At 35.3% G+C, this 60,948-nt stretch overlaps 4 protein-coding genes and 1 long non-coding RNA gene across 6 annotated transcripts; 2 read left to right on the top strand and 3 right to left on the bottom strand.

Moving 5' to 3' along the window:
- The first annotated feature begins 4,785 nt into the window (after positions 1-4,785).
- Positions 4,786-10,957, top strand: LOC108224624 (uncharacterized). Its single transcript, XM_017399297.2, has 6 exons — positions 4,786-5,122; positions 9,033-9,232; positions 9,694-9,834; positions 9,936-10,016; positions 10,436-10,560; positions 10,652-10,957. Exons 1-6 carry the CDS (start codon positions 4,900-4,902, stop codon positions 10,698-10,700), a joined length of 819 nt encoding a protein of 272 aa, XP_017254786.1. The 5' UTR covers positions 4,786-4,899; the 3' UTR covers positions 10,701-10,957.
- An 84-nt stretch (positions 10,958-11,041) lies between these two features.
- LOC108224623 (type III polyketide synthase B) lies at positions 11,042-12,560 on the bottom strand. Its single transcript, XM_017399296.2, has 2 exons — positions 12,237-12,560; positions 11,042-12,168 (listed from the first exon to the last, which is right to left on the bottom strand). Exons 1-2 carry the CDS (start codon positions 12,412-12,414, stop codon positions 11,174-11,176), a joined length of 1,173 nt encoding a protein of 390 aa, XP_017254785.1. The 5' UTR covers positions 12,415-12,560; the 3' UTR covers positions 11,042-11,173.
- A 412-nt stretch (positions 12,561-12,972) lies between these two features.
- LOC108225832 (COBRA-like protein 2) lies at positions 12,973-15,717 on the bottom strand. Its single transcript, XM_064080372.1, has 6 exons — positions 15,272-15,717; positions 15,102-15,181; positions 14,207-14,660; positions 13,914-14,073; positions 13,519-13,781; positions 12,973-13,436 (listed from the first exon to the last, which is right to left on the bottom strand). Exons 1-6 carry the CDS (start codon positions 15,345-15,347, stop codon positions 13,126-13,128), a joined length of 1,344 nt encoding a protein of 447 aa, XP_063936442.1. The 5' UTR covers positions 15,348-15,717; the 3' UTR covers positions 12,973-13,125.
- Positions 15,718-24,363: 8,646 nt separating this feature from the next.
- On the top strand, positions 24,364-25,106 carry LOC108226563 (protein SMALL AUXIN UP-REGULATED RNA 12). The gene has a single exon (XM_017401536.2). The coding sequence runs from the start codon at positions 24,466-24,468 to the stop codon at positions 24,784-24,786; it is 321 nt and encodes a 106-aa protein (XP_017257025.1). The 5' UTR covers positions 24,364-24,465; the 3' UTR covers positions 24,787-25,106.
- A 6,188-nt stretch (positions 25,107-31,294) lies between these two features.
- LOC108225242 (uncharacterized) lies at positions 31,295-33,858 on the bottom strand. Of its 2 annotated transcripts, XR_010284173.1 has the most exons (5): positions 33,781-33,858; positions 33,566-33,637; positions 32,800-32,990; positions 32,178-32,307; positions 31,295-31,704 (listed from the first exon to the last, which is right to left on the bottom strand). It is a non-coding gene; the product is annotated as an uncharacterized LOC108225242 (long non-coding RNA). The 2 variants fall into 2 exon arrangements; XR_010284172.1 differs by lacking the exon at positions 32,178-32,307.
- Between the last annotated feature and the right edge of the window lie 27,090 nt (positions 33,859-60,948).

The raw sequence follows: 60,948 nt of genomic DNA, 5'->3' as shown, positions 1-60,948 counted from the left end.
CAACCGGAGGAGTTTTAAGAGGACTTTCATCGAAATTAAGATCAAACAAATTTTCGTATGAATCTCTTTCATCCTCAACAATAGTATTGTGTAATATTATGCATGCATGCATGCATAATATCTTTTAAAACATCTCTTTTCCAAAAACGTGCCGGTCCTCGTACAATAGCACATCGAGATTGGAGTACTCCAAAGCTCGTTCAGCATCTTTACGTATCGGTTCTTGACATCGAGAAAATAATTTTCTTTTCTCTCCTTGAGACAAAGGAATTATTTTAACAAATGTACCCCACTCCGCATATATACCATCGGCAAGATAATACCCTTTTTTATATGTAGTACCATTTATCATAAACTCGACAGTAAGAGCTTGTCCTTGTAATATATCATTAAATAATGGGGATTGATTTCACACGTTTAGATCATTATTGGATCCCGAGGCACCAAAAAATGCATGCTAAATCCAGAGATCTTGTGATGCCACTGCTTCGAGCATAATTGTTGGTGTACCATGATCACCCCCGTGTAAATTAACCTTTCGATGCCACCAGACAGTTTTACCATTCCCAATGCATACGATAGATGCTTCCAATCATGCCGGGAAAGCCTCGCACCTCACCCATCTTAAGTAACCAATAGATATCATTTTCATTTGGCCGTCATAGATATTCTTTTTCGAAAATATTATTCACTCCCTGAACAAAGTTGATTAGACATTCAATTGCAGTACTTTCGCCAATTCGAACATATTCATCAACGTAGTCTGCAGGTGTTCCGTATGCCAACATTCATATCGCAGCTGTGCACTTATGTAAAGGAGAGAGAGTCCCCTTTTGCTGGATGCATCACATCTGAGCTTGAAATAATCTGAATAATTTTCTAAAGAATGAACATTGCGTAGGAATGTGTCTATGCATTCTAAATCTCCTTCTAAATTGAGTATTCATGTACACCGGCTCGTCAGCAAAGTAATCATCAAATAAACGTTGATGCCCTTCTTCTCTGCTCCTGTCAATGCTTGCTCTCTTTCTTCTCGGTCTTGTAGATTTGCTCTATGCTATAAAAGTGTCGTAATAGTGCTCATCTTGTTCATCTATACCTTCATCTATACTCATATTCTCGTAAAGATTTGATGAATCCATAGTAAACTGTATATGAGATGTTTGAGACATTTTTAGTTCTACTGGGTCTTATATATTGAAAAGCATCCAACCAATTTTCTCATGCACTAAGTTCCCTCCATCAGTAATTAGCTTTAAATTTATTACGATGTATTCAATGTTTCTAACAATGACTCATCTGAATTTTCACCCGTCTCTTTTTATTGCATGAAAATGAGCATGTGAGAATCTTGAACTAAATTTATATCTATATACTTGCCCAACTACTTTTCTATCAGAACTTGATTTCAATTTTTCCAAAAATTATAAACTGTCACCTTTTATTTCATGCAAATGGGTTGGTGGAACTTAAAGTCTGAACATTTATTTTATAGGTGATAGCATTTCTTTATGGCACATTCAATCTCCCCAACTACAGTTACAAGAGTTAAAGTAGCATTCTTTATGACTAATTTAGTAGAGCAAGATTTTTGTTTGGCAAGAGTGATATCCTAATATCTTAACAAAGAGATACAGAGATACTAAATACCAACAATTAACTATAGTTTCGATATATTAACCTTAATATAATTACATAATTTGTCATGATCTTCTTTCTGCACGAAACTCATATGAGATGTATCCATTTAGTAATTCTTTGCTCTTCCACTCCTTTTTCTTTTATAGCCACCAATATTTTAAGGCAGAAATTTTTCGTTCATTGATCTCCATGAATGTAGCATGCTGGTCATTTCTTTCTTTACCCTTTTTCTTTGCCATCTTTTGGCCAGTCGGTCTTTCTTCACCGCCCTCAGAATCACTAACTTCTATAGTAGATGATGGATATCGTCCGGATACTCTAACTTTTTTCGACCCTGTGTTTGAAGCATTGTGTTCCATTTTGGTTCATCTTTCAACAACCTCCAACAATCTAAAAGTTGAGTTCTTATTTTCAGATTTATATAGCTCTTATGCATTCTCAAGAACTTGATTTTCGGACCAACCATTGTGACGTGCCGCTTGTACTCGTTTATAACATCCGTTAATTAAACGCGCCACCTTCTGATGTATTTTATTCAATGATTCTTGCATTTTTTTGCAGTTCGTGTTTGTCCGCCTTTGTAGTTACAGTTGAAGTACTCAACGATTCGATCCCAGAATTGTGAAGAAGTTTGATCATTTCCTACAATCGAATCTTTTTATGTATTAAGCCATCCGCTAATTAGAAGGACTATGGCTTCACTACTCCATTTCACTTTTTATTTTTCACCTGTTTCCTTTCTTTGAGATGTAGGTGAAATTTGATTTTGTTGATTTGGAGAAGTCTGAGCAAGGTATGATGGCGAGCACAGAGTGAATGGAGCCTGTTGAGATGTATCCAGGGCCGTTCCATACCTTTCGAGGGCCCATGGGCGAAATGAAAAAAAACGGGCCCTATATTTTTTAAAAATTAGGAATATATTGAGAATATATATTAAACTAGTGTGGGTATATATATTAGCTAACTTGTGTTTTATGCGTATGTGATTAGTGAGTTAGTGTGTGTGTTGGATGTAAAGCCAAAAGATTAAGCAGATACTTAATGATATTCACCTGTGAGTACATGTGCATCAGTCACGACATCAATTCACACTATCATTAGTTTAGACAATGCGTACACGGAGGTTAAAATAATAGAAAAGTTTAATAGAAAGTTTAAGTTATCAATGTATACTAGTAACAAATATATGGTTTATATAATTTTTGGGCCCCTGGATTTCTTGGGTCCTGGGCGGTCGACCTGGATGCCCTCCCTCTGGGCCGGGCCTGGATGTATCAAAGGAGTTAAAAGGTGGGTAAGAAAAATGGTGCATGGGGTAGTTCGGAAAATTTTGAAAGTTGGACTTTACAGAAAGATATTGAGCATTTGGTATTTGAGAGTTGGTGTACAAAACATTTGATAGATTTGGTGAGTTAGGATACTAAACGGAGATGAGTTTATATGAATCTACGGAAGAGAAACCTTAATATTTATAGCATGAAAAATGCCTCATTTTCCATTTTTTTTGTATTTATGATGATAAAAATATACATGTCATGAGGAGTAGACATATTACATTAATTATTTATTATAATTTATATCATATATAATGAAAATCATATGCACATGCATGATATTAATATTAGTAAATACATAATAAGATATGAAATTGTAAAATGGGTGTGGTGAAATATAGCTTTTGGATGATAATTTCTAGCTAGCCAAATGAGGAAGTTGCCAAGATTTGGCAACATTGAGAGGCCACTTCTTGGCAACCATAAAGCTCCACTAGGTTGGCAACCAAGAGCGTCATGCCACATAAGTATTGGCAACCTCTTGACAACCCCTATTGGAGTTGTTCTAAGCACATTTGTAGCCTAACGTTCATAACTATAAGTTACATCAACTGATATTGGAGCAACACATAAAAATACGAACAAATTTTTATTGCAAAAAGTGAGCTCTTGCGATATCTACCACCGTCCCATAATCGATGAGAGTGTTATGGATCACCCAAAAAATCATATGAATCCTTTCTAGAGAACTTCCGACAACCGTACGAAAACACACACAAAAACTCAAAACATAACATATCAACATCCCAAAAATGTTGACATGACCGACAACCTTGATAACCAGGTACCCTCAACAAGATCTACAGATCTTAGTATTATTGAAAAAACCGAATATTAAAGAGAGGATGAGAGAGTGAAGATGGCTCAACCAGTGAAGATTTAGGAAATGGAGAAGTGGCGGCTGGAATTCTAATTACGGGAGTCAACTCTGGAAAACAGAAGAGATAATTTTGTTTTCGTTTTAAAATCTTTTCCTCTTCAGATATGGTTACTTATAAATTTTATAAATTAAAAGTCAAAGATGTGTGCTTCATAGAATTTAACTTTTTTGAAAATCATACAATACGTAAATTAAGTTTACACACACGCATATATCATCAACAACTAAATAGTATAAAAATATATAATTAAAATAATATTCTATTGATTAAGAATTATTTGATATTAAAAAATAATCAAGAGCACGCATAGCGCATACAATTTTCCAGTTATTCTAACATACAAATAAAAAATATTATTATATTATCTTAATTGAAACTATAATTTATTATTGATCATTATAATTTAATAGAATCATATTAATTATTAAAATTTAATTACATTATTACATTATACTTATAGAATATTGAGTCGTGCTTAGATAATCGCCAACCATAGAAAATCTTTAACTGAAAAGTGAGTTGGTATACTAAATATAATAAATATAACCAACCTCTGGAAAAATAACACTCTCCCATCTGTTATCAATAATTTTAGTCAACCTCCTATGAATAACTATATTTGTCGAACCTCTATAGGCCTGTAAGAAATCTGTTGGAAGATTATATATCATTTATTACCATATTAAACTGATATGTTCCATTTTAACAATTTAAAATATTAAAAATATAATATTTTTAAATTATAATTAACCAATATAATTAATATCACTGAAGCACAATATCTCAACAAATTTTACCTAATGTCTTGTAGGTCTAATTTAGCAAACGATTATAACCAACGCATGAAGATGCTTTAGAAGCTATCAATCCTTACATTTAAAGTGCACAAATATATGTAGCAGCAAATTAAATATTTTCACGTCCACTCTGTGTTTTTCTGTGTGTTCATTTATTAATTTGATTTGATTTGATTGAACAGATATCAATTACTACATATTATAAAAAACAAAAAAGAAAATACACACAATACACACAGAGAGAACATGAGGCCACCGAAGAGGCCGATCCACGTGATATCTACATGGGTCCGGCGACAACCGCCGAAGGTGAAAGCTTTTCTGGCCGTCGTGGCCGGAATGTCTGCATTGGTTGTACTGAGAGCCATCGTTCACGATCATGATAATCTTTTTGTTGCAGCCGAAGCTGTTCATTCTATTGGTATCTCTCTTCTTATTTATAAAATCATGAAGGAGAAAACTTGTGCAGGTGATTCTTAATTTTATTTAATTGTTTAATATATATATACATATTCCCTTTTCTTGAATTTTAATATTTTGTGGGTAATCATTTGTTTAGGTGTTGATTATTGATGGGCAAGTAAAAAGATTGGATTTTTAAGCTACTAGTTTGATAAAATTTTGTTTGATTTGTGATTTTGTTTTAATTAATGCAGTGATTGATGTTTTTGTTAGTTTTGTTAATTGGGTGTTGTTAAGTAGGGTTCATTGATTGTGTTTAGGCTGTGACAATTAATAGTGATTCTAAGCTAAGTGTGTTACTCAAATTTGGTCCTCCCCCATTTTGATTAGTTTGTTCCTTCTTAAGGCTTAATAAAATTAGGGTATCATTTATTGGGTCAGTGGTAAATGAAAAGTGTATTAATTCTTTTTGATCCTTACATTCACTATCAATATTGTTAGGATCGTTTTCTCACTTTTTTATAATTTGAACGTACAACATTGGGAAAGAGTCGAAAGAGCTTACACTTGGATTATATCAGAAATGACAATCTCTATACCCTGCAGTTATCGATTATGATTCGCATCACATCCGTACCATCCACACTGGTCAATTCCTATAATGCACTGAGTTGACCAGATAATGGTGGCCTACAAATTCTTTTTAAAAAATGCCGATAAAGGGCAGATATGGATATGGTTTCCCCAGCTTACGCTATTTATATATTAATTATACATATTTATGCTAAACATTCTATAGAGATCCCTTTTATATACTCCCTCCGTCCCTTTTTATCTGTCCATTTTGGAAAAAAAAAACACATACCAAGAAATAATTGATTGTATAAACTTTTTCATTAAATACCTCTAATTAATATCTTGAAAATGGTGGAATACTCCTACTTTATGTCTTGAAAACACGAATTCAACTAAGTTTTAAATAAGTCAAAGTCTTGAAAATTGAAATTATGGAGATATATTTGAAAAACTATCATTAAATTAGTTTTGAAAGTATAAATGGACAGATAAATAGGGACGGAGGGAGTAGAATTTTGTAGTATATGATCACAAATCATTAGTTTTATTATATATTCTGTTATTGAGTATATATAATTGTCATTCTAATATCGAATAATTTAATATCGGGTCGCGCTCAAGAGAGAACCGGTTCTTAAAATGGAACCTTAGAACCATTAAGGTTTTCCTACAGAACTCTAAATTTAAATAGATTTTCAGGATCTAAATCTAAAAACATGTTTTTTGCATCGTTGTCTTTGTTCAAAAATAATTTCAACATATAATATATAAGCACGACATTTTTTGCTTGTGCAGTTCTGCTGCAGATTCCTAATGAATACTAGAAATAAGGCTAAAGGTTCTAAGGGTTCTTAGGCTAAGGTTTCTAAGTGGAACATGACCCATAAATATAATAATTAATTTAACACTTGTAATTTGAACAAAAAAGTTGATTTCGAAAGTGGTTTCAGAGTAGAGTAACTTCTGGATAATTAATGTTATGTTGTAGAATAATGCTGGAATATTGCATAATTTCGGTGATTCTTGGAATAAAAAAGTTGTATAATTTCATTTTAATTTACTAATTAGATTCATAAATATATTTTATAAAAAATTGATAAATATATGTTTTATGTATATTTTTATAATGAAATGCCATTGAACTCTATATAAGAGGGTATTCTATGAAGTTTTTTATATATATACGGGACAGAGGGGGTCTAGACGGGGATTAAGTGAGGCCTAGTAGCGTCGGGGTGCGGCCTAGGGGGACCGTGGTGAGGCCACAACTTGGCTCTTAGGGCTATTTAGAGCCTGTCCAACGCCTGTCTGGAGCCTTGGTCAGGCTCTATTAGGCCCGGGGTGAATTGAGTGAGGTGAGGTTGGCTACTAGGTAGGTGATCACATATAGGGGGTGAGCTTAGGGGTGGTTTTTCTGGTTTGTATTTGTCTATTTGAGCAATTGCCTATCTATCTATATCTATATATATATATATATTCTTAATAATATAATTGAAATTTATAATATATTTAATTTCATATTTAAATTCATATAATAAATTACAAATATATAGAAGTCAAAAATATATTAAATGTAAGAAAATACTTTTTATGCGAATATTTTCTATACTAACAAAGATATATTTTATATAGATTAAGTAATAATAAATAAATAAATTTTTTTTAATGAGTAGTAATAATATACGCTCCCGTTCATTCCCACATGAATCAGTTATGGGTACAATATATTCATATACGCTGAAGTGGGGCTGATGATGGATATTATAGAATGCCCATTGACATCCCCAGGCTTGTTAAGCATGAAAAACCAAGTTCTTGTTCTGGCTTCATGTTTTTAAAAACATAAACACAATTTTTAGAACAAATGAGGTGTTTGGTCTTGTTTCATGTTTTTTATTTTTTGTTTTCTGTTTTTAAAAACTGTTCTTTTGTTATATTATGTAAAAATCGTTTTTAAAAGCTGGACCAAACACAACTATTATATTCTGAAAATTGTTTTTTCTTCTGTAAAAACATAAAATAGAATTTTACTTATGAAGCGAAATAACAACTAAATAACTAGAAAACAAAATTTTGTTTTCCTAAATAAAAAATAGAAACAGTACTAAACACCACATAAGATTTTCCATTTACTCGCTTCTTTGGCATATGCTTAAAATTCAAAACCTGATTTTTAGCTGTTGTTTGACATTGTTTCGGTTTTATTTTTTCAGATGCAACTTTTTCTTGTTTTCTGGTTATATATATTTTTTGAAAACTGTTTCTAGAAATCGGGCAAACACCACAGCTAGTTTCTGAAACCGTTTTTCTGTTATTAGAAAACAGAAAACATTTTTTTTGTATTTTGTACTACTTACAATAGATATTCATGTGAGATACATTCAGACTTTTTCGGTAAATACACACTTTATTTGTTCTTATTGACTAATTGTGTCTAATAACTAAAATTTATATTTTGTGTGTGAGAGAGATTTCTTTTAGTAAAATGACGTGTGATGGGAGTAATAATTTTAAAAATTTTAAAAGGATGTTCAATATTGTGCTTCACGAGCATATGTAGTGCCTGAAAATAAGATCTGTGGCATCATCCTGCTACATCACATTATTACATTAAACAGAAGGAAAAATGGGGAAAAAACAATACAACATAGGCTTGTAAATTAACCAGAGAAAAATTACTATTTTAACTCAACCGTAGAAGAGAGAATTTCTTTGGAACGCAACCCATAGAAATGGAACAATCTCAACTTCAATAACCAATAGAAGTGTAATAATAGATCAAATCTCCTTATATAAGTAGAATTCTGCAACATCAAGTATCTGGTGAAATTCTTTATTATGTAGTACACAGCTATCACACTATATATATGAATTCTAATTTTTTCGACAGGCTAATAGTCTACTTAATAGATATATAACTTTATAGTAAATGACAATTAAATTTATTCCTAAACCTTAACTATAGATAAACTGAATTCTGAATCCTTGCTCATAATCACTCCCTGCTGTATCAAATTGTATGATAGCAGAAACAGAAAACAGTAATAGAATGCACTTTATTTTAATTAGTTTAACACAAGAAACTTGGCTTTACCAGTTTTCACTGAATTGTGCTAGAACTTATGTGTTCAGATAATAGATTGTATTGGCAATAATTTCCAAAATAGACCTGTATCTATATTTTATTCTGTCATAATATGTGAATTAGATATGTTAGTTAAACTGTTCAAGTTTTCTAGTGCGCAAGACTAAAAATGACATATTTACAATCACAATCATATTGTTTTTCCACTGTATCCTGGAAATCTGGATCGTTTTGTTATTCTCTGATTTTATGGGTTTCCATCTCTCTTCGTGAGGCTTACATTTAACAACCTCTAATCTCCTTTTCCTTATTGTAGGGCTGTCACTCAAATCGCAGGAACTAACAGCATTGTTTTTGGCTGTTAGACTGTATTGCAGTTTCGTCATGGAATATGATATACACACCTTGCTTGATTTAGCTACATTAGGTGCTACCATGTGGGTCATTTATATGATGCGTCATAAACTGCGATCAAGTTATATGGAGGAAAAAGATAACTTTGAAATACATTACGTGGTAAGGTTTTCATAAATTTTACACTGTTGCCAATGACTCTCTACCCCCTCCTCTTCTCTCCTCTCCTCCCTCCCCCTCTCCCTTCCATCCCTTACTCCTCACTCATGCCCTCTTATTTTATAATAAATGGTAATGATAGCCAGTGTTGTTTTGCCTGGGCCCTGGAGTATGATCAGGTATATTTGGCATACTTATTAGCAAATATTGTGGGGAAGAAATGGGAATCTACAAACAGAAAACTTTCTACTGTGCAGTATTATTATGTTTTTAACCATATTTGTACTGGTAGTCATGTAGTGGTGTGTGGGACCTTGTTTTCTTTGTCTAACTAGCTTGGCTTTTAGCACTAAATTTCTTGTTTAACTTTTTAAAACCTGCTGCTTTAGTTCTCCACATTTCCTCCTTTTGCGCGTATAAACTTTTTAAGTGTAATTATGGTTGGAACTTGAATCGTGTTGTAGGTGGCTCCTTGTGCGGTATTAGCTCTGTTGATTCATCCATCTACATCGCATCATGTTATCAATAGAATCTTTTGGGGGTTCTGTGTGTATCTAGAATCTGTTTCTGTTTTACCCCAGTTGCGGGTCATGCAAAATACAAAGGTTGTCTCAGTGTACTAGAATTACAATCTACTCCCTTTTATGACATCAACTGCTAGTGTGTCCCTTTAGTTCTTTTGACCCTTTATCCTCTGTATTTGCAGATTGTAGAACCTTTCACAGCTCATTATGTGTTTGCTTTGGGTGTTGCGAGGTTCTTGAGCTGTGCTCACTGGGTTCTCCAGGTTTGCTTTTTTCTAAACTTAAACAATTAAATAGGTGACTCTGCTGTGAACTATTTTGGTAGTGTATGTTAATATAACTACAAGCACCTCAACAATATAAGTATTGAAAGTTTGATTGAGAGAAGCATCATCTGTTGCACGAATAGCCAAATATGACTTGGGCATTACTTGTGAGTTTTACTTATTCTAGAGTATGAAATTTTTCTTTAGATGTCTTGGTATATGTTGAGGATGTAGAGTTGTAAGTTCTGAGTATATGTTGGAGGTCCAAGATAATGCATGACAAATCATATATTGTACCCCAGACTAATTCAATAGATATCACGCGGCTCATGAGAAATGTATAAACCCATTTACAAATCCATCGGTGGATAAGTCCGATGACTAAATATCAAATTATCAATGCTATTTCCACTCAGGTTTTGGACACTCGTGGCCATCTGCTTACTGCCCTAGGATATGGACTCTGGCCTTCCATGGTTCTTATTTCAGAAGTTGTTCAAACATTCATATTAGCAGACTTTTGTTATTACTATGTATTAAGGTAATATGACGAGTTTTTCTAAGAAGATATCTACATGATAGTTGATACAGTAAATTTTTTTCTATAAATTGTGTTTCGTTTGTTAATGCAGCGTCTTTGGGGGACAACTTGTGTTGCGCCTTCCATCTGGAGTCGTCTAACGCAGGATGTGATTCGTCAGAAAGTTAGCTCAGAATGGTGGTTTACTCTTTACGAGCAATATTTATATTTTAGCACTCCACAGAGTCCATGTTACCTGAGGGTGGTTACACCGTATGTTGACTGAAAAATCAATTACATGGAGGGTATGTAAAGATGGTGTGGGATGTTAATGGAAATCTAATGTATCTGATGTTTATCTGAATTCGTATAACTTGACCTTGTTGTGCCAATCTAGATGAGCTAATTTTACAATTTATATGGGATGTCGTTTGATGCGAACTGCACTTGGCACATACTTGTAAATCTTCTAGTAAAGAATGAAGAGGCAACATTAAACATATTGGTTATAACTAAGTGATCCTGTATTTAGGTAATTGTGAAATGGCCACTCAATACAACTGGCTCAAATTCCTTGCTTATGGGGTAGTGTTAAGCTAGTTGATTTGAGGAATATATGTGAATGAAATCACAATCAGACGCTGAGGTTCCTTGTCAGGATGCCCTCAAATGTGACCCCCGGCCCAAAAGCTAGAATCAGCCCCCACTCTGTATCAGCTTCACCTTCTTTCTTTACTTTCAAGTTCTCTTCCATCATGTACTCCATCACATACACAATGGTGTTGCTGCTGGCGTTCCCATAGTCTTCGAGTGCACGCCTGCTGGCGTTCAGTTTGTCTGGCGACAAGTCGAGCTTCTTCTCCAGCCGATTCAAAATGGCAGGTCCCCCGGGATGGACTGCCCAAAACATATTGTTATAGTCTCTTTCACCATTTCCTGCAACTTTCATCAACTTGTTGCAGAAATCCCCAATATTATCCTCGATTATCTGGGGAAGCTCTCTCGCGAGCGTAAAACTTATCCCCTCTTCTGTGAGACGTCCATCTATTATCTTTTCAGTGTCCGGTAAGAAATGCTGGATTGCAGTATGCAACTCAAAGAGAGGCCTTTCAACCCAGGGGATGGCGTCCGCGCCAATCATCATAGCTCCAGCTCCGTCTCCGAATAGTGCAACTCCAACTAGATCATAAGGCCGATTTACATTTGGTGGTTTAAATCCTATAATGGTTGTTTCAGAAGTAGCCAGCAAAACTCTGCTCCCTGGATTGTTCTCTGCTATGTCCTTGGCTACTCGTAAACCAGCAACGCCTCCCGAGCAGCCTGCAAAGTAGAGCATAACCCGATTAGTTTCAGGCTTTAGCCCGATCCCTTTTGCTAGGTAAATGTCTCCCCCTGGCAGCCGAGCTTCGCTTGAGGAAACATAAACCAAGTGGGTTATGTCTGATACAGGTCTGCCCCATTTCTTGATGCAATCTTGAGAAGCTTCAATGGCCATTTGAGTGACAGCTTTGTTGCAAATATCCAAGCGTTGGGTAATGGTAGGAACGCCTTCGAGAGCTAGCTCAGGATAGTTTTCTAGGATCTCATCTGACATGACCACATATCTTGTCTTCACAGTGGTCGTTTTACCTATAAACTACACTGTCAGTAATACTTAATGCTGCAAACCAGTGAAGAAAATGACAAATTGAACTTACAGAGTCGAGTAAGCTTCCGCTTGAGCTCTGGATCATCGCAGTTAGTGTTCCTGAAGTAGCCATCGACAAGAAACTCTTGCATAACAAGCTGGTGTGGAAATGCTTTGCCAAGAGCCAAAATGGTAGCTTTTCCAGGGTTGGCCCTCTTTGATTCTTGCATTATCTCTGCACTCACCATCTTTTTTTCCTCGTAAACTTCAAATATCGCTTGATCCGGTGTCCTCGCCCAGTGCTGACACTTGATGACTTGCAATGGGATTTATATAGTTTAGCCACTTGTGGGGTTCAGTTGAGAAGTAAGATGTTCATGCATAAGTTTTGGGCTTGTTGGTGAATATTTGGTACAGGGTTTGTTCATGATATATGTGCTGCATTATTTAGTTTCTAACAATGACTGGATACTTCATATACAACAGATATTACATGAGCTTGATGAGTTGTTATTCAGCTGCTCACCAGGCAGCAGCAGTGTAATGACATTTTAATAAAAAATCAGCTTCTACTTTTCTTGACCCGTTTGCACGTAAATAAGTAGAAACACTTCTAAAAAGTTCTGAAAAGAGAAATAGGAAGTAGAGAAAGGTTGCTCTTTTTCTGCAAATTCTACTTCCTTTCAATATTCTTTTTCTAGTAATACTCTATTTTTTTAAATTACCAAACATTCCAAGTAAAATTATCTAAACACTTAAATAACTTGTAAGTTACATTATCCAAACACTTCAACAGAACTCGCAAATAAAAAAAAGAAGATACATTTTATACACTGGTGAACGATTGGAACCGAAATTTGATTTAATAAATGACCACTTAACAATGACTATCAAGTGCCTGGGAATTGGATGTACAACAAAATCAATCTACTACATGAATGGCTTAAACCAGCTGATAATTAAGAGGAAACATGTTTTAAATTCAAAGTTAAATGAAGCACAAGCAAAAACAGAAGCATGAAGTGTGCACCAGTAGCTTCTTGTTTGGAGCTACCACTTGGAAGCCCGGGGAACGTGTCTGGAAGAGCCATTTCACAGTTCTCACCATTGATATATACTTTTCTTGGTAATGCCCATCCATTATCAAGTGTAAATATTTTTAAGTCCTTCTCCAGAATTATGTCTGTTGTCACGGAACCAACTTGTGTATCATCAGCAGTAAGTACATCGCTGTTGTAGTTTTCTAGCCCCCAGAACAATGCAACATCGTCTGCAATTACATTACCAACATTACGAGGAAGAAATAACAATGCTCTGTCAAGAACTTGGTTCTCAAAATGACACGCAAGTACCTGGAACTCCAGCAGATGAAAGAAGTGTACTATTAAAGCTATAAGTCAATGCAGGTTTACTGAAGCCAGGATGCTGAATCAACACATTCCAGTTTGATAAACTTTTGTTGTAGTCATAGTTAGAGATGGTCAGTTTCACCCTCCAGTAATCCCTGTAGTTGTTCTTAACATGCCAGTGAACTCGAACTGGGCACATATGATTAGTGCATCGCACTATGTGTGGACTGGATAAGGAACTTGGTTGCCATAAGCTTTTGTCGTCTCTAAATAACACCAAAAAGCACAAAAGTATCAATTAGGAGAAATAGAGGAGCAATGTAAAATTGTAAATGCATTTGGCATCATGCTCACGTTTTAGAAGGTACATGTAACAAAGAATAGTAAATATAACAAACCTTATGCATTTTGTTGTGTTCTGTCCAGGTTCTCTGCATGCACATGTACAGTTTGGGCATGAACTAATCGTAGCACTGTAAAACGTTGACAGTGAAGCACAACATACTGGCTTTTGGTTAGCTATGTAACTGGAGTATGTACATGTTGATTTCCATGTTCCTGGGACGTAAGATATAACAGAAAATGAGCCACACGGATCATTCTAGAAAGCCAATATAGATGAGAGTATTGCTTGAGTGATCGGATCTTTAATTAGCTCCTATCAGATCAAATTTGAGGCCAGAGTACTTACTGAAAACCTGTTCTTCTCTCCTTCCTCCAATCACAGAGGATTTTGTGGGGTCTGTGTCTTCAATAGCGCCACAAGTGTATCCCGGTCCTGGTGCTAATAATGTGAGATTCAAAGGTTTGCTCTCAGAACTATTTCTACCCAAGTTTCCAACTTTGATCTCAAACGATGAATATGACTCACGAGGGTTGATAGCTGAGGCAGCTAAAACACCACCATGACAACAGCCATCTGACATGTTCTGTGGCAAAGCCCCGGGCATAAGATCAGCAATGTGTGGGGTTTTCATGCAACAATGCGGTTGTTGATATTTGAAGGCTGTGCAGTTCCCTTGTTTGGTAGCAAAAGCACCAGACATTGACCAGATAACCTCATTGTTTGCCCATGTCCACCCTATCCTCCACCCAGGCTTGCCTACAAGGCGATATTGATAGAAGTTTTGGATTGTCACCCTTGCCTACACGATACAATCAGATTGAAGAATTTTAGTGACACATGCAAACGTTAACTGCTTTAAAAGTACTAGGTTAGATCAGTTAGTCATTTAGATAGATTGTAATTCACTAGCAATAACTATCATCATATAGGTCCTTTAAACTATCATGGTTGCAAAAGTTTTTCAAAATTTCTCTATGATTTAAACTTGTAAATCATTCCTCTAGGGTGATAATTGGCTTTTACACAAACATCTACAATAAGGCACAATTCAGGTTTTGAAGCCGAATATCACTGGTACTCGCGAGTCGCAGATAGGCGTCTGTCAATAGCACAGGATACCAGAACAGCCATCACATCAGAATACATCAAATTTGGATTTTTGGCAGGAAATGAGATTGAGTTTTTTTTTTTAATAAAAAATCTCAGAAGCTTAATAGAAGTAGGCGAAAAGGGTACTAACCACATAGCCATCATCTGTATATTGTGTTATGTCAAAGGTAATCGCAATATTTCCGTTTGGATCCAAGGGATCATAGCCATCTGCAAAGAGCCAACAATATGTGATTGCTGAAAGGATGTCCTGTATCACGAAAGTTGAAAATAAAGAAACAAGAATGAAGAGCAAGATGCCTGCAAAAGTGGACTTCCCGACTAACAACATCAACATCAGAGAATATCGCCATACTTGAGAAATGTTAAACTCCATATCTCATTGGACTTTGTCATACAGGGTTGGTTAAACCATTTATGGTTATACAAGACAAGATCAGGATTATTTTTTTGTTGCAGAATAAGATGGGGATCTTTGTCAAGTATATTAGAGACGAAAGCAACCATCTAAAATTATCTTGTTAAACCTACGAATAGCTAAGGGGATGGAACATTCGTTGATCTTTAACTTTGGAAACATCAGTGGGAAATGTGGAGACAAATATATGCAATGAAAGTCAGCGGCAAGACCAACGGTTATATCATTCTATGTCCTAAGCAACAGACCAGGAGCATCTTCATGGCCTGTTATATCTTCATCACACTTTCATTCTTTTCATGTGGAAAATGATCTTAAAGGAAGATCCTATGCATAACTCAATAACGACATGCCAGCATCTATCTTATCTTATTATAACATACTTTATTCAAACAAATTACATAACAGTGAACTTAATTATGTCTGGAACTAGAGTTGTAATTCGAGTCGGGCGGCTCGAGAGCTCACCCGGCTCGACTTGTTAAACGAGCTGAATTTGGACAAAGGTTCCGGCCGTTTAATTAAACGAGCCGGCTCGACTCGCCTTGTGAAATAAACGTGACGAGTTCGGGTAGAGATAGGCTCGATTAAGTATTAAAATTATACTCGTTAAAACCGGCTCGTCTAGCTAAACCAGACAGCTCGACTTGACTCGTGAAATTAAACGAGTTGAGTTCGAGTAGATCGATTAGTTAAACGAGTCATCTCGGCTCGGCTTGACTCGATTAATCTTTACTGTCTGGCTCGAAACTCGGCTTGCTCGACTCGAATTACAGTCCTATTTGGAACTACAACTGTGTGTGCGCGTGTGTGTGAAATTATTAGTTGTACTCGTGCTCTTTCCACCAAGCTTTAACCTTCGGCATCATATTATTGGCAGACTAATAACAAGCGATATCTTCTTATTCCTTCTTGCAAAAGGTTCCAAATTATTTGCAACGCTCACTCACTAATCACTACCTGTCACTAGAATAATTAAGATTCAGGTTGTAAACTCCGCGGCAGAAGGCTGAACGAGCACTATATATATATAATCACTTCATAGCTAATTACTAGGTGCCCGGCTTACAATATTAAATCATCATATGCATACCCGGCGATATTCTTACAAGCACGGGGTAGAAGGGGATGTTTGGTAACCAACTTAATATAAAAATAAGATTGTATATTTTTCAGAAATATATTTTTATAAATTTTTTAGATATAAATGTTAAAAAAATGTTTCATATTTATTGTTTGATAAAAAAGACTTATTTTAGAAAAAAGACTATCAAATTCTTCTGTTAACACCACTGTTCATGCTGCATGGTGCATTTCTCTATACATTCTGATAGTTTCTGTCTTGAAAAATAGATAATTAAGATCATGTTCAAGGGCAACTAGCGTAGATTTCAGATGAGTAAAAAATACTCCGTCCGTCAATTTGATTTTTTACGCGTAATTTAAGGTCGTTGAAAAACATACTTCCACTTATTACTTTCAAAATTTTGTTTCTATGAATAAAAGTATAAACTATAAACTTTAGTTTAAAGAAAGAAAATTTTATAAAAAAATATTTGAAGATACATTTTTTAAGCACATAAAATTACGTACAAAAAGTTAAAGTGACGACAAAAAAGTGACGGAGGGATTAGTTGTTAAGAGCAACTCCAGAGCCTCTTCTCGCAGCTGGGTGTTTCTTAGAAAGGAATAAAGGATAGTCTTTCAGAGATGCTCTTGTCTTAAATATTTTTCTAAGACCGGTATATCTATGTACTTACTGTCTTGGATAATGCTAAAAATTGCAACTTTTTATTAAATTGATTGGTGAAGAACAGCTTACTCATTTCCTACAGTATCCAGACAACACCTTACGTAGATGAACCAGATATGGAGACCAAAATGCACCCCTCATCACTCTACTTAGTCGCTCTGATCCTTTATATAAAGCACTTTGACTTTTTGCACATTGTTTTAGGAGCTTTGACCACATATTTAAACTTAATATTTTTAAAATTTTCTTTTTCTGATTAAAAATATAACATAAATATTATTATTCAGAAAAAGAAAAATTTAAAAATATTAAGTTTAAATTGGTAGTCAAAGATCCTAAAACAATGTGCAAAAAGTCAAGGTGCCTTATATAAAGGACCAGAGAGTAGCTATCAAGGCCGATTTTAAAGGCATTTATTTAAAATTGGATCCATTGATGAATGACTCAGACCTAGGCCTGCTTGGAAACTTCCCTCACCCTCACTCTGGTTGGTTATTGAAACAAAACGGTAAATCTTATCGACAGTGTAATTATCTACCATTGCCGTCATTATTATTGTTTCATTTGGACCCAAAAGAAGGGAATCATTCCTCAGAAAGTCCATCGTAGATCATTGTAAAATGTTTTTACACAGATATAAAACAGTTTCACAGCGAGGGAGCGAGCGAAATGATCTCCTCTGTATGACTGGCATGTTCAAGATCCACGGGATCAAAAGTTAGCCTCTTTTTTTTGGGGAGGAGCTTCCACGAATAAATTGCAGTGTTATACGGGGTAGTCTGGGTAAGTTTAAAAAAAATGATTCTTGTTTAAAATAAAAAAGTGCACTAGAAATGAGGAGTAAGTCAAGACTTTTAAATGATTAATATGTCTGGAAAAAAGTAGAATTCATGATCGTTTAAGCGCTTCTGACTTTTTACACAAAGAATCAAGAAAAGCAGAAGCCGACTTTTTAGAAAAAGAAGCGGGAAGCAGGGCAGCCAAACATGCACTATAATTGTAGAAGAAACAAGGTGCTCCTAGTGCTAGAGGAGGTCTACAGTTTTATTCTCACCCTTCAACCCTACTTATAATCGAATACATTGAAATTTATGTCAACCACCAAAAAATGTAACATCAACAGGTCATCATATTATATCACCTCTTGTTTTATCCAGTGAGCAAAATGGATGGTAACAGGACATGGTTTATGCTACTCTGTAGATGTTATTCCTGTAGAGATGAGGGACAAGGATAAAACAGGATAGGTTTTATTATGTTGGTAAGGTGAATAAGTTTGTAAATACTTGGCTCCAAATGATGGACAGGGCAATGACAGGAAAAAGAAGAGACAGGAAGTAAAAGTATTACCCAAGGATGGTAAACTTGGAACCAATGCTTCTGTTCCCCACTTATTTACTTGTTTCTTTATATACCAGGACATTAACTTTCGGTAGGGTATTGTAAATTGAAAGCAAAATGAAGCCTTGAGCTTGATTCTATTACCTTCATCCATGTTGCAGTCTACATTTATGTTAAGTGCTTCTGTTTAGTACATTTTAATCTCCTTTCTTCCATGTTTGTTTGTAAAAGCTGTGAGCTCATATTGCCAAAGACGCGAGACAGTTAAAATCTGCACCTGATTTGTAAACGTTAGTTAGAGGTAGCATGTTCAATAGTGGGTGTCAGTCCAAATATTAAATAGTGGGTAAGGAGTTATAGGTAGCATATTTAGATAGAAATTTTTTATTGATAGAGATTTTTGTGTGTATATTGTGGAGATATCATTATTAACGGGATGTTAATCAATAAAAATCTACCATCTCACTGGAAAATGGTTGTTAGTGTGAAAATCCTTACATTCTCCGTTTCAATTTACATGTCCACTTTAAGAATAAAATTTGTTTCAATTTAGTTGTTCACTTCAACTTTCAATGTAAAATTATATTTTCAAATTCAGTTCTACTTCACATATTTGTTATTTATATTTCCCAGATCAACATCAATCCACATATTACTGTCATATAATGCAATTATTTATAAATAATTTTTTTTAAACTGTGTGATTTTTTAAGAATTGACATCTAATTTGAAGTGGAGGTAATATGCGATTAGTACTGGAATTTTGCGAGTTCTCATTGTTAACTGTGAATGACCATTCTTTTCCTAGCTGCAGGTTTAAGAAATTGCAAATTATGTCCCCCACCCCACTCCACTAGTTTTTTATGTAGATTGACTGGAGTAACTAAAACGTTTAATGCTGCAATCCCCCCAGGCATGTGCTTATTGCTTCAAGTTTAGATTTTCCGTGGTCTGAGACTAAAATATATAGTGGTTTTAAACAAGAGTCTAAAGACTGTTGAAATATTGGTAAAAGTTTTAAAGGTGCTGCTAAATTGACCGAAGTTGAGTATTCACAAACACACTGAAATCTGACCATAAAACAGATTCTCATTTATGTATGGATTTGCTTGCATGTAGGAGTATTCAGCAATCAGTAGCAGGAGACCAGGAACCAGGAAATTCTTACAACATTCAACTCTCTCCAGACAGTGTCCTGTCAATGAGACTAAGGTATCCTTACTAATTGCAATTAGCCATTAAATTTTACTAATCTTGCTAATTGCTATAGCCATCAGCACGTTTCAAGTAGATTACTTGCCTTCTGATAGCATTTGGAGATTGTGGATTTCTGTGAGACTAATGTGTTAAAGCCTTGGGAAATTTATGAAACCAAACTATACAGATAATTAATACATGTATTCAATTTTCTCCTTGTCAATTTGGTTTAGACTAATTCAGAAACCAAGCTAGAGTGGCAAAAATTAATTCAGTTCTATCTGGGCAGTCAATAAGTATCTGCAGCTGACGTACTCTGGAAAATAGAAAAGCAGAAGCCAGAAGCAACTTCTGTTTACTTGAAACAAACCGGGACTATGTATATATTTCCTTATCAATTTGGTTTAGGCTTACTATTATGCTCGATCTTTTATTACCACTAGGTGAGGGTATGATGAGTGGATGCATTGGCATGAAAAAATCAGAAACAGAAAAAAAATCTCAAGAGAAAAAATCAAGAATGGATAGCACACAAGCACTTGACAATCTTGTAATATGGATACCACAATATATGTATGGTTCATGTAAAGCTTGTGGGGGTGTTTGTACTCGAAAGGACTTGTTTGGGGGGCTAGACTAGTAAAACAAAAAGAGAAGACATGAATGCAGGACAGCTCCGTATCATGCAATTAATAACTTTTGAGCATTTGCCGATCACTCCTCTGAGCCTTAGAACATGCATATATTACTTTCTCTTCCAAATAGCTAGCTAGGTTGGCATAAGTGGTGCTCCTTGGAAGTGGGTTCATTTTCAGAATTTTGATTATATACATCAAAATGTATGAATTGATAGGAAGAGTAAATTAGCTAGGGTGGTTGTTTCATTATTCATTAGAGCAAGTCCAATGGTGATGCTAAAATGTGTATAGCTATTGCTATAATTTGAAACCAAAAAGTGGTTTTTGGTGTTAAGATAGAATTAATAGTCCAATGGTTAGATTTAAAATAGAACCAATTAGATGTATATTTAACTAACATTCAACTTTGGTGCTATATTATAGCAATAGCATCCCATTGGAGTTGCATTTTTTCCTTCGGTGCTATATTATAGCAATAGCAACATCTATACTTGGTTCTATATTTAGCACCAAGTATAGCATTTTGCTATTTTGCATCAAAATATAGCATCCCATTGGAGTTGTATTTTTTACTTGGGTGCTATATTATGGCAATAGCACCCACTTTAGCTCCTCCATTGGACTTACTCTTAGGAGGACCACCTTGAAAGCTGCATTATTTTGACAGGACTTCCATCAAACACTTTAATTCAGTGGCAGATTATGTTGTGTAGGAAGTATCCCACTAATCTACTTGCAAACCCTTCTTTGTTTCTAAAAACTGCTGGAACGAAGTTGAGTTGAGAGGGTAAAACGTGTCAATCTTATGACTAAGCTCGGATTTGATATTCTCTAAACTAAGCACGTGTGAGGTAAATCGATACGTGTAGGAGTAACAATGAACTTTGGAATATCAACTTTGGCTAACATGACAACAAGAAATCTGAGAGTTTGAACCCGTGAATAATTATTTTATGCAATATCAGAAACTTAATACTCCCTCCGTTTCAAATTAGATGTCCACTTTCAAAATATCACATAGTTTAAGAAAAGTAGATGTTCACAAATTAAATGTACTAGCCTTTAACCCGTGCTTGGCACGGGTGGATATATAGTCGTAATTTATTATTTATATTTTAAATTTTAACGTCATTTTATTAATATTTTAGTATTAATGGATTGAGTTTTAATTAAATTATATTATTCAACTGACTATATTTTCATATCAGGATATTAGTACATTTAATCCAAATTTAGTACACGTAGATTTAAAAATAAAAAATCAGAAAATTCAAATCTTTTCCAAACATAACCGATCATGTAATATTTTTGAAAGATTCAGTAATCTAATCAATCGAATTTCAACATAATTTTGTAATCTTGGTTTTTTTGACAACAATAACTTTTAAAATTAGAGTTAGAAACGGTTTTGGAATGCTTCGTGTTTATCTTGAAATAGAATACGCTAAAGTTAAAAAGAGTTATATGAAGGTTTAAAAAAAAAATTCAAAATTGTATATTTATAATTTTATTTATAACATCATTATAATTTTTTTAATGAAATATTATATGATAATGTATTTTTATTAGTGTTTTTAGTATTTGAAACTGTTTAACAATATAATACTAATGGACTCCATATTCGTGTTTATATTAAAATAGAACACGTTAAAGTTAAAAAGAGTTATATGAAGGTTCTTGTTAAAAGAAAATATTCAAAATTGTATATTTATAATTTTATATATAACATCATTATAATTTTTTTAATGAAATATTATATGATAATGGATTGTTATGAGTGTTTTTAGTATTTGAAACTGTTTAACAATATAATACTAATAGACTTCACATTTGTAGAGTTATAGTACAAAAAGACAGTACCAAACCAAAAAATATAACTAAAACCTCGGACTACAAATTATACCCATGTTGGCTTATTATAGTATAGTATAGATTAAATGATCATAATATGTGGTATGTGGTTGATCTAGGAAATATAAATAAGGAGTATGTGGAGTAGAATTGACTTTGAAAATATAATTTTGCATTGAAAGTTGAAGTGGACAACTAATTTGAAACAAAACTTTTTTTTCAAAGTGGACATGTAAATTGAAACGGAGGGAGCAGGAATAAGATACAAAGTAATTACCTATCTATCTGCGTGCAATCAGGTGTCCCTCTGTTTGAGTACCATGATGATTAGTTTTATCGATATAAATTTGCCAAAGGAGAGAAAAATTCTTATAGATTCTCCCGAAAATAGGAACATGTAAAGAAAATATTTAAAATACTTGTAAGATGTTTCTCCAATTCATTTTGCCATGTAGTGTGAGACTGTGAGTGAGAGTTGAATGTCACAAGAAATTCAGTTGAAATTCAATATTATAGGCAAAATTTATTTATATAATGAAACTAAATAAAACCATAAACTTTGTTGTATATATTATTATGCATCAAATTTATACAAGACTCAGTGATCTTCTAACATCGCATGGGTGTAGTCATCCAAGTACACAAGTCCTAGATGTGAATATATATGTATGTGTGCATGTAGATTGTAGCACAGATTGCAGAGGGAAATACAAAATGGAGAATGGACACATTAATTTTAATATATTTCTAAACTCTAAATATGTAGAGTAAACTCTTTAATTCTAATGGTAGTGGCAAACAGTTGCAAATAAATATGTAAACTTTTGACTGGTGTACTGAGCTTGTGTCAGCCACGCACTATACATGTTTTCATAGATGTTTTTTTTGGAAACGGTCTTTCCAGTGTGTGCCCAGGAGCACACAATAAGTACCAACTCTCATATGAAAATAACTTTTTTTGATTGGTGGAATTGGTGTGAATGCAGGGGGTCATCAACATTTATTATCAATCCACCAATCAAAAACTGCATTTTCATGAGAGTTAATGATTATTGTGTGCCCATGAACACACCATAGAAAATTCGCTTCGGAAAGGAATTACACATATAATTTTCTGAAATAGACAGAATGTTGGAAATCTAAATACTTCTGCAGCCAACAGTGATGTTGAAATTTGAAACCTGAAGCTTTTGAAACTGCCAACTGCTAAGCAATACTACCTCACTTAATGGCTTTGAGTAGCAGGAGAAATGTTTTCATTATGGTAACTGCAATCAAACGGATTTTCTAGCAAGCATAAATCCTAACGATCAGTTTTTATAATATATTATCTTATTATATATTTCTAGCAATCATCGGTTGTTCCCAGCATATAAAATCTCGTATTACATCCCACCACCACCTAGGTCCCAATTTTCTCCTTAAGCAAATTACACAGCTCTCCTTATTTCATTATCTGCTAATAATAACTAGTATAAACTTGTACGTACAGCTAGTTTAAGACAAAGACACTGCATTAGCTACAGATATACATGGGGAGGGGTGGGGCTTCAAAATGCCATTGTGAGGACACACATTATGATATTTTTATAAAATATAATTTAATAACATTTTTTAAATTTATTTTATTTTTGAATGAAAATTTAGATGTCAAATTTTATTCAGTAAAAATAATTTTAAAAAAATTATGAAATTATATCTTATAAAAATCTCAAAAATACATATAGAAAAAATAACATAAACAACAGGAGGACGGGGGAGTATTAAGGGGCCGTTTGGGTGAGATTAAAATAAGTGCTTATTGTTTAAAATAAATAAGTAGAGTAGAAGTTAGAAGCAAGATAAGACTTATAAGTGATTAAAGTGTTTGGGAAATAAGCAGAAGTCCTGAAACAAAAGCTAGCATTCATAACTTTTTATAAGTGCTTCTTGATTTTTTACACAAACGGTACGAATAAGTGCTTCTAACTTATAAACCGAGAAGTCCAGCTTAAAATGGGTTGCCAAACACCCACTAAGTTTTTGGGCCCAGGGTGTCGCTCTAGATATACATTATACACACAGTACGTAGAGATGAGTAGTTGAAACTAAAAACACCCATGGTCTGGTCCTTTGCCCCTTGCCCCCTTCCCCAGCCCCACATGTGGACCCCTCTCTCAATCTCCCTTATCTCTCTCTAGCCAAGTCTCGATAAAACCCCTTGACAACCCTCTATTCTCTCCACAACTCTCTCTCAAATATTCCCAAACTAATTCCCTCAAAACTAACTTTCTTCAAAAACCAAAAGAAAAAGGAGATGGGTGTTGGAAAATCAAACAAAATGCCCCAGACCGCAGTCCTCAAACAAATCCTCAAGAGATGTTCGAGCCTCGGCAAGAAACACGGCTGCGACAATCTCTCCGGCCTCCCGGTCGACGTGCCCAAAGGCCACTTTGCAGTCTACGTCGGAGAGAACCGGAGCCGATACATTGTGCCCATTTCGTTTCTCACACACCCCCAGTTTCAGTGCCTCCTCCAACAAGCTGAAGATGAGTTCGGATTTGTGCATGACATGGGACTCACCATTCCATGTGAACAAGTCGTTTTCGAGTCCTTGACCTCAATGCTCCGATGCTGATCTTTTTTGCTTATTATTTTTATCGCTTGATAATTCATGGATGGTTCGATTTGTTGAACGAGGAAGATGGTCAAGAAGAAGCAGCTGCTGCTTCTCTTTTTTTAACATCTTTCCTCGTTTTGGTTTGGTCTTGAAGCTGTCGTTAGTGTTTTTTTTTTTTTTGGAATTCAGTGATGACTCTAACCCAACACTCATAGACTTTTTGAGGGTTAGATTAATTTGTATATCTTCCTCGTCATATATAGAGGTGTTAATTAGCTATGCCCTGTGAGTGGAACTTAATGTTAATGAAAGATGGCTCAGTGCCATAATTTGTTCAAGGACTATCAGTTTTATGTGTTTGCATGTGTGTTTACAGTGCACATGTTTCTGTATGTTTGTATTTAGATCTGACATGCCTTACTATTTCTTACTTTACCGTACTCCCTCCAACCCAATACAAAATTATAGGTATACTCCCTCCGTCCCAGTAGATTGTATACATTTGATTTGGACACGGAGACCAAGAAAAAGTGTAAAAAGTAAGTAAAGTGAGATGAAAAGTGAGTAAAGTGGTGGGACCCATTTATATTTAATGATAGATTTGAGATAGTGGAAGAAAGTAGTGGGTGTAATAGTGTTTATATTATTATAGAATGAAGATAGTGGAAGAAAGAAGTGGGTGTAATAGTGTTTTATATTATTAAAAGTTAGACCCGGCAAATTTTCACACGACACGAATACACGACACGAAAACGACACGAAAATTTAGTGTTTGTGTTTGCATTTTGAGTACACGACACGAAAAGGTACACGACACGAAATACACGACTGAGAAGTCTTGTCGGTTTTGTGTTTACCCTTCGGGTACACGACACGACACGAGGTACACGAAATAAATAAATAAATAAATAAATAAATATATATATATATATATATATATATATATATATATATATATATATATATATATATATATACCCTTCGAATTAAGAGTTGGTCGCGGACAAATTCAAAGTTTCCCAATTATCCTTTATTTTATGTAACTTTTATTATGTTTAAGCCTGAATTTGGACAATATTTGTAAAATATTAATATTTCGTGTACTAATTCGTTACCAGTTTCGTGTATTTTTTCGTGTATATTTCGTGTTTTCGTGTTTTCATGTACTATTTCGTATCGTGTCGTTTTCGTGTACATGAAAAAATTCGTGTACTACAGTTCGTGTCGTTTTTACCTGTTTCTAAATCGTGTCGTGTTCGTGTTTACAATCGTGTACACGAATTGAATTCGTGTCGTGTTCGTGTATACCCACCAGATACACGAAACACGAAAGTACACGACACGTTTATACACGACACGAACGATTTGCCAGGTCTATTAAAAGTTACTATATTTGGAATGTATAGATATGATGGGACGTCCCAAAAAGGAAACTGTATAAAATTGATTGGGACGGAGGGAGTACGTGATTTAGTTGTACGTATTATTGAAATGTTTGTAAACCATTGAGACGGAGAGAGTAACACAGTATAATGTTTACAAATCGGGCTTCAAGGAAAACATGGTCCCCATAACGAGCTCATGGGAGAACATGGCTTTCGTATTTGGGTTTGTCTAGTGTGTGCCCATGGGCACATGCTAAGCGCGGAATTTGATATGTTTGGGAGGTTTTGATTGGTGTGGTTGTTGTATTTGCAGAAGGGTCCATCATTATTAAGATATGAGAGCCAATCAAAATTTCTCAAACTTGTAAAATTCCGCGCTTAGTATATGCCCATGGGCACACACTAGAAAAACCGTTCATATTTTGGAAAATCCTTGGTTTAAAGAGATACTCCCTCCGTCCCCCTCAATTGTTTACATTGGAGGGAGCACGGAGACCAAGACAATGTATGAAAAATGAGAAAAGTCAGATGAAAAGTGGGTAAAGTGGTGGGACCCATCAATATTTAATAATAGATTTGAGATAGTGGAAGAAAGTAGTGGGTGTAATAGTAGTTTTTATTATTAAATATGAGATAGTGGGGAAAGATAACGGGTGTAATGATGGAAAAAACTTACTATTTATGGTAACGTAAAGAAATGAGAGGGACATCCCAAAATAGTAACCGTAAAGAAATGAGAGGGACAAAGGGAGTAACAAATAGTACAAATAAAAATTATGAAAATTGTGTAAAAAACCTAAATTCCAATGATATATTAGTGTTTGACGCTGATTTTAGCCAATATTCTAGTAGTGGCTTTGTCGCAAAAAAATATTTATATAACAAAAATTCGTTGTTATAATAAATTAATATATTTTATCGTAATGAACTGATATAAAAATAATATATTATTTTTAAAATATAATTAAGCGATGACAAAGATTTTAGCCTGAACTTAGAGATATTTTTATCAGTTATATCAATAAATTATTATCCATACGGATACATGTAATTCGGCTGGCCCAGTATCGAGTATCGACATAATGCTCACCGCCTCACATGCATCTTAATCGCGATTTCGAATATTGTGAATTTAAATGAGAGACGTATAAAATTTAAAAGAAGAAAATCACGCTTAAAAAACCAGAACGGAAGGAGTAGTATTCTTCATCCTTATAATACTCTAGTTTATTTATTTATTTATCAATCTTGTTTAAGTAAAATGAAAAGAATTGTTTGTTTTCAAGAAATGAAATAGAACTGCTGAATCAAAAGATTTCAACATAGCTATAAAATAATGCGGCAGGGTGATATAGGACACATCATGCATGGATTGGGGGCTAGTTAGTGACTTACGGGACCCAGCCATAATATGAGATGAATATGATGATGAAAGAAAGCATTGATAGATATTCTGTTCATAAATTATCAACTTTACTCTGATTTCACATGGAAGTCAGCTTCAGCTAGGGGGTGGCAATCGTTTCGTTTCGTATACTTTCGTTTCGTGTATTTTCGTGTTTCGTGTACTCGAAGGTGAAATCCGTATCCGCCCGTTATTAATTTCGTGTATCTAATTTGAAACCCGTATCCGTTTCGAATCGTTTCGTATATATTTCGTGTACTTTTCGTGTATATTATATATAAAAATTTTAATATATTTTTTAATCAAAAAATGGATTTAATATATATTTTCCTTTATAAATTTATTAAATGTGAATGATATATATTATACTTGTATACAATTCTTTATAAATTTGTTAATGTATCTACAATATATATCCACACATACATATAAATATATACTTTATACTCAATTATATATTTAATATATCATTACATATATATAATAAATATAATCTACAAATATTTCGTGTACTTTCGTGTATTTCGTGTACCCCAAATGAAAACCCATATCCGACACGAAATCTATCTTGTAATTTCGTGTTCGTGTACCTTCGTGTTTCGTGTATCAAAAATCAAAACCCGTATCCATTTTTTTCGTGTCGTTTCGTTTCGTGTTAGCGTGTTACGTGTCAAATTGTCAGGCCTAGCTTCAGCCTTGTATTTCCTCCTTTCCCTGTGTGAGGCTACTTATAACCATTACTGCTGACGTGTATAGGCATGTTGATCATAGCTCCTATCCAATCCGATCAGAAACGTTTTTAGTGGTATAGATTTGTAGAAAAGAAAAATCGATCCAAAATATGATTCGATAAAAAAAATGAAAATAATTGAAACGGATATGGATACAAGGTGATTCGGTCTGACAGATAATATATATATATAGAGAGTTTTGCTCAAATGAGATCTCATATTAATTTGAGATATGAGATCTAATCTAGTCCACTCATTTAAATACATTATATTCATCTCTCAACATTCATTTAATATTTTAATATTTCACCATCTTCTAATTCAACTACTAATCACCTTCAACCATCGCTGCCACCAGCACTAGCGACCACCACCACCTCTGACGACCACCAGAAAATCACCACCGACAAACACAAAATCACCACCGTTAAACGAGAGATCAACACCAAAAAGTGAGAAATCAACACCTATAAACGAAATCACCACCGTTAAAACAAACACTCCGCCAGAAAAATGAGTAATCAACACAAAAAAAATAAGAAATCAACACCAGAAAACGAAAATCACCATCATAAAAACAAAAATCACCACATAAACAACCAGATATGCAATCACACCGCCACTCATCACACCACCACGAGCGGCATCTCCGGCGAACACACCACCACTCTCATCCACGCCTTTAACATCCTCCTCCCTTACCGCCCCAGCCTTGTACAAAAAGTCCTCCAGGTCAATGCTGGCTTCGCATTGCTCCCACTCACCGGCTGGATTTGTGTGTACTATAACGGCGACGGCAACATTGAGGAACAGTGGTGGTTCAACTGGTGGAGGCGGCAGCGAGCCACTGTGGACCAGGTACGAGGAGGAAGTTGAGGGGCTGGGGGCGGGGGCGGGGGCGGGGGGGGGAGAGAGAGAGCAGATATGATGTGTTGCGGTAGTGGTGGACGGGGGACTACTGGTGCGTGGTGGTGGGTGTGTGGGTGGTGATAGGGGTGTTGTGGGTGGTGGATGAAAGAGATGAAGGATAAAATAGAAATATAAAATATGTGGTTGAGATTTAATTTAGGGATATGAATGTGTGGCTAGGATTAGATCACATATCTCACATTAGCTGGGGCTCTCATTTGAGCTGCACACACACACACACACACACACACACACACACACACACACATATATATATATATATATGTAGAGAGAGAGAGAGTCTTACTCTAATACAAACCTCCTTATTCTACAAACTAAGAACCCACCTCAAATATCACTAAATTCTAAAGCACATATCACTAATATTTACACCTCGAAATACAGGGAGCTGAAAGAAATATTATTATACAAAATTAATGCTTAAACAGAGGTAATTTGCACAGAATATTACTCCTTTCGTCTCAATATATAAGTCCCTTTCGATTTTTGACCGGTCAAAATTGACTATATTTTGACTGAAATTTATAAATATTATATAACTGAAAAAAGAATTAAAAAAAATAATCATCAAAAGATAAATCAAGTCTATTTTAATATGTAACTTTTTATTTTCTATAACAACTCTTGGAAAAACAAAAAGGACTTATAAATTGATAAAAAGAGTACTCCCTCCGTTTTGATACAACCAACACATACATGTAATACTGCATACCCACAACGTCACGCACATACATATAACCACTGACCGCTGGTGGAAGATCTATAACCTTCTGCTATATATATGTCCTCAGATCTGCAAAAGTCACGGTGGTGATTTTTTTATTGCACAACAGGTGATTTTTTGTTGATTTGTATTGATTTTTGGTCATTTTGACTTTTGCCTGTTGATTATATGGTGGAAGTGGTGTGCAGATGGAAGTGGTGGTGTTAAGATGGTGGTAGTGGCGAATGAGGTGGTTGTGATGATTAATGATGGTTTTGGCAGATTTTGTTTGATTCTGTTGATTTTTATTGAGATTTGGTGATTTCTCATAGATATGGTGAATTTCACGAGGTAGTGACCGGAGAAGGTGGTGGTAAGGTGGTTTTCTTCTGGTAATTTTATAAAACCCGGTAATTTTCCGTTAACAATGGTGATTTTTGATTTGCGGTGGCTGGAGACGATAACGGAGTAGGCGGTTTGTTATTTTACACCAACTATAAGAAAGATTGTAGAAGGGGGGGGTTGAATACAATCTTTTACAAATTTAAATGATTCAAGAATAATACACTAAGAACACAGTAAACAGAAAAACACCAAGTATTAAAAATACGGGTGGATTGAATGATCCACCCGTGAGATTTTATATAGAAGAATCTGTGGATTGTTTACAATTCGCACAGCTGCTGGTTCATCACTCAAACAAGTTCTAACTATCAGATTTTTCTCTCAAGTAAATTGAACAAGTTCAACTGATGCTTCTAACTTGGTTATATACTCCAAGTTTTACAAAGCTTTTAGCTAGATTACAAAATGCACTCTAATCTAAAAACAATGCTGCACAACTTTGTCTTATCACTACGCCATAAACGCTCATATGCAACGCTCAATAGTGTTGCCTTATACCCCAAATGGTGTTGCCTTAAGACCGAAATCGAGATATGCAACACTTTCTGAGCGTTGCATACGCGAGCCTTGCCTTTGACCTATAAGGCAACACTTTTGGCTATCTAATGCAACACCAAAAATGTATTGCATTATACACATAATGCAACACCGCCTTTTTATAAAGGCAACATCTCCCGGTGTTGCCCCAACAGGTGGACACACATCAGAGGTGGGTCCCACTCCACCTGCCACATCAACTGGGTCCCACCTGCCACATCAACTGGGTCCACTTGCCACGTCATTGATGAGTCACTTTCCACGTCATAGGTGGGTCCCACATGATCCAAATGTTTAAAAAATAATTAGTAGGTCCCACATATCTTTTGCAACACCATATATTACAATATGCAACACTAGGTTATTTATATTTGCAACACTGATAGATTAAATATGAAACACTAAATAAATAAAAATTACAACACTGACAAAAGTAAAATACAACACTTTCTATAAAATTTTGGCAATATCTGTCTTGAACATTCATAAATCCATTCCTAACCAAGCAAGTAAACAACAAAATAACCTAGTCTCAGATCTCCATAAATCCCTTCTCAATGTTGTACGTTCATTGTAGATACTATATTGTAGATACTATATTTCACTACACCAGGTCAATGTGGGACAAAAATGGCAGCTGACTTTGAGGATGCACTGATTTCCTTCATGGTATCAAAGTATCGAGTCACCAGCACCATATCCATAACATCCTTAGCAAAAGTCCCAGGAACATTATAAGAAAAGGCACCAGTTCCAAATAGATGAGTAGTAGTAGCCAAAGTAGCCATTCCACTTTTGAAGCAAAGTACTCTTTCTGCCTTGTCAAGCTTTGCCAGGATACTTCAAATAAGAAAGAGTTAAAATGCACATCAATCACAAATGCCAAGTTCGGACAATGTTAGTATCTCATCTTGATTGTAGTTTGTAATTGAGAATCATCATCAATAGAAATCCACCTTCTTAAGAAGAAAAATTCACAACTGAAATTTTTGGTTCTTAGTAGTAATATTTGAAAAAAAAAACAAGATGTAAATGTCTGGCTACGAAGATGGACCAGACGAAGAGTATCACATTTCTACTTTTTAACTGAAGTTTGATATGTGACACGGCCTTTGCAGTTATATCATTAAACTAGAATAGACATATAGGCAGTGCCTAGTAATATATATCTTTAATTGTTTAGATCTCATTCCACCATATGTATATATTTCATTATTAAATTCTATTAGGTTATCTTATCGTGCAGACTGAGTTGGTTCAGATCGAAAACAACTGTTTGGGTAAAGGAGCTCACCAGCTTATTCTGGGATTACCTAAAAATGGAGCATTAGCAACGAAATCATTTTCCTTATAATGCTCAAACCCATTAATAGGCAGTGCATCTGTTGCAAGCTCATCACTGTTCCAAGTGACTACACACACTTCTGGTCTCTGAGTATTTCCCTGTGCAGAATAAGATAAATACTATAGATAGACAACTTTATTCATGTCTATATACAGGGTTTTCTGGTGCATATTGCTACTATCTATAATTGTATAAACAATATATCAGAAGATAGACAACCTCATACAGGGTTTTCCGTGAGAAATTCAAAATGATATAAGCTGAAGCTATAGAACCAGTCACTATCCACTATTAGTAGGAAACAGGAAGTCTATGCCTTGAACAGTTTTCTCTATTTCGAATCACAGTTATTCATTTTTGAAATTTTAAAACATTAATATACTTTCTTCCGGTTTGGAATTTAGCACGTCAAAACCAGGTAGCACATAAGCCAACTCAATTCATGTACATTCTAGAAACAATAGTAATTACATTACTCAAAAGCAGGGAGACATATAAGTTCTGCTATTTCATCAGATTTTCTAAATAATAAAGATGGATGTGTAGAAATATAGACCGACACTGTTTAATTATCAAGTCAGGGATCTTACGCCTTCATAGTTACTAGGAGCTTTCTGAAGCTTTGGATCTGAATCACTAATGTTCTCCAAATGCTTTAATACAGCCTCTCCATACTTGGAGCAGTTGGTTCTTTCAAACCATCCAGCAAGTCTGTCAAAACTTGGCTGCCGCCATCGAGTCCTGAAGCTCTAGCTGATGCAAGTTTATTTAATAGTTTAACCTGCAAGTAGTGCGGAGAGAAAAATATCATATAAATGGTGAAGTTTAAATGAAGTACACTCACATGCCTGCCAGAAATACAAGTATTTGGTATGAAAATATCATATTTGGTATGATTCATAAGCCATTAGAAAATAATCAGTTAACAATCCGATTCCAAGTGATTCTTATGTCAAACAACAATAAAAGTATACCTTCTGGAAAACACTACAAAACCATACCAATTCATCATTCCTGTGCTCAGATATATGTCATAAAATCAAATCAACAGAAAGGGATAAGAAACATATCCAAGCTTCAAATCATATATATCATTAATCCAGAACCATGATACTTACACTACTTCAGAATCAGAAAACAAAGACCTAAGTCTATCACCTCGACATTTAATCAAACACTTTCAAAACACAACTTAGACACTCAACAAACACAAGTTCAGGAGCTGGTAAATTTGTTGACCGCCTTGGTGCCTTTAGAAACAGTGTGCTTGGCCAATTCACCGGGGAGCAAAAGCCTCACAGCAAATAAAAACTACACAAATTTAACCAAAATCTAGACAAGAAAGCCCCAATTTACCTCGATGAAATCTGTAACTCAAAGACCCAAATTTCAAGCTCCGGCTAAAACACCAACTCGAAACCTAACCACCTGCATAATTTAAAAAATAGAAATTAATAGTGAAGAAATACAAAATCAGATAGTGAAGAAATAGAAGATCAAAAGAATAAAATAGAAACTAAAGTAGCAGGGTAGATGTGAGTTATTGTTGGCCATGAGATAGCAGAGCAAACCATGGATGTAGATAGACAGAGTCGAGAGGAAGTTTTTTGATGTGTGTGTTTTTAATCGAATTGGGTGTTTAGTTTTGGGGGGAATTTTGCCGCCCGTGCAGTGATTTTCTTTTCACCTTGTAGTCTGGTACACTGTGTTTACATTCATTTTTTATTAAAAAAAATTAGCAATAATTTAAATTGTTTTCATGCAGATTATATACAGAAAATAGTTATATATATGTGTAATATAATTAATATAATATATATTATTTCATAATTTAATTAAACAACTAAACTAATTTATCTATATTTTTCTTAAATATATATTATTATCATCAAAATATTTGTAATTACTTAAAATTATTACTCATATTAGTCATATTTACATAATATATTTAAACTCTATAACATATCATATATTAGTTACTACAACTAAAATATATATTAAATCAGATTATAGATATAACTAATTATTTTTATTTATACATTAACTAAGGTAATTATAAATCCAAGGTTACTCTATTGTAAAGTTTTTTAGATAACGGTGGACGTCGCAACAGCCTCATCACTTGTTAATATTATGATATTTATTATACTAAATTTTCAAAATAAAAAATCAGAATACAAATATCAATATATATTACTTGAAGATATATTTAAATTTTATAATTATAAAAAAATTTAATTTTTAATGCAACACTACTGTTGCACGACATACACGTTGCAACACTAGTGTAGCGGCGCAACACAACATACATGTCTAATGCAATACTATTTGAAGGAGTGTTGCATAAGATCACTAGGATAGAGCTAACGAAACACTAGGGTGGCAACACTTTATAAAAAACGTTGCATATGAGCACTTATGGTGTAGTGTATGCATGCTTTCTGAGATGTCTTCATCTTTGACCATCATCTTGATTTGATCCAGATTGCACTGCATGAGATAAGTATGTTTCTGCTTCTTCTTTATTTTCCTAATTAGGCTTCCATGTCTATTTTAGTGTAATTCGATCCATGTGATTTGTCAGACTTAAGCTCTAGTCACTTTCAACTGCTCTTTGCTTCATCAGTTGAAAGTTCTGGTTTCTTTCAACTGCTCTTGACTTTATCAGTTGAATGCCCGGCTCATCAGTTGAATGAATTACAAACTCCATCAGTTGAATGTTGTTCCAGTCTCATCAGTTGAATTCCTCAGCATCATCAGTTGAACACTTTGTCTTCAGTTGAATGCTTGATTTTCATCAGTTGAAACATCATCCAGTCTTCATCAGTTGAATAGTTACATCTCATCAGTTGAATATCCTTCACTTAGATAAAATTACATGGCATTGGATATTTACAATTAGCCATCCTATTCTACCCATCCGTTGATAATTCCCAAAGACAAGAAATATAACAATTACAACTGAAATTTGATAAAGATTCTAAGTAAGACATGTTACAAAATGTTTATGTTATCATCAAAAATTATTGATTCCTAACAATCTTCCCCAATTTATGACTGGAGAAGATGCAGACATAAATTCTACACTTGATGATAACAAAACATTAATAAAATAAAATGCAGAATTTAAAAACAAGAGTTAGAAAAGTTTACAGATAATTATGCTCCTCTAGACTGAGCAGTTACTTGTTCCTAGAAATTCTTCTTCTTCTGGACTTAAGTTTTTCTTCAAGAATATTGATCTGTTTCTGAAAGATCCTGTAGAACCATTCTTCATCACTGTCTTGTCTGTTGAGCTTGGATTGGAGAGTCTTCCGAGTATTCAAGCTAGCAACCTTGAGTTGATCTTTAGGTCTGAAAAATCTCCTAACACCTTGATTGTCCCTAAATTCCATGACTGGAGTAGGTTCATGATGAATTTTCTTTCCAGTGTAGGGAATTTTCAGCCTTCTTTGTAGACTAGCATCTGAGTTCCATTCCTTCCTGATCTCAAGGATTCTCTTTAGTACCATTTGCTTTGCAGGTGGTGTAAATCCTCCAGTTCTCTTCATAGATCCATATATTTTTGTTAGAGAACTGAATCCCTCAGAATTCAGAACTCTGTGAAGAGGCCAGATGACATCACCTTTGTTTTTGTAAGAGAATACCAATCTTTCAGGTAACTTTGAAGTTGATTCTATTCCTCTTACTTCTTGAAGATCATCCAGCTCCAGCTCCAACTCAGAAATTTCTTCAATGTTAGCAATAATGAGATAGTCATCAGGATTTTCAGGTTCTTTTGGAGGTTTAGGAGGGTTAGCCATCCTCTTGGCCACAGACTTGACTTTCTTCTTTGGCTTGGAAGATTCTTGAACAAGAAAAGCTGGAATTGGGATATCTTCCAAGTCAATTGGCTCCTCCTTTGGCATTATTGGCTCATCATGGAAGTTGACATCTGGATGTACCACTGTGGTGTCCTTGATTGGATAGGAAGGCTTTGAGATAGGCTTTTCTGGCACTTCTTCTCTTCTCTTGGCTGCCTCAGGCATCTTAGTTTTAGATTTGACTCTCTTTTTCTTTGGAGAAGATTCAAGAGGCAATCTTTCCTCATTTAAAAGCTCAGCTGCCAACTCCTCTTCCAGCTCAATAGCATACCTTTCATCAACCTCTATTTGATTCAAAGAGAGTTGAGATTCAAACTCTTCTTTTTCACATTCTCTGGCCACCTCTTCAGCTTTTGCAAATGAGTAGTGAGGATGGCCAGTTCCAATAAACAGCTTCTGGCCTTCTCTGTAGATGATGGCAAAATGAGCTTTTAAAGCCACATCTGTACAGTCTTTGTAACTTTTGATCTCTTGGCCCAAGAGCTTGTATTCATTTTTGTCAGGCCTGGCTAGTGGAAAGTAGATTGAGCTTGAATCTTTTCCAGGCTTGGAGTAACCACAATTGATTGGAGATAGAATGGCCTTGAACTCATTCAAAAATGATGGCTCACCCTTTTCTGTCTTGGAAGGAATAACAATCTCAGGTGTAATCACCCTGAGAATTGTAGTTGTGGTTGGAAAGGAGATTTGAGCTGTGGTGGCTGTAGAAGGTTTCTTGCCCAACTGAGCCACTCTCTTTGCAATAGAGTCTAATTCTTTCATCCTTTCAATCTTTTGCTTTTCTCTTTCAGTGTGGAAAGGAGGAGGAATTTGACTGATCAATTCTGCAGGAGTTGGTAATTCTTTCTCCCCCTTTTTGTTAGCAGCAAGTGTAGGGGATGGACTGGGAAGTGAAACACCAGAGACAAGAAGAAGATGTTGAAGAAGTCCAGTCTGAATTCTTTGATGCTGCAACATCTCATCCATTCTAGAGTTTAAGATATAGACATTTCCTTCCAGAGCTTCCACTTGCTTTTCCAATTGGAGTTGTTTTTGCTCAGATTCAGAAAGAGCTGATTTGACCTGAGCTGGAAGCTTTTCATCAATTTGTTTGGTCAAATCAGTCTTAACAGAGGCAATGAGAGAATTGAGATGCTCTATCTCATGCTGAAAGTGGAGAGATTGATATTTGTGAAGCTTGAGATTGTCCAGAGCTTGACTGGCAATTGTGGAAGAGATGGCTGGAGAGGAGGATGAGCTTCCAGATTGTGATTGAAGAATGGTGGAGGCTTGCCTTTCCAGCTCCATGCTAACAACAGTGGCATTGGCAGACTGCATGGAGAGCCATGAAGGAAGAGAAGTTGAAGGTTGTTCAACAAGGGATTCCTTAAGAGCATCATTGAGGTCTTCATCACTATCATCATAATGAAAATCATCTCCAGCATTGGCAGGCAGAGCTGTAAATGCCTCCTTTGCTCTAAGCATAGAAGATGTAGTGTGAATCAGATTGAGGTGCCTCTCAGCTGCTTGATTGTCCAGTCTGGCAAAATCTTGAATGGAGGACATCCCATGAGTAAAAGTCTCAGGGTCTAGTGAAACACTATCCAATATGGATCTGTATTCAGCTTGAAACTCTTGTTCACTAAACCCTTCATTGACACCTGCATTTCTCTCAATTTCTCTCTTTTCTTGCATCAAGGGCTCCCCTTGGCTCACCACACCACTTACCTCTCCCTCACTTACCCTTACTAAAGGGTCACTCTTATCCTCTCCTTTTTCCCGGCTAGAAGAAAATGCCAGACTCTCCACACCCTCTCCTTTTGCCAGCTCACTAGGCTGCCTCTCCACTCCATAGCTCACTCCACTCAATCCTAGAAGTGTTTGTGCTACCATGTGATCAACTGCTGTAGAAAAAGGTAAATTAATTGAAGGAGCAGCAGTTGTCAACTGATGAGGGACATCAGTTGAAACATGAGTAGAGGATGCATTCAACTGATGAGAGCTGTTAAGCAGATCAGTTGAAGGACAAACACTGTTCAACTGATGAGGGAGATCAGTTGAAGAAAATGAAGAAATAGGTTTAGAAGCTGTGATAGTTGAGTCTGTGGTGATTGATTTTAAAGGAAAGTCCACAGAACACACTGTCACAGAAGAAGGAAATGGAAGAGAAAGATCCAACAAATCATCAAAATGATGATGATCAATCTCAGATGGGGGCTTCTCCATGAAATCCAAAGATGGAGAATTTACAAGTGTGGTGTGAATTAATTCCACATCCACAGAAGAGGTTGGGGATTGTGTTTGAGTAGTAGAGATGGTAAGATCATAAATATGGGTGATTGGTTGAGATAAAGAAGGGGGCTGTGACTCCACATTTATTGGAGTCATATCAATCTGACTTTGAGAAGTTAAAGGCATAAAATCCAGAATGGATGCCTGTGTGTGTGCAGAGTGCTTAAGTTTGTCACTTCTCATCTTCTTTCTCCCATAAGCTTTTATTGGTGAAGAAGTGGTGTCCCTCCCCCTTTTTAACTGTGTCCCTGGTTGAGGACTATTTTCAATAGCAACATCCTTTTGGGAGGATGCTGCTAGGGATGAGTTTAATTCCATTTTAACATCTACAGTCTTTTGGGAGACTGCAGAGTGGCCAGGCTGGTCAGCACACACCTTTCCATCCTTATTCTTAGGGCTTCTTTTATGTTCACCCTTTCCCTCCCCCTCACAACCTCCAATCACACTCCCCTCAGGTTTGTGTTTCTTGGATTTTACAACAGATGTCTTTTGGGAGGCATCTGAGGTTGGTTTAGAAGACTTGTTTTTAGAAGGTTTTGCCACTTGTGTGGACTGTTGATGGGCCTCTTCAACAGCCCTGATGGCAGAAAGCAAAGAAGGTGAGGGTTGAGAAAGAGTAGTAGGAAAGCCATGTACCTCTTTTTGCTTTCCAGCCTCCATTATTGGCAGGTACACCACCTCCAAGGAGGGGTACAGATTCATCCTAAAGAGGTCTTTAAAGACTCTCTTTTCCTGCACAAAACTGGGAAGCTTGGCTTCCTTGTTAGTAATAACTAGCTTTTTGTTGAGATGATTAGCTAGCATCATGAGAAATCTGACATAATAAATATTCCTAGGTCTACCAGTTTTATCACCTAGTTTCTCCCCAATTTCTTGGATCATCAAACCACCAAAGTTGAAATATTCATTAGTCAGGTACATGTAAAGCATTTGTAAAATCTGGGAAGTGAGTGCATTGAAATTACTAATTTTACCAGAAAATGCCTTAATAAAGGCATCACATAAATAACTCCATTCTCTCCTAAGACCCCTTCTTTCTATTTTACCTAAGGCATCAGTTGGCAAAACATAATTCATGGCATAAAGTAAATTAACCAACTGATTATCACTAGGCAAAGATAAAACAGTATCTTCAGGAATCTTAAAGCATGCTTTCATAACATCAGCATTGACAGAATGAATTTCATTATTGACAGAGAAGGTTAGAGTTTCATGCTCACTATTAAACTCTGCAGAGGTCCACATCTCCTCCACTATTTCATGGTAGATGGTAGGAGCTTCAAGCATAGCATAAGAGAGCTGGCTTGACTTGATGAACTCCATCATCCTGTGATACTCCTTCTCCTCTACTGCCTTGGTATCCACAAATGATGCGAAGTTGTTCTTCTCATAAATGAACCCACTTGGTGCAGTATACTTCTTCATTGGTGCCATTGTAGTTACAGAGAAAGCTTGAGGAAAAATTAGAGTTTGCTTTTGCACAGAGAGAGAAGAGAGCTTTAAGAATTCGAAAGAGTGAGATGAAAGGAAGTGAAAATAAATTAAAACACTTAAATACTTTCTCAGAAAATTGCTGTGATTGCCTGAGAAATTACCGTTGAGAAGAAATTACTCTTATTGAACTCTACAAAAATTACACACACGATCGTGTGTATAAAGTAGGAGAGAGATAAAAGAAATTTCAACGGCTCAGATCTGATAATGCTTGCAACGGATGAAATAAGCGCCTCTTTAAACTTCCTATTCAACTGATGAAGATCAGTTGAAAGTGTCTTCAACTGGTGTCATCAGTTGAATGAAAAACAAAACAAGAGGATATTGTTTCAAACATCAGTTGAAACAATTTCACTAGTTCATCAGTTGAAATATTATAGACTTTATCCAGAATTATAACTAATTCAATTTTGATAAATCAAAATTAATCAAATTCTGGCTGCCAAATTACAGAAAAATTCACTCTAAATTAGGAGAAATTTAACATACCTAATTTACTTACCAACCTTGTGAATGTGGATTCATCAAGAGGCTTTGTGAAAATATCTGCAATCTGTTCTTCACTTGGAACAAAATGCATTTCAACAGTACCAGCCATCACATGTTCTCTTATGAAGTGGTATTTGATGTCAATGTGCTTGGTTCTTGAGTGTTGTACTGGATTTTCAGTTATAGCAATAGCACTGGTGTTGTCACAAAATATTGGGATTTTTGAGAGATTTAATCCATAATCAAGTAATTGATTTCTCATCCACAATAATTGTGCACAACAGCTTCCAGCTGCAATGTACTCAGCCTCAGCTGTAGAGGTTGATACAGAATTTTGCTTTTTGCTAAACCAAGAAATCAATCTGTCACCAAGAAATTGACAGGTGCCTGTTGTACTTTTTCTATCAATTTTGCATCTTGCAAAATCAACATCTGAATATCCAATTAGATCAAATCCAGAGTCTTTAGGGTACCAAATACCAAGATTTGGTGTTCCCTTAAGATATCTGAATATTCTTTTTATAGCAATAAGATGTGATTCTTTAGGATCAGATTGAAATCTAGCACAGAGGCATGTAGAAAACATAATATCTGGTCTACTAGCTGTCAAATATAAAAGAAAACCAACCATGCCTCTATAATTAGAGATGTCCACAGATTTCTCATTAGGGCTTAACTCTAATTTGGTGGCTGTTGGCATGGGAGTCTTAGCTTCTTTGCAATCCAATAAATCAAACTTTTTAAGTAGATCATAGATGTACTTAGTTTGATTTATGAATATACCTTCCTTTACTTGTTTAACTTGTAAACCAAGAAAGTAGGTGAGCTCTCCCATCATGCTCATTTCATACTGACTTTTCATTAGATTAGCAAACTTCTTGCAAAGTTTCTCATCTGTAGAACCAAAAATTATATCATCTACATAAATTTGAACCAGAATAAAGGCACCATTTACATTTCTGTAAAATAGTGTTTTATCCACAGTTCCTCTGGAAAAATGATTATCTAACAAGAATTGAGACAGAGTGTCATACCATGCCCTTGGTGCTTGCTTTAGTCCATAGAGTGCTTTTAATAAAAAGTAAACATACTCTGGAAATTCTGGATCTTCAAAACCAGGAGGCTGACTGACATATACCTCCTCTTCCAGTTCACCATTTAGAAAAGCACTCTTGACATCCATTTGATAAACCTTAAAGTTTGCATGAGCAGCATAGGCCAGGAAGATTCTTATTGCTTCCAGTCTTGCAACTGGTGCAAAGGTCTCATCAAAATCAATTCCTTCAGATTGAGAGTATCCTTTAGCAACAAGCCTTGCCTTGTTCCTGGTGACAACTCCATTCTCATCCACCTTGTTTCTGAATACCCACCTTGTTCCTACAATTGTTCTGTTTTTAGGTTTGGGTACCAGCTTCCATACATTGTTTCTCTCAAATTGATTTAATTCTTCTTGCATAGCAAGAACCCAATCAGCATCTTTGAGAGCATCTTCTATGACTTTAGGTTCATCCTGTGAAAGGAATGCACTGTACAAACACTCATCTTGAGTTGCTCTTCTTGTTTGTACAGATGCATTTGCATCTCCAATAATTAGCTCAAAAGGGTGATCCCTTGTCCACTTTCTTTGTGGTGGAAGTGATTGTCTTGATGATGTGGCTTCATTATTGAAGTTCAGGTTTCCATGTTGGAAAGCTCCCCCTAAATTTGACATCTCATTATTTCTAGACTGATTGAAACTTTGAGACATTCTTTCAACTGATGATCCTTGAGGTGTTTCAACTGATCCCTCCAATGTAGTTTCAACTGATGCTTCAGTTGAATTTCTAATTACAGTTGTTTCTTGCACCAGAGAGTCATCAGTTGGAACATTAATTCCAGGATTAATTCCAACATTTTGAATAATGTCATCATCATCATCACTGTCATACATATCACCTTCACCTTCATTCTCAAATCTGAGATTATCATGAAATCCTTCATCTGAGAATCCTTGAATCTTCTTATCATCAAAAACTACATGGATTGATTCCATAACAATGTTGGTTCTCAGATTATATACTCTAAATGATTTTCCATCAGAGTATCCAACAAAAATAGCTTCATCTGCCTTGGCCTCAAATTTTCCAAGATTTTCACCTTGATTTCTTAGAACATAACACTTGCATCCAAATACATGAAGAAAGCTAATTGTTGGCTTCTTTCCTTTGAAGAGTTGGAAGGGAGTTAGATTATGAGGTTTGGTAATTAGTGAAATGTTTTGAGTGAAACAAGCAGTGTTCACAGCTTCAGCCCAAAAATAGGTTGGAAGTTGAGCTTCATTAATCATGGTTCTTGCAGCCTCAATAAGAGTTCTATTCTTCCTTTCAACAACACCATTTTGTTGTGGAGTTCTTGGTGCAGAGAACTCATGAATAATTCCCTCTTCTTCACAAAATTCTTTCATCACAGAGTTCTTGAATTCTGTTCCATTGTCACTTCTTATCCTTCCAACTTTGACATCTGGATTGTTGTTTAATGCCTTGATATGATTGATGATGGTTTTCCCAGCTTCATCCTTAGAATGCAGGAAGAAAGTCCAAGTAAATTTTGAAAAATCATCAACAATCACTAAGCAATATTTCTTCTTTGAAATGGACATTATGTTGACTGGTCCAAATAAATCCATATGCAAAAGCTGAAGGGGCTTCACAATTGATGAAAGAGATTTGCTTTTGAAGGAGCTTCTCTTTTGCTTTCCTAGCTGACAGGCTCCACATAATCCATCTTTGGAGAATTCCAGCTTGGGTAGACCTCTTACCAAGTCCTTCTTTACTAACTCATTCAAGGTTTTGAAATTTAGATGAGACAATCTCTTATGCCATAGCCAACTGTCATCTGAGCTTGCTTTGCTGAGAAGGCAAGTGATAGATTCAGACTTTACAGAATTAAAGTCAGCTACATATACATTTCCTTTCCTTTGTCCAATCAGAACCACATTGTTGTCATCTCCTTTGGTGACAACACAGGCTGCAGGAGTGAAATTAACTTTGTAACCTTTGTCACAGAGCTGACTGATGCTAAGCAAGTTGTGCTTAAGACCAGACACCAATGCAACTTCATCAATGATGACATTCTCTTTTGCAATCAAGCCATATCCCATAGTATATCCTTTGCTGTCATCTCCAAAGGTGATGCTAGGGCCAGCTTTCTCCACAAACTTTGTGAGCAGGGAGGAATCACCAGTCATGTGCCTGGAGCATCCACTATCCAAGTACCACAAATTCTTCTTGTGGTTTCCCTGCACACATTTTACAAACAGATCAAGTTGATTTTGGTACCCAAATTGCTTTGGGTCCAGATTTGTTAGTCTTAGCAGTCTTTTCCACTTTCTCAACCTTTTCCTTGGATTGAATAGGTTCAATCTTTGGTTTTGGTTGAGAAATTGGAATATCAACTCTGTTTTCAAACACAGGCCTTTGAGGCATGCATACATTGTTCATTCCATGCAAATTAAAATGAAATTGAGGCATGTTAAAGGCATTAAAATAAGGATTGAACATATATGGCATGTTAGGCTGAGAATAAGGATTGTGAGGCAATAAACCAGGCATCATATTCATAGCAGATAAATTCATGTGAGGAACAGATGTCATAGGAATAGGCAAAGACAAATTAGGAGCAATCACAGTTTTACAATTGGCAGATAAATGATTTACACTACCACACTTGCTGCAGGTTTTCCTAAGAGCACTAGCATTGAGAGTGTAATTGGTGTGCTTGTTAATTCCTATTTTGCCATTTCTATTTCCTTTCTTTTTTTTAGTCTCCTCAGATTTATGCTCACTAGTATCCAACTTCTTCTTGTTCTTGTTACTGGAATTAAGAGTGTTATTAACACTATCACTGGTCTCAGAAGAACTATTCTCACCTTTAACAAAATTCTTTTTAACAGGACCATATTTCTTGTTAAGCTTCTTGAGAACACTCTTGTCAACTGATGAGTTTTTGTTCAACTGATGACTCTCATCAGTTGAGACTTTGCTTTTCAACTGATGATCATCATCAGTATTCTCATCACCTGAACTGTTCTCAGATATCTCAAGCACTTTCTTATTCCTCTTCCATTCATTCTCTACAAAGGTCTCTCTACCTCGCATGTTAATGATATTGGTGGAAGCATCCCTACCAGATTTCCATTTGGCAATAATCTCTTGTTCCTTATCAAGCTGCTTTCTTATGATCTCTTCTCTTTTCAGAACAACCAAGAGATCATCCTTGGCTGTCTGACACTCAATTTTCAGCTTCTCAAACTCAATAAATTGAGCTTCTAAGACACTGTTTCTATCACTAAGAAAGGTTCTAGCTTCCTTAATTCTACTATTTTCCTTAGTGGGAGATTTTAAAGAAACATGCAAATGATACAATTCTGTAGACATTTCATTAATGGTAGCATTGCATTCATCTTTAGTTAACTCAACTAGGTTTGTAGTGAATACCTGACTACTGCTTCCAGTGTTTTCTTCTTGATCTGTGGAGTTGGCCATTAGAGCTAGATTGACAAACTCCTCCTCTTCATCAGAATCATCTCCAGCTGCCCAATCATCCTTTGTGATGAATGCTCTTTCCTTTTGTTTGAGAAGTTCATAATATTTCTTTTTGTAGTCAATGTTTTCACTTGACTTCTTCTCAACTTTAGGCTTTCTGCACTCATTTGCAAAGTGACCTGCATTCCCACAGTTGAAGCACTTGAATTTTGATCTGTCTACCATGCTTCTATCAGACTTGGGATTGCCTTTAAAAGATTTTGCAGAATTAAAATTCTTTTTGAATTTCAGTTTGGAGAATCTTCTTGACAGGAAGGCTAGATGCTCATCAATTCCATCACTTTCTTCACCAGAATCAGCTACTTCTTTCTCCTTTCTTCTTCCTTTGCTTGACTCTGAGCTCTCCTCTTTGACCAACTTCTCAGTTTCTTCAACTTGAGACTTTCCCTTGTCCTTGACAGTATCCTCCAGAGATGCAACTAGAGCCACAGATGAATGCCCTTTCTTTTGGCTTTTCTCAATCTCTTCATCTTGCTCCATTTCAAGCTCATAAGTCTTTAAGGTTCCATACAGTCTCTCTAGAGTATAGTCTTTAAACTCTTGTGTATTTCTAAGAGAGACTGTCATGGGTTTCCATTCTTTGGGAAGAGCTCTTAAGAATTTCAAGTTTAAATCCTCAACTTGATATACTCTTCCAAAGAGCTTTAGACCATTTAACAGTTTTTGAAATCTGTTAAATGTATCACTCAAACTTTCACCAGCCTTGAAATGGAATGACTCATATTGTTGAATCAGAAGCTGCATTTTGTTCTCTCTTACTTGCTCATTCCCTTCACAGATGGTCCTGATGGTGTCCCAAACTTCTTTGGCACTTGTGCAGCTAATAACACTATCAATCATTTCTTGATCCAAACCATTGAACAGAAGGTTCATGGTTTTCTTGTCCTTGTGCACTTCTTCAGTATCTTCTTGAGAATATTCATGGATAGGTTTTGGAATCATCTTACCTACCATGTCTTCACCATCAGCTCCCATACTTGTGCAGACCTTCATGGGGACATGAGGTCCTTTTTCAATGCAGTTCACATAGCTTTCATCAATGGACAACAGATGCAGATGCATTCTCACTTTCCAGTGAAAATAGTTGTCTTTGTCAAGAACAGGAATCTTCACTCCAGCATCCTTCTTTCCCATCTTTTTCTAGCAGTGTTGATCTTTTTCCCTGTTTGTTGGGAACCTGGCTCTGATACCAATTGTTATTTTACACCAACTATAAGAAAGATTGTAAAAGGGGGGGGTTGAATACAATCTTTTACAAATTTAAATGATTCAAGAATAATACACTAAGAACACAGTAAACAGAAAAACACCAAGTATTAAAAATACGGGTGGATTGAATGATCCACCCGTGAGATTTTATATAGAAGAATCTGTGGATTGTTTACAATTCGCACAGCTGCTGGTTCATCACTCAAACAAGTTCTAACTCTCAGATTTTTTTCTCAAGTAAATTGAACAAGTTCAACTGATGCTTCTAACTTGGTTATATACTCCAAGTTTTACAAAGCTTTTAGCTAGATTACAAAATGCACTCTAATCTAAAAACAATGCTGCACAACTTTGTCTTATGCATGCTTTCTGAGATGTCTTCATCTTTGACCATCATCTTGATTTGATCCAGATTGCACTGCATGAGATAAGTATGTTTCTGCTTCTTCTTTATTTTCCTAATTAGGCTTCCATGTCTATTTTAGTGTAATTCGATCCATGTGATTTGTCAGACTTAAGCTCTAGTCACTTTCAACTGCTCTTTGCTTCATCAGTTGAAAGTTCTGGTTTCTTTCAACTGCTCTTGACTTTATCAGTTGAATGCCCGGCTCATCAGTTGAATGAATTACAAACTCCATCAGTTGAATGCTGTTCCAGTCTCATCAGTTGAATTCCTCAGCATCATCAGTTGAACACTTTGTCTTCAGTTGAATGCTTGATTTTCATCAGTTGAAACATCATCCAGTCTTCATCAGTTGAATAGTTACATCTCATCAGTTGAATATCCTTCACTTAGATAAAATTACATGGCATTGGATATTTACAATTAGCCATCCTATTCTACCCATCCGTTGATAATTCCCAAAGACAAGAAATATAACAATTACAACTGAAATTTGATAAAGATTCTAAGTAAGACATGTTACAAAATGTTTATGTTATCATCAAAAATTATTGATTCCTAACACGGTTGCCGGAGATGATGGTCGGAATAGGAACAAGATGAAGATAGGCGATGAGGATGTGGGTAAAGTTAATGAGTGGTGATCCATGTAGATGGGACTTTTGAATGAGTGCTAGGGTTAGATCTCACATCTCACAATTTTCCACTGGAGCATGATTCTCTCTCTCTTTATATAATATATATAATAAAAAATGTTTTTAATTATAACAGTTATATTTTAGACTTTAAAGTTTACGCACATATGAATGATCTCACATAAGTCACCAACAGCCCAACTTACAACTTAATTTTTGATTAATTTTTGTTTATTCGATGAAGATGTATATATCAAGCTACTTGCATCAAGGTGTTTCATTTATCTTCTCGAATTCATTTTTAATTTCAAGATATCGTATAATTGTTCAATATGTAAAACACTTTCAAATCTAAGTCAAAATAAAATAAGAAAAATATAAATGGATTCCAGAAATTTCATGATCCGAACGGATGCGAATATGGATTGACCAATTAAAAATCAGGTTTCGATACGATCTGGATATGAATTCCATAAAATAAATGGATATAAATACGAATTTAGACTGATCCGATCCGAATCCGATCCATTAAGAGGCCGAAGCCTAGAGGTGTACACAGTGTTTTGGAAAAAACGAACTTCCTTTTTTAACTTTTAATTTAACTGATCTCGACTTCGGAGTTTTTTTTAATAATTAAATGCGTTTATACACGTCTATTTTTTTTTTTTTGACAAATATGGCCTATAGCCTTACAAATGAAGGGTCGAACCCAAGACCTGGGACGACAGAGGACAAGCCCTTAACCACTAGGCTATCCAACCGTGCTCTATACACGTCTATTTTAGTTTCATAAATGTTTAAACTAGCCGTGGTCCGTAAGGTAAGAGGATTTCGTTTAGCTGAATTTACAATTGTGATTATAATTTAACATAATAAATTGCGAGTTTAAAATGTCTTGTTTAAATAATCTTAATTTATTAATAATTTATAAATCATTACAAATATATTAATATAAGTAAAAATAATTTATGAATAACTTATGACTTATCCGTAACTTTTATCAAAAGAAGTTTTAAAAATTTAAGTATTGAAGAAAAATATTTCAAAATAACTTCTGATTTTATGTCCATTACTGATTTATTTTGTAATTTTAAATCATCTTTTAATTTATTACCCATACAAAATTTTTTCAGCTTAAAATAATAAAATAACTTTTAAATTCCAGACTAACAACTTCTCGTCAACCATATGCTCAGCTTAAACAATAACACTCCTGCCTCAGTTCACATCATCACAAATTCACAATGGATGAAGTACATTAAACAATTTTTTAGATAGTTGGCAAGAGAGTGTGTATATATAACCATACCCCGCGCACACAAATTTTGTTTTGCACAAGAGAGAAACTTAGAACACTAGATTGACTACTGTTTTTAATAGCATCAATTGAGTAGGGTACAAACTAGATTTATTTTGATACGGGGGCCAGACAAGAAGCAAAGTGTGCCTCTATTTAGCTAGTCCCCCCTGGCCCCTTGCTATGCACCTCTCCTCTACTATTGTAACTCTCTCCTGACATATACACATCGGTTGGCAACTCGGCATGGTTAAATCGCACAAATTGCTATAATCAGCTCGATTATAATTCAGTCCAAACCAAGGCATAATTTTACAATATTTTTATATTTTTTTTCAGAATGAAAGTTTGACTTTTAAACTTTTGTTAAAAGGAATTAAAAACTATTTTGAAATTATATTTTATACGAGTTTTAAAATATATATGCAAATAAAAAATATAAACTCGTATAATAAATATTTTATACGAGTTTTAAAATATATATGCAAATAAAATATATTATTTTAGGTGTTTCAAAGTAACAATCTATATATTAATTTTATATTATGAATTAAATCAAAAAGGTGTTAAAATAATTAACTTTTTTTTATAAGCAAATCTATACTACACTATTAAAACCGAACCATAAAAAGTTTGGTCGATTAGTCCTTGAGCTGAATTATGAGCGTAAGTTGATACTTTCAAGGTTTTGATGATGACACTAACAGCAAGCTAATAACATGAAACTGATATGTGTAAGCATGCTATCAAAGGTTGTTTATGCGGACTAACAGTATTTCAGGATGTTAGCATGATTATAGCTGTCAGCAAGCTTACAGGGATATTTTCAAGCTATCAGCAGGCTTACAGCGTGAACAGAGAAACAATCGGATAAAGATCAAAGTCTAGTTTCAAGGAGATTTAATAGGAAACGACTTTGTAAGGATTCTAATATTTATATATATCTGATATAAATATTAGAGCTCAGTTTTATAAAGAGTTTCATTCAAAAACGTTTTCCTAACAAATAGGAGATTTTATTTCAAATCGATCTTATCTTTAACAAACTCCTATTTAGTTTCAAACGGGTTTTATTTTTTAAATACTTTACTGATATGATTTCAAACGTGATCTATCTTTTACTCAGTAATCTTACTTCATTCAAACGTTCATCATTCAATTCAAATTTAAACGTGAGGTTGTTACCAAGATCGTTGGGAAATTTGTTGGATTATGACCGTTGGTATGATGTATATAAACTTGAGTGTGGTTTCGGTAGAGAACAAGGAGAACACACCAAGCTTTCTAAAATACAACTCTTTACATTGCTAAATCGTTTGTTGAGCTCTAGTGCTTATATTTGCATATATATCTATATTGAGAGTTCATAGTTTCGGTTGTATTACACTTATTCATTGTATTGTTCAAGGTGTAATGTTTTGTTGCTGTGTATCCAGCTTGTGAAACAAGGGAACAAGGGAACTAGTTAGCTAGAAGAGTATACTTGGGAAGTATAGGTCTTGGTAGGCTTTTGGTTCGTGGTTCAGGGGTTTCAGCAGGCTGATAACAGGAACAAGGGAGAAAGGGAGTTATATTATTGAATCTTGTAATCATTGACATTTCTTGATTAATAATATAATCTCTTACCAGTTGGTAGGGGACCAGGACGTAGACCATTAGGGTTAGGGGTCGAACCTGGCTAAAATTCTTGGTGTTGCTAGCATACTGCTTTACATTATCTGCATTGCATTTATCTTATTAGCAGGCTAACAGTTTACTCTGAGAATTAACAGCAGGCTGTCATTGACAGATTAATTATTCGGTAACTTATAAAAATCGGGTATATTAGCCATAACACCTATTCACCCCCCCTCTAGGTGTGTAATTTCAATTGGTATCAGAGCTGTGTTTGTACTAATACTTCTGTAACAGGAATAGTATCGATCGATATGGCTGACAACTTTCAGGGAAAGTCCGATTTTAGAGCTCCCCTCCTCACGGGTTCTGACAACTACAACTGGTGGAAAGGCCAAATGGAGGCTCATCTGTCCAGAGACCCCCTAATGCAAAGAGTTGTGCAAAGAGGTCCTTATGAATATCGTGATAGCGATGGCAAAGTCAAGGACGTTGATGTTCTCACAGCGGACGAGCTATCAAAGGTTGCTGCCAATGGAAAAGCAAGGAGTACATTAATCAATGGGCTGAATCAAGCTGAATATGACAAGGTCTCTTCTCTCAAATCTGCAAAAGAAATTTGGGATGCATTGGAGACATATCACGAAGGCTCAAAGGCATTAAAGAAAGTCAAGCTCGGAAAGCTTATGAAAGAATTTGGAAGCTTTGCTATCAAGAAGGGAGAATCCATTCGAGAAAGCCAAGCTAGATTCCAAGTCACTCTCAACAGTCTTGAAAGACTTGGCAAAAAGATTCCTCAATCGGAAATCAACATGAATATTCTAAATGCTGTTCCATTCGAATATGGTGCCAAGGTCACAGCATTGGAGTCAGCTCTTAACATTGATACTATGGATCACCTGGCTATATTTGCTGAGCTGGAACAATTTGAAGCTAAGATTGAAGCTAACAGCTCAGAAAGCAGCAAGCTGCCAACAGAGAAAATGAAGAATCTTGCACTGCACTCCTCTGTCAGCAAGCTGGAATCAGATGAGGAAACAGAATCAGATGAGGATCTAGCTCTTATGTCCAGAAAAATCAAGAGAATGATCGAAAAGAAGAATAAGATGAAAAGAGAAAAGGGCAAAGCTTTTGGTGCAAAGAAAGATCAAAAAGATGATGCATGTTTCGAATGTGGCAAGAAAGGACATTTCAAAAGGGATTGCTACAAGCTGAAAAACAAGTCTAAGCCGTCTAACAGCAAGCTGATTACAAGAACAAGAAGAAATCAAAGGCACTTCTCACATGGAGTGATGATGAAGATGAATCAGCTTCTGATGTTTCAAGTGATGAGATGGTTAACTTGGCTCTTGTTGGTCTCGATGGCTCAATAGAGACAACCGATTCGGATTCAGAGACTAATAGTGAGGTACATTCTATTACTTCTGAATTACATTCTATTGATACAACATCTTGTGAACTAACCATGCAGGATAAGAGTTGTCTATCAATTATCGAACTCATTGATCTAAAGAATGAGAACTATGAGCTCGAGAAAGAAAATGTTCATTTGAAGAAAGTCATAGGTGATTTCTTGAATGAAAAGAGTGCCAAGGCAAGCAGTGGAATCATTGCTACTCTCAAGGAACAAATCTCACAACTTGAAGGGAACAACATGCAAATCCAAAGAAGGAATGATACACTCATGAAGGAACTCAGCTCGCTGAGAGCAGATCTTAAAGCTAAGGATGCTAGCTTAGAGGCATTCGAGTTAAGCAAATCTCAAAGCTTAGCCGAAATCTCTATTCAAGCTGAAAAGATCAAATCATTGGAGCAAGAAGTCAAAGATCTTCAGAAAGCCATGGGAAAGTTTGTTCAAGGAGAAGAAAGTCTCAAATCTATGATGAAACAAGCTAAAGGTTCTCATGACAAAGGAGGCATTGGTGCAGCTTCTACATCCACATCTTCAATGAGATATGAAGGGAAAAATGGCATTCCATACAATTATGCCATGCCTTGGGTGACTTGTCACAAGTGTGGAAAGAAGGGCCATCTTGCTAATAATTGTCCAATGAAGAATACTCAATCAGCAAGCTGGAAAAGGAAGTCAGCTCACAGGCAGTATGCTGACAACAGAAACAGACAGAAGACAGCTCCAAGACAGTATGCTGATAAGACCAGCAGAACATGGAAGACGAGTTCTAAAGTGGTCCAAATGTGGATCAAGAAATCTGATCTTAATGTTCTATGTGTTTTATCAACTAACACTGCTGGACCCAACAAAATTTGGGTACCAAAACGTTGAGTTGTTTGTGTTTGTTTTGTAGGTTTGTCTTGTGTCTAAAGTAAAGCCAAATCAATGGATATTGGATAGTGGATGCACTAGGCACATGAGTGGAGACAAATCTCAGTTTCTAAGCTTGAAGATGAAGAAGGGTGGACGTGTCACAATTGGTGATAGCAAAACTCTTCCTATTCTTGGCAAAGGAACTATAGGTAATAGTATCATTTCTATCAACAAGGTACAATATGTTAAAGGTCTTACTTATAACTTGCTTAGTATAAGTCAGTTATTTGATGATGGTCATATTGTTAACTTTGGTAAGGATGAATGTACTATACTTGTTGGTGCTAACAAAACTCCTCTAGTTGCAAAACGAGAAGGAAATATATATGTTTTGAACTTTGAAGAACAGGAGGCAGGTGTTTGTTTAGCAGCTGTGGATAATAATCCAGAAATTTGGCATAGAAGGCTTGGACATGCTCATATGGATCATCTCAGCAAGCTGTCAGCAAAGAAGCTTGTTCGAGGACTACCAAAGCTTAAGTATGTCAAGATGGAGACATGTTCTGCTTGTCAATTGGGAAAGCAAACAAGAACTCCACATAAGGCAAAGAAAATGGTATCTACTTCTAAACCTTTAGAGCTTCTTCACTTGGATCTCTTTGGTCCCGAAGCTTATAAGAGTATTGGAGGTAAACAATATGCCTTTGTTATTGTTGATGATTATTCTAGATTCACTTGGGTATTATTCTTGCGTACTAAAGATTGTGCTTTTAGTGAATTTGAGAAACTAATCAAGTTGCTTGAGAACAAACTAGATACAAGACTTGTAGGTATTCGAAGTGATCATGGTGGGGAATTCCAAAAAGATTTCATAACATATTGTGAAGAAAAAGGAATTTCACATGAGTTCTCAGCACCTCGTACACCTCAGCAAAATGGAGTTGTAGAGCGTAAGAACAGGTCCTTACAAGAAACAGCTAGGACATTGCTGCAGGAGAGCAAGCTGCCAAGAAGTTTCTGGGCGGAAGCTGTCAACACAGCATGCTATGTTCTTAACAAAGTGCTTATCAGGCCAATTCTCAACAAAACTCCTTATGAATTGCTAAGGAAAAAGAAGCCTAACATTAGCTACTTCAAAGTCTTTGGATCTAAGTGCTTCGTACTCAAAACCATTGATAGGGATGGTAAATTCGACTCTAAATCTTATGAAGCTATATTTTTGGGTTATTCTTTAACAAGTCGTGCTTATAGAGTGTATAATCTTGCTAAACATACTGTTGAAGAATCTATTGATGTTTCATTTCAAGAGTCTACTGATGATCTTGCAAGGGATGAGGAAGAATGTGCAGGTACAGGTACTGGCAGCAAGCTGACAGTGCAGGAAACTGGAAGTCAGCAAGCTGACAAGTCAACTGTCACAACTTCAGAAGGCAATAAAGCTACTGAATCCACTCCATCTCTTGAGGAAACCTTGGATAAGATGTCAAAGCTTACATTGGATGAATCCAGAGGTCATACTTCATCAGCAAGCCAAAATGTTGTTGATCAGACTCCTCCTAGGCAGACTACGAGAAATGAAGAGGTCATAGCTCAACATAATCTACCAAAATCAACTAGAACAGTGAAGAATCATCCTCCTCAGTTGATCATTGGAGATAAATCAACTGGAATCAAGACAAGGAAAGCTCAAGCCAACATTTGTGCTTATGCTGCCTTTATAGCTCAAGAGGAACCAAAGAATGTTCAAGAAGCTTTACAAGATGAAAATTGGATCATGGCAATGCAAGAAGAACTCAACCAATTTGAAAGATGTGATGTTTGGGAACTTGTAGATCCACCAGAGGATGCTTCAATTGTTGGAACCAAATGGGTGTTCAAGAATAAAGTTGATGAATTTGGTACTATCACTCGGAACAAAGCTAGACTTGTTGCACAAGGATACAATCAACAAGAAGGGATTGATTTTGATCAAACATATGCTCCGGTTGCAAGATTGGAATCTATTAGGATGCTGTTATCATTTGCATGCTACAAGAAGTTCAAGCTACATCAAATGGATGTCAAAAGTGCATTCTTAAATGGATATCTCAAGGAAGAAGTCTATGTCAAGCAACCACCAGGATTCGAGGATGAAAAATATCCCAACCGTGTCTACAAGCTCAAGAAGGCACTATATGGATTAAGGCAAGCACCTCGATCATGGTATGAAAGGTTAAGTGAATTTTTGATCAAAAATGGTTTCATTAGAGGTAAAATTGATCCTACTTTGTTTACCATTATTAAAGGTCAAGATATATTAGTTGTTCAAATATATGTGGATGATATTATATTTGGATCTACTAATGATTCTTTGTGTAAGTGGTTTTCAAAGTGCATGCATAGTGAGTTTGACATGAGCATGATGGGAGAGCTCAATTATTTCTTGGGACTCCAAATTAAGCAAACTCCAGAAGGAATTTATGTGCATCAATCCAAGTATATCAAGAATCTACTCAAAAGATTTGGATATGAGAATATCAAGGCGAAATCAACACCAATGAGCGTTGTCAGCAAGCTGACAGCAGATGAAAATGGTAAAGATGTTGATATTCGAATGTATAGAGGTATGATTGGTAGTTTACTTTATCTTACAGCCTCTAGACCTGATATTATGTATAGTGTTTGTGTTTGTGCTAGATTTCAAGCAAAACCAAAGGATTCTCACTTACAAGCTGTTAAAAGAATATTTAAATATTTAAGTGGAATCATTACTTTGGGCTTATTCTATCCTATCACAAATGCTTTTGATCTTGTTGGGTATAGTGATGCAGATTATGCAGGTAGTCAAATTGATAGAAAAAGTACAAGTGGTGTTTGTGCATTTTTGGGTCAAAGCTTAGTTTCTTGGTTAAGCAAGAAGCAAACTTCAGTTGCTCTATCTACGGCTGAGGGGGAGTATCTAGCAGCTGGTAGCTGTTGTTCTCAAATGCTATGGATGAGACAACAATTGAAGGACTTTGGAATCAAATGCAAGCAAACTCCTATCTTTTGTGACAACACAAGTACAATCAACATTTCAGAAAATCCAGTCAATCATTCAAGGACAAAGCATATTGATGTTCGACATCATTTTCTGAGAGACAATGTTGCAAAGGGTGCTGTCAAGCTAATTTTTGTGGCTACAGCAGACCAATTAGCTGACATCTTCACAAAACCTCTTCCTGAAGAACGTTATGTTGTGCTAAGAAGGGAATTGGGTATGTGTGATGTGCAGTCAGCAGGCTAATAAGCATGGTCCGGGTACTATCAGCTTACTACTAGTATTTTACATAATGCTTGTTTATTTTGCATGCCGGTCAGTTTAAGTGTTAATTTGATATCTGTGCTCATAAATGATATTACCGTTATGTGCTTAGACTGATGAATTTTTGTGTTGAATTTTGATACGTGACTTTGTGTTTATCTGTGTAATTTATGATAAGTTTAAAATTTAAATTAGTTACACTGAGTATATATAGGTATGATAAGTGATAAGTGGTTATTAGATGTTTTAAATCGTTCGGTAGTTAATAGATTAACATGAATTATTTTAGGAGTCTTACTTCGTTTAATTTTATTCCTAAAACTACTCCCCTGATAATCGTTAAATGAGTTTTGAAATACATACTCTCTCCACGCCTCTTCAACTACATATACAACCCTCCCCGAGACGCTAGGGTTTTATCTCACCTACTCCGAAAGCTCTCTGTACTCACAATTGCATCAATCGGTTTGAGATTAGCGATGAGGAAGAAGACTAGGGCAAACTTAAAGGCTCACACTCCTCAGCCTACTTCGACATCTCAAAAGCGCAAGTTGATTGACGAAGACGACGATGAGCTGGTGACTGTTGATAGTGGTGACGAGTTATCTGGAGTGAATCGAGATGTGGTCGGGGTTGAATCAACTCAGAAAAAGCCCAAATCGGAGATGTTGGCTGTTCGAGGTCTTGCCGGCCGCAAGGTCATCTTGGGTAAGCCTCTTTCTGGGAAAGCTTTGTACTCTTGTGGTGTAGTTAAGCTTTTTGAGGATTTAGGGTTTCACTCTTTCTTGGTTGATTTACCTAAGATTTGCTATCCTGCTTTGGTTCGAGAATTTTATGCAAATCTTCAACTAGTTGGGTCGGATCAGTTTGTTTCTTTTGTGTCGGATGTTAAGATCTGTTTGTCTTCGATGTTTTTGGGTGCGATTTTAAAAATTCCACCATCTACTGTGTCTATCCATACTAAGAGAGGTCCTAAGGATGTCGAGGGTTTTTCTCACAACGACCAGTTGAAATTGATCACTGGGTCTGAGAATGTTTCTGATACTATGTTTCCTTCCACTACACAACTACTTCCACTTGCTCAAGCACTTTTTAAACTATCTATTGAGAATGTCAGTCCGAGACTTGGGACTCGGTCTAACTTGTCTTCACAAGATATTGTTGTTGTTTCAATGATAATGGCTGGTAGAAAATTTGATTTGGCTGAATTGATTTTAAAGAATATGCTGGAGTCAGTTGAGGGTAAGTCATCTGGTGGACTGCCATATGGGTTTTTGTTAACAAGAGTTTTTGAGTGGTTTGGGGTGTCCTTTGTTGGTGAGGATTCTGTGTCTGCTAAAGAATTTCTTGATATGAAATTCTTAACTCAATCAAACTTGAAGTTGGATAAGGATGGTCAGTTAGTGGTTGTTGAGGTGTCTCCACCTACACCTCCTGCTCAATCTGTGAACGTTGTTGACTTGGGACTCTCTGCACAAGAAATGCATGATTATATGGCTGAACTTCGGGCAAATCACAAGGCTGTGATAGATGGGCAGAAGCAGCTATCTGAGAAGATGGTTGAGTTGAATTCTCAGTTTGCTTTCTGGAAGGACATGATGTTTGGGGCTAGAACTTCAACTGCTTCAGAGAAATGCAGTTCGGGAAGCTTTGCTTTTCTGGAAGGAAATGAAGTTTGGGAACTCTGCAAGCGGATGTATGGCTCTGGGGGTTCATCTGATGTGAAGGCAACTTTCACTTCAGAAGATGATGCTACAGATAGTCCAAGGCCAAGGTCAGCATTGGATGCACTGAAGGAAGCAGCTGGAACGGATTCTAAGTATGCTGCTGCTGGGAATGCACTGATGGCTGAAAATCTGATTGCTGCAGAGCTTGCCAAGAAGTTTGCAAAGGAGAAGGATGATCAGGACAAGGCTGGAACTTAATTTTCTCACCTTTTTAATGATTAAGGGGGAGGAAATTAGGAAATTAATAATACTTTACTTAAGTTTGTGTTATCTGCTTAAGTACATTATTGGCCCTAAGTTTTAATTTGCTTTAAGACTAAGTTGTTCTGTGCTGGTTGGATTTGAATTTGTTTAAGTTGTTATGTTTGGATAATATTGGTTGGATACCAGGTGGTTTATCCTGGTTAAGTATCTATGCAATTTGCTTTGATTAATTGTTTCTGTGTTAGTTAATATTACATGCATATTTGTGAATTAGATATTTGATTAGATTATATTCTCTGTGATAATTGTGAAAGTTTAGTGATATTAGATTGCTAGATTTAGGGGGAGTTTATTACTTTTCCTAATATAGTGTAATCATCAAAAGGGGGAGATTGATACTTTCAAGGTTTTGATGATGACACTAACAGCAAGCTAATAACATGAAACTGATATGTGTAAGCATGCTATCAAAGGTTGTTTATGCGGACTAACAGTATTTCAGGATGTTAGCATGATTATAGCTGTTAGCAAGCTTACAGGGATATTTTCAAGCTATCAGCAGGCTTACAGCGTGAACAGAGAAACAATCGGATAAAGATCAAAGTCTAGTTTCAAGGAGATTTAATAGGAAACGACTTTGTAAGGATTCTAATATTTATATATATCTGATATAAATATTAGAGCTCAGTTTTTTAAAGAGTTTCATTCAAAAACGTTTTCCTAACAAATAGGAGATTTTATTTCAAATCGATCTTATCTTTAACAAACTCCTATTTAGTTTCAAACGGGTTTTATTTTTTAAATACTTTACTGATATGATTTCAAACGTGATCTATCTTTTACTCAGTAATCTTACTTCATTCAAACGTTCATCATTCAATTCAAATTTAAACGTGAGGTTGTTACCAAGATCGTTGGGAAATTTGTTGGATTATGACCGTTGGTATGATGTATATAAACTTGAGTGTGGTTTCGGTAGAGAACAAGGAGAACACACCAAGCTTTCTAAAATACAACTCTTTACATTGCTAAATCGTTTGTTGAGCTCTAGTGCTTATATTTGCATATATATCTATATTGAGAGTTCATAGTTTCGGTTGTATTACACTTATTCATTGTATTGTTCAAGGTGTAATGTTTTGTTGCTGTGTATCCAGCTTGTGAAACAAGGGAACAAGGGAACTAGTTAGCTAGAAGAGTATACTTGGGAAGTATAGGTCTTGGTAGGCTTTTGGTTCGTGGTTCAGGGGTTTCAGCAGGCTGATAACAGGAACAAGGGAGAAAGGGAGTTATATTATTGAATCTTGTAATCGTTGACATTTCTTGATTAATAATATAATCTCTTACCAGTTGGTAGGGGACCAGGACGTAGACCATTAGGGTTAGGGGTCGAACCTGGCTAAAATTCTTGGTGTTGCTAGCATACTGCTTTACATTATCTGCATTGCATTTATCTTATTAGCAGGCTAACAGTTTACTCTGAGAATTAACAGCAGGCTGTCATTGACAGATTAATTATTCGGTAACTTATAAAAATCAGGTATATTAGCCATAACACCTATTCACCCCCCCTCTAGGTGTGTAATTTCATAAGTGTCCTTTTTAGCTGCAACATATTACTTTTTGTAAATTTTTCTAACTAAAAAAAACACAATTTTCTAAAAATAACATTGATCAACATATCATTTATCATTTTTAACTAAGCACATTATTGTTTTAGATTTTGTAATTAAAACATTGATCTTCTAAAATAATACCGGCTATATATAAAAAATATAATATTACTATACCTAATTATTAATAAATAACAAATGATATATTTCAACTAATATACATTAATATTATTTATAAATACTCTAATGGTCTTGTTTTAAAAGTAATATTAATAATCTATAATCTATAATATATTATATTATAGATTATTATACTATTATATTTAGCCAAAACAATTAAAAAATTAGTTAGTATGTTTGGTCGGCATTTATATTTACGCATCTCTTTAGTATAACATGTTTTATATTATATTATTAATAACGAAATGTTAAATATAAAATATATATGAGAAAATAAATATAAAATATATACGAAAAAGTAATAATGTAAACAAGTCAGCCTTTGCAAATGTCATAGAGTGACATACATGGGTAAGCTTCAGGGTGAAACGGGATGGCAAAATTTTCCGAACCGATGGATATCCGACCGAACCCGATATACAATATATATATGTGTGTGTGTGTGTGTGTGTATGTATATCATATTTATATAAAAATAGTCATTATCACTAGATGAAAAGATATGTGTAAAAAAGAATAATTATATTGTTATCCTTTTTTTAAATAATTTTTCATCACTTATTCAGATATTGAATATAATAATACAAATTTATTTATAAATACTAAATACATATTCTGATAAAAAAATAAACATAATCTAGTATTAAATAATACTTGAACAAAAGAAAAGTATCATCAAAAAATTTGTTCAACTAAATAAATAAAATAAAATCCATACAATCTTATATTAGAATATAATGTTTTATTTTCTTGTGTATAGCAATTAACTTACATTGAGGATATGTGTAATAAATTGAGGATATGTTAAATTTTGAAAAAGACTTGTTTATGAAACTGTATTTTAGATATATTTTTTTAGAATTTTTTATATAGTTTTCGGTTTCGGTTAAAACCGAACCGAACCGAAAACCGATGGTTTGGGTTTGGTTTTTGAACTTCGGGTTTCGATTCGGTTCGGTTCTGAAAAACAGTATTCGGTTCGGTTTCGGTTTTCGTTAAAACCGAACCATACCGACTGATCGCCATCCCTAGAAACTGGGATAGAAACTGGGATCATGTGTTGAAAGGATTGCAGAACATTTGCTTTTGCCGTTTGAAAATTATAATAATAAGAATTATAATTCTATGTGAGAAATATAATAATAAGAATTTTATTTTGGAACACATAAAATATATTTTTCACTTGGAAAAAAATATAGTAATATATTTCTTTATTAAAAATATAATAAAATAAATAAATTTGGTACTTCATTTATTTAAGAGTTAAAATTAAGTTTTATTAAACCAATTATAAAAATAAAATAAATTGATAAATAAGTAAGTTCTACTACATCAATTTATCTTGTTTTAATATTCTAGTTTGATTTATTAAACAAATAAATATTTAAAATTTAAAATTAAAATTCCTATTTAGAACCACATGCCTGTTATACATTGAACAAAGGAGCACAGGGGGCTTTACTAACGGAGGTGCAGTAAAGGAGATGACGGAAAACATCATCAACACACACATTGCAACAAATTATACTCCCTCTGTCCCTCTCGTTTTACAGTTACTATTTTGGGATGTCCCTCTCATTTCTTTACATTATTATAAATAGTAAGTTT

Source organism: Daucus carota, chromosome 6 (genome assembly GCF_001625215.2).
Source record: "Daucus carota subsp. sativus chromosome 6, DH1 v3.0, whole genome shotgun sequence".
Lineage (NCBI taxonomy): Eukaryota > Viridiplantae > Streptophyta > Magnoliopsida > Apiales > Apiaceae > Daucus > Daucus carota.
This window is presented reverse-complemented; position numbering and strand designations above follow the sequence as displayed.

Bases quoted from the DNA above. Each gene is read 5' to 3' on its own strand.
- LOC108226563 (XM_017401536.2), top strand. From the start codon at position 24,466: ATGGGTGTTGGAAAATCAAACAAAATGCCCCAGACCGCAGTCCTCAAA.
- LOC108224624 (XM_017399297.2), top strand. From the start codon at position 4,900: ATGAGGCCACCGAAGAGGCCGATCCACGTGATATCTACATGGGTCCGG. The intron at 5,123-9,032 runs GTGATTCTTAAT...TCCTTATTGTAG, and splicing joins GAAGGAGAAAACTTGTGCAG to GGCTGTCACTCAAATCGCAG. The intron at 9,233-9,693 runs GTAAGGTTTTCA...ATCGTGTTGTAG, and splicing joins ACTTTGAAATACATTACGTG to GTGGCTCCTTGTGCGGTATT.
- LOC108224623 (XM_017399296.2), bottom strand. From the start codon at position 12,414: ATGGTGAGTGCAGAGATAATGCAAGAATCAAAGAGGGCCAACCCTGGA. The intron at 12,169-12,236 runs GTAAGTTCAATT...TGTAGTTTATAG, and splicing joins GCGGAAGCTTACTCGACTCT to GTAAAACGACCACTGTGAAG.
- LOC108225832 (XM_064080372.1), bottom strand. From the start codon at position 15,347: ATGGAGTTTAACATTTCTCAAGTATGGCGATATTCTCTGATGTTGATG. The intron at 15,182-15,271 runs GCATCTTGCTCT...GGCTCTTTGCAG, and splicing joins CGGGAAGTCCACTTTTGCAG to ATGGCTATGATCCCTTGGAT. The intron at 14,074-14,206 runs GTAAGTACTCTG...CTTACGTCCCAG, and splicing joins GAGAGAAGAACAGGTTTTCA to GAACATGGAAATCAACATGT.